This window comes from Pseudophryne corroboree, chromosome 1, assembly GCF_028390025.1.
Source record: "Pseudophryne corroboree isolate aPseCor3 chromosome 1, aPseCor3.hap2, whole genome shotgun sequence".
NCBI lineage: Eukaryota > Metazoa > Chordata > Amphibia > Anura > Myobatrachidae > Pseudophryne > Pseudophryne corroboree.
In genome coordinates this window covers 18,846,711-18,918,799 of record NC_086444.1, presented here as the reverse complement: position 1 = coordinate 18,918,799, position 72,089 = coordinate 18,846,711, and the positions used below count along the sequence as shown (strand labels likewise).

General features: G+C 46.6%; 1 protein-coding gene across 1 annotated transcript; it reads left to right on the top strand.

The window, feature by feature from the left end:
• Nucleotides 1–46,466: 46,466 nt before the first annotated feature.
• On the top strand, nucleotides 46,467–56,003 carry LOC135053824 (C-C motif chemokine 21-like). The gene is made up of 4 exons (XM_063957507.1): nucleotides 46,467–46,634; nucleotides 50,451–50,577; nucleotides 50,975–51,050; nucleotides 53,152–56,003. The coding sequence occupies exons 1-4, from the start codon at nucleotides 46,574–46,576 to the stop codon at nucleotides 53,176–53,178; spliced, it is 291 nt and encodes a 96-aa protein (XP_063813577.1). The 5' UTR covers nucleotides 46,467–46,573; the 3' UTR covers nucleotides 53,179–56,003.
• Nucleotides 56,004–72,089: the final 16,086 nt, after the last annotated feature.

The following is a 72,089-nucleotide window of genomic DNA, read 5'->3' as shown; positions in this document are numbered from 1 at the left end:
CTTAATGACGACACAGAGGTAGGTACAGCAGTGGCCTTCCGTACCGTACTGCTATATATAGTATACTGGTGGTCACTGTGTCAGCAAACTGCAAAACTAAAATGCACCACAGGTATAGAATGTACATGGATAGTATACTTAATGACGACACAGAGGTAGGTACAGCAGTGGCCTTCCGTACCGTACTGCTATATATAGTATACTGGTGGTCACTGTGTCAGCAAACTGCAAAACTAAAATGCACCACAGGTGTAGAATGTAGATGGATAGTATACTTAATGACGACACAGAGGTAGGTACAGCAGTGGCCTTCCGTACCGTACTGCTATATATAGTATACTGGTGGTCACTGTGTCAGCAAACTGCAAAACTAAAATGCACCACAGGTATAGAATGTAGATGGATAGTATACTTAATGACGACACAGAGGTAGGTACAGCAGTGGCCTTCCGTACCGTACTGCTATATATAGTATACTGGTGGTCACTGTGTCAGCAAACTGCAAAACTAAAATGCACCACAGGTATAGAATGTAGATGGATAGTATACTTAATGACGACACAGAGGTAGGTACAGCAGTGGCCTTCCGTACCGTACTGCTATATATAGTATACTGGTGGTCACTGTGTCAGCAAACTGCAAAACTAAAATGCACCACAGGTATAGAATGTAGATGGATAGTATACTTAATGACGACACAGAGGTAGGTACAGCAGTGGCCTTCCGTACCGTACTGCTATATATAGTATACTGGTGGTCACTGTGTCAGCAAACTGCAAAACTAAAATGCACCACAGGTATAGAATGTAGATGGATAGTATACTTAATGACGACACATAGGTAGGTACAGCAGTGTCCTTCCGTACCGTACTGCTATATATACTGGTGGTCACTGTGTCAGCAAACTGCACAACTGAAATGCACCACAGGTATAGAAAATCTAGATGGATAGTATACTTAATGACGACACAGAGGTGGATACAGCAGTGGCCTACTGTACCGTAATGCTATACTGTATATTATATACTGGTGGTCACTGGTCAGCAAAACTCTGCACTGTACTCCTCCTATATAATATTATACTGGTGGTCCCCAGTCCCCACAATAAAGCAGCACACTGAGCACAGATATGGAGTGTTTTTCAGGCAGACAACCAGGGCCGGCTCTAGGCATGTTCGAATAGAGCGGCCGCGCAGGGCGCCACCCTTAATGGGCGCCGCGCGCTGCCGACGCCATATTCGAACATGGAGCCGGCCCTGCTCTGCAGCATCGTGTGGCTTGAGTGCGCTATACGCGCTGAGCGGCGCCGGTGTCTAACTTCAGGCGCCGCGCAGCGCACACAGCGCACTCAAGCGCCTTGGACTTGGAGGCTTCCTGGCCGCCCGCCCGCCAGCACCCCCGCACCCGGACCTGCACTGCCGCACCCGGACAGCAGTACTCCTCCCCCTCCAACGCCGCAGGTCTTTGGGGGGGGCGGCTTAGTGAATCATTTATGGATGGCACTGTGGGGGCATTTATCTGGCACTGTGGGGGCGTTTATCTGGCACTGTGGGGACATTTATCTGGCACTGGGGGCATTTATCTGGCACTGTGGGGGCATTTACCTGGCACTGTGGGGACATTTATCTGGCACTGGGGGCATTTATCTGGCACTGTGGGGACATTTATCTGGCACTGTGGCACTGGGGGCATTTATCTGGCACTGTGGGGACATTTATCTGGCACTGGTGGCATTTATCTGGCACTGTGGGGACATTTATCTGGCACTGTGGGGGCATTTATCTGGTAGTGTGGGAACATTTATCTGGCACTGTGGGCATTTACCTGGCACTGTGGCGACATTTATCTGGCACTGGGGGCATTTATCTGGCACTGTGGGGGCATTTATCTGGCACTGTGGGGGGCATTTATCTGGCACTGTGGGCATTTATCTGGCACTGTGGGGACATTTATCTGGCACTGTGGGGGCATTTATCTGGCACTATGGGAACATTTTGGCACTGTGGGGGCATTTATCTGGCACTGTGGGGGCATTTATCTGGCACTGTGGGGACATTTATCTGGCACTGGGGTATTTATCTGGCACTGTGGGCATTTATCTGGCACTGTGGGCACATTTATCTGGCACTGTGGCTGTGGAGGCATTTATCTGGCACTGTGGGGGCATTTATCTGGCACTGTGGGGACATTTATCTGGCACTGTGGGCATTTATCTGGCACTGTGGGGGCATTTATCTGGCACTGTGGGGGCATTTATCTGGCACTGTGGGGACATTTATCTGGCACTGTGGGGGCATTTATCTGGCACTGTGGGGGCATTTATCTGGCACTATGGGGACATTTTGGCACTGTGGGGGCATTTATCTGGCACTGTGGGGGCATTTATCTGGCACTGTGGGGACATTTATGTAGCACTGTGGGGGCATTTATGTAGCACTGTGGGGGCATTTATGTAGCACTGTGGGGGCATTTATCTGGCACTGTGGGGGCATTTATCTGGCACTGTGGGGACATTTATCTGGCACTGTGGGGGCATTTATCTAGCACTGTGGGGGCTTTTCTGTATCTACATATCTGGCACTGTGTATCTGGCATTGCTGGGGGGCATGTCATGTGTTGCTGGCACTGCTGGGGGGCATGTCATGTGTAGCTGGCACGGCTGGGGAGCATATCATGTAGTGTTCCCGCTAGGCGTCTGTGGCTAGGCAAAGTGTCTAACGTGCTCTGCCTGGCGCAAAGTGTCTAACGTGCTCTGCCTGGCGCAAAGTGTCTAACGTGCTCTGCCTGGCGCAAAGTGTCTAACGTGCTCTGCCTGGTGCAAAGTGTCTAACATGCTCTGCCTGGCGCAAAGTGTCTAACGTGCTCTGCCTGGCGCAAAGTGTCTAACGTGATCTGCCTGGCGCAAAGTGTCTAGGAGGTTCTACCTGGTGCAGTGTGTATTAACTGTACTACTGTGTGGTGTAATGCGAATTGCCACTATTATGTGGCCACGCACCTTCCCCACGAAGCAGCGCCCCTAAATTTTTGCTGCGCGCCTTCGGCGCGCACTGTCCATGCTTTTCCATGTAGGTAGATGAGCACTTAGCATTACAGTATGTACATCATTTTGCCCTCCTAACTTAAAAATGTGCCCTCCCTGCCCTAAAAAGTGAACACTATCGTGTAGCTGGCACTGCTGGGGGACATATTGTGTGTAGCTGGCACTGCTGGGGGGCATATCATGTCTTTCTGGCACTGCACATTGTGTATCTGGCACTATACTGGAGACATTATGTGTATCTGACACTATACTGGAGACATTGTGTGTAAGGAACACTACTGTGGCTGTTATGTGTAAGGCTGCTAATTGTGTGCGTAGAGGGGGTGTGAAAACATATTTATTTATAGTCTTTTTTTTTGGGGGGGGGGCTTTTACATGTTTTCGCTCAGGGTGCTAGTAGGCCTAGAGCCGGCCCTGCAGACAACGTATACTGGTGGTCACTGTCAGCAAAACTCTGCACTGTACTCCTGCTATATAATACAGCTGCTCCCCAGTCCCCACAATAAAGCAGTGTGAGCACAGATATATGCAGCACACTGAGCACAGATATGGAGCGTTTTTTTCAGGCAGAGAATGGATAAAACTGGTGGTCACTGATCAGCAAAACTCTGCACTGTACTCCTCCTAACAGCTGCTCCCCAGTCCCCACAATTAAGCATTAGTGCAAAATCAAGTTCAAGAATAACGGAGAGGACGCCAGCCACGTCCTCTCCCTAACATTTCCAATGCACGAGTGAAAATGGCGGCGACGCGCGGCTGCTTATATAGAATCCGAATCTTGCGAGAATCCGACAGCGGGATGATGACGTTCGGGCGCGCTCTGGTTAACCGAGCCATACGGGAGAATCCGAGTATGCCTCGGACCCGTGTAAAAAGGGTGAAGTTCAGGGGGGGGGTTCGGTTTCCGAGAAACCGAACCCGCTCATCACTAGTTACCAGACCGACAACATGATGGAACAACAGAACAGTAATGTCAGCGCCGCCGGAGTCGTATGATGATAGTTCTGTCGCTATGACCTGCAATAACTGTCTGCCATATCTGCAAATCCTGTTTCCACCATCTATCTGTTAGGATATGGTGCGCTCTGTGCCTGTCTCCTTCTGTGTATCAGTCTATGGGTGCATCCCCTAGTGTTAGACCTCTAGTGCCAGGAGTCACTCGGAGGCGGAGTTATATGATGTAAGTTCCTGTTCCTCCGTCTCAGGGAGAGTGTGAGGAGAGTGTGACACACTGAGACCTGTGTGTACAAGTGTGCAGAGCTGAGACTGGGAGCAGATCTCAGCTACAGAGACTCACAGTGTTCCAGTGCATGCTGAATCATCTTCTCTGCAGTGGGAGTCAGACTGCACGGCTGTGCAGTCCTCCATGCTTCACCACCACAGACACCTCCTGATAAGTACCACTACCTAATGCTGCTATCTTGTGTGAAATATGGGCTCCTGATTACCGCTATCAGTGTTACATCTGAGTCAGCTGTGTACACTAAATAAACCTGCATTACTGTTTAAGTCTTCAAGTGTGTGGACTGACGTCACTGTGCCAGATAGCCCAGAATACTCTGCCAATACTATGGGCCTAATTCATACCTGTTCGTAGCAGCAAATTTGTTAGTGTAATACCCGGATATTTCTTCTATGTTCCAATGTTGGCTAATTAGGGTTTGTTGAAGGTAAGTATCAGGTATACTGTAATAAGCTATTTAGATTCACCTTCCGTCTTCTCTTCTTTTTATAGGTATTCTCCCTTTCGGTCGCCGGCGAGAGAACTACGGTATGGATCTCGAACCACAACTATGAATTTACTAATACAGTATTATTATAAACAATCTCTCACGTTATACATCAACAGAAATCAACCAAGGAAATAAAAGGCGTTTATTTAACTGGAACTTTCGAATGAAGTCGTTCATCACCAGATCGATCTCCACTTCCTGCTAATAAAGTTAGTATACAATACAGTGCTAAGACATAAGTTATCTAACATGGAATGTTGCTACAATGAGAAAATTAGCAATGGTACAATCCCCCGTTTCAGTACTGAAATTACCCTGAACACTCTTGAATAATGTAACGTTCAGCTGACTATTCGTACGTTGGTGCACATAGACGAACTGATGAAGCTGTCCGTGGCCACTTGATACTCTTTAAATTGCCCGCTGGTAGTGAACTAGTATTATGAATAGGTACCTTTGGGTGTATTCCTGACTCTATGATCCTGAAGAAGAGTTACCAGTCCTCAAGTGGTGGATTGAGTCTGTACCAATGTGTGCAGATATACCGTATTTTCATATGTGAATGACCCTGTTTCAGCTGAGGTCAGTATCCTCTTAGCTCAACTGCGTTAAAATGACAGTACTATGATACTGAGGTACACCTCCTGCCACAATAATGACTGTAGATACTATCCTGGCTTCTGCCTGACTCTGACTAATCTTTTGATGTTAAAGTGTAATTGTATTGAAGGAGGATAGGTAAATGATACCCTGCCGTCTGTATCTGTAAATATCTGAAGTCACTATCCACCAATAATATTCTACAGCAGCGAATGTAGCGAGTTTCTGACTGAGCACTGTCTTTCCGTGAGGGCTAATAACACTCTGCAGCATAAAGGGTAATGAGTCTCTGCCTGAGCGCTGTCTTTCCGTGAGGGCTAATAACACTCTGCAGCATAAATGGTAATGAGTCTCTGCCCGAGCGCTGTCTTTCCGTGAGGGCTAATAACACTCTGCAGCATAAAGGGTAATGAGTCTCTGCCTGAGCGCTGTCTTTCCGTGAGGGCTAATAACACTCTGCAGCATAAATGGTAATGAGTCTCTGCCCGAGCGCTGTCTTTCCGTGAGGGCTAATAACACTCTGCAGCATAAATGGTAATGAGTCTCTGCCCGAGCGCTGTCTTTCCGTGAGGGCTAATAACACTCTGCAGCATAAAGGGTAATGAGTCTCTGCCTGAGCGCTGTCTTTCCGTGAGGGCTAATAACACTCTGCAGCATAAATGGTAATGAGTCTCTGCCCGAGCGCTGTCTTTCCGTGAGGGCTAATAACACTCTGCAGCATAAAGGGTAATGAGTCTCTGCCTGAGCACTGTCTTTCCGTGAGGGCTAATAACACTCTGCAGCATAAAGGGTAATGAGTCTCTGCCTGAGCGCTGTCTTTCCGTGAGGGCTAATAACACTCTGCAGCATAAAGGGTAATGAGTCTCTGCCTGAGCGCTGTCTTTCCGTGAGGGCTAATAACACTCTGCAGCATAAATGGTAATGAGTCTCTGCCCGAGCGCTGTCTTTCCGTGAGGGCTAATAACACTCTGCAGCATAAAGGGTAATGAGTCTCTGCCTGAGCGCTGTCTTTCCGTGAGGGCTAATAACACTCTGCAGCATAAATGGTAATGAGTCTCTGCCCGAGCGCTGTCTTTCCGTGAGGGCTAATAACACTCTGCAGCATAAAGGGTAATGAGTCTCTGCCTGAGCGCTGTCTTTCCGTGAGGGCTAATAACACTCTGCAGCATAAAGGGTAATGAGTCTCTGCCTGAGCACTGTCTTTCCGTGAGGGCTAATAACACTCTGCAGCATAAAGGGTAATGAGTCTCTGCCTGAGCGCTGTCTTTCCGTGAGGGCTAATAACACTCTGCAGCATAAAGGGTAATGAGTCTCTGCCTGAGCGTTGTCTTTCCGTGAGGGCTAATAACACTCTGCAGCATAAAGGGTAATGAGTCTCTGCCTGAGCGCTGTCTTTCCGTGAGGGCTAATAACACTCTGCAGCATAAAGGGTAATGAGTCTCTGCCTGAGCACTGTCTTTCCGTGAGGGCTAATAACACTCTGCAGCATAAAGGGTAATGAGTATCTGCCTGAGCACTGTCTTTCCGTGAGGGCTAATAACACTCTGCAGCATAAAGGGTAATGAGTCTCTGCCTGAGCGTTGTCTTTCCGTGAGGGCTAATAACACTCTGCAGCATAAAGGGTAATGAGTCTCTGCCTGAGCACTGTCTTTCCGTGAGGGCTAATAACACTCTGCAGCATAAAGGGTAATGAGTCTTTGCCCGAGCGCTGTCTTTCCGTGAGGGCTAATAACACTCTGCAGCATAAAGGGTAATGAGTCTCTGCCTGAGCGCTGTCTTTCCGTGAGAGCTAATAACACTCTGCAGCATAAATGGTAATGAGTCTCTGCCTGAGCGCTGTCTTTCCGTGAGGGCTAATAACACTCTGCAGCATAAAGGGTAATGAGTCTCTGCCTGAGCGCTGTCTTTCCGTGAGGGCTAATAACACTCTGCAGCATAAAGGGTAATGAGTCTTTGCCCGAGCGCTGTCTTTCCGTGAGGGCTAATAACACTCTGCAGCATAAACTGTAATGATGCACTTTATGATGGTGCTCCCCTTACTGTATACCCGGGTGCTGATTATACTGAGGTAAACGGGAACTGAGGGAAACAGGGGACCAACTCGTCCCTGGCTTCAGTGGATGTCTCTCACCTGAGCGCAGTCAAACTCTTTCTACTGGGTCCCGCCTCTGGCTCAGCTCCTCCCGGCCACTGTCACTCACAGTTTCGGTCGTCCTTTCCGGGCGTGGTTCCCCGGCAACTTGTACCGCTTACTGGCTGCCGAATCACTGTTTTACTGCCCTCGTTCCCTCTTTCAGAGCCGCCTCCTCCTTCGCCGCGATTGCTTCTGGTTCTCAGACGGCCGCTCGTCCGAGCGCTCCTCTCCGCTCTGATCACCGCTCTCCCGGCCGTCAACACCTTTGTGGTAAGTCACCGGCGTCGCTTCTTTTTCTCCACCGTCACGGAGTGATCCGTGACTCGAATCCCGCTGCAGCACTGTGCCTCTCCTCCTTCCTTCAGCTATGACACACACACCAACGCTCAGCTCTCGAGCCCCCTCTTTTTATAACTGTCTTGCTGGGGTACCCGTATCTGTCCCGCCAACAGCGCGGGGACCCTCTATCAGCCTTGCACCCCACTCTCCTGGGTCCTAAGAACCTCCATCTCTTTCTCCGGCTCCCTGGCCCGGCTGCCTATAAACCTCAGCAGCAGTCGGTAGTACTCTCACCCAGTGATACCCCCAATTATATGGTTATAAAGTCTCTAGTCTCGGGTATCACATTAGCAGATGGGCAAAACCATGGGGGTAATTCCAAGTTTATCGCAGCAGGAATTTTGGTAGCAGTTGGGCAAAACCATGTGCAGTGCAGGTGGGGCAGATATAACATGTTCAGAGAGAGATAGATTTGGGTGGGGTGTGTTCAAACTGAAATCTAAATTGCAGTGTAAAGATAAAGCAGCCAGTATGTGCCCTGCACAGAAACAAAATAACCCACCCAAATGTAACTCTCTCTGCACATGTTACATCTGCCCCCCCCCCCCTGCAGTGCACATGGTTTTGCCCATCTGCTAACAAATTTGCTGCTACGATCAGGTCTGAATTAGGCCACATATTGCTTCATACGCAGCCTCATTACATCGCCTTATGAGCCTAATTCAGACCTAGTCGCACGCAGGCGTTTTTTTGCACTTCTGCGACCAGGTAATCGCCGCCTACAGGGGAGGGGGTAATCGCTGTGCAGGGGTGCGATCGGCTGTGCAGTGAGCTGCACAAACAAAAGTTTGTGCAGTTTCTGCACAGCCCAGGACTTACTCAGCCGCTGCGACGATCCGGGCCGGTGCTGATGAATCCTCCTCCCGAACGGCCGGGCACGCCTGCGTTTTTCCGGACACTCCCTGGAAATGGTGAGTTGCCGCCCACGAACGCCTTCTACCTGGTGCGATTGCTTTCTTCGTTAGTTCTGTCGCTGCCTGGCCATCCCTGTTGCCGGTGGCCGACGCGCCTGCGCACTGCGGTTCATACGCATGTGCTGTTCAGACCTGATTGTACGGCTGCGAAAAAAGGCAGCTTGCGATTGGGTCTGAATGACCCACTATGTGTCCGTCAGACGTGATGTCTCTGTCCCTGAGTACGCAACCGATGGTGATTACCGTCTGCTGTTATGGGTCCCAGGCAGCAGGGGGCGACCCGTTCAGCAGTGTCTTAGGGGGCAGATACTGGAGTACAGTGAATACTGATTATAGAAGGAAGCTCATCATCCAATCCAGGCTGTTCTCATCTGCGAATACTGAGGACGAACTGGAATGATTGGAGCAAAGCCCCTTAAGTGTACCGAGAGGCTGCACAAAGTGTTTGCAGTTTCCGTCTGTGCTTTGGCGCCGATACCATCCTAAAGTTACCGGTTTATACAGGATTTATGGAAGCGTCCGCACTCCGGCCACGGCGCAGATTCTTATTTTATTATATAAATATCTGTAATGATTTCACTGATTTCTTCCTGCATCTGGAGCTAGTTCTGAGGATTTGCTTGGACTGCGTCCCCTGAATAACCGCTCCCGTGATAGATAAATGCGCAGCGCATTTCTGTAACTGGAAACACTGTATATCCCCAGCACGATGTTTACAAGAGATAACGCCTGTGTCACATGAAGGAATTACACAGGTGCTGTTACTGTAAGTGAGCTACAACACATGCCACTACTACAGTACTAACACTGGAAAGCTGGAGAAATTCCCCTGGACCTCCCAGATATCTGCAGCCTCTGCTGTCGTCGCTGACGCTCCGTCCGAGGGTTTCATGGTAAAACCACGCAGAGCAAAACCCTCTAAAAATTACATACAGAGAATATATCTCTACTCTATACAGTATGTTATCTGTATTGCTGTTTCTTTGTAGTTTATGGTTTCCTAGATTGCTTACAGCGTAATGTATAAATATATGTTACACAATTCTACCGATCACAATAAGTGACCACTAAATAATCAATAGACTGTAGTCGTGCTTAAGCCTGTGGATTGCTCCATAACATTGTATAGCTGGATAATGATGTCATAAATACTCAATGGGGGTTATTCCGAGTTGATCGCTCGCTAGCAGTTTCTAGCAGCCGTGCAAACGCTATGCCGCCGCCAACTGGGAGTGTATTTTAGCTTAGCAGAAGTGCGAATGAAAGGATCGCACAGCGGCTACAAAATAATTTTGTGTAGTTTCAGATTATCTTCAGACCTAATCAGCGCTTGCGATCACTTCATACTGTTCAGTTCCTGTTTTGACGTCACAAACACACCCTGCGTTCGCCCAGCCACGCCTGCGTTTTTCCTGACACGCCTGCATTTTTTCGAACACTTCCTGAAAACGGTCAGTTGACACCCAGAAACGCCCTCTTCCTGTCAATCACTCTGTGGCCAGCAGTGCGACTGAAAAGCTTCGCTAGACCCTACATGAAACTACTTCGTTCGTTGCAATAGTATGACGCGCATGCGCATTGCGGCCCATATGCATGCGCAAAAGTGCCATTTTTTTGCATCATCGCTGCATAGCGAACTAATGCAGCTAGCGAACAACTCGGAATGACCCCCCATATGCAGGAAAACAGAGAAAACAAGCCCATTATTCTTCATGCCTATAACAGCCATAAATATGCTGAATAGAGGGAATTAATCAGCTTTAAATAGTGGGAAATAGTAAAGTGATAAAGCGTATACTGTAATGGTGGCTGTAATACTATATACTGTGCAGGCTGTGCGCTTCCGGTGGGCGTGACAGTACCAATGTTCTATACCTTGCGGATTTGCAGCGTCTGCACTGCGCATGTTCTGTACGGCTCTGCGACGTCAATCGTAGGACTGTCCCAACAGAAGCGGTTTGGTGCGCAATGCATGTTGTGTACATGTCTCAGGACCAAAGTGTGAGTCTGTCTTATGTCCAACACAATGTCTCTGGAAATATGGCACCAGCGCGATACTTCTGTCGATTCCTCCACCAGAAATAAGTGACGGGCCTCCATGTCCTAGAGTAACGTTTTCTGGATGTGCAGTTTGCAACCCCTTAACCCAGGGGCGTATGTCCCGGCACACCCTGTAGCTATTATATTGTAAATACTGTATGCCACTGCAATGGGACGACACCCATTAGGTCGACAGTGGTTAGGTCGACACTAGAAATAGGTTGACATTGCTGTTAGGTCGACATGAACAAGGTCGACGTGAAAAAAAGGTTGACCTGAGTTTTTCATGTTTTTTTGGTGTAGTTTTCTTTGTAAAGTGACCGGGAACCCCAATTAGTGCACTCGTCATGATTCGGGCGCGGTGCCTCGCTGCGCACGGCACAGGTTACCATTGTCAATCGTAGTCCGCGTGGATAGTAAAGTATGAAAAAGTTCAAAAAAGAAAAAAAAAGTGAAAAATCATGTCGACCTTTTTGCATGTCGACCATGTTCATGTCGAGTGTCGACCTATTTCTAGTGTCGACCTATTCATTGTTGACCAATGGGTGTCGACCTGTAAGTGATGTCGACCCAGAATCTGGATACCACTGCAGCGCATCCTAACGTTGTGCCCGTTATCTAAAGATTGGGATAGCTGCTGTAACAGGATGCCGGTAGGTTGCCGGCAGTCCGTGATCCCGGCGGTCAGGATACCAATGCCGGAATCCCGACAGCTGACGGGCTATTCCCACTAGTCCATGACACCCATAGAGCGTGTATAGAAGCTGTGGCGAGCGCAGCGACGCGCTCGCCATGCTGCCGGCAAACTGGTGGCCAGGATGCCATTGTCGGTATACGGCTGCATCCCGGCCGCCGGTATATCATACAGAACCTGCTGTAACCTGCCGTCTACATCCCACAAAACATACTGGGACAGGGCTCCCTGGCAATAGCCGACGCACAAGTGCGCAATAGCGTACTCTCCAACATTTTACACATAAAAATTGGTACAAATTCGAAAAGGTCCAGCTGGAGAGTATGCAATAGCGTTGCGTCCTTCCGATATACCAGTACAGTTATCTTCACCTCTTACATATGGCGGAGCCCCTGTCCCTGTATGTGGTTCTTGATACATCTGGCAAATAATTGCTACATGTGTGCCATAACGTCTGCACCAGGTGATCTGCGTCGTGACACCATCTTGGCATTGGGGGTAATTCTGAGTTGATCGCAGCAGGATCTTTGTTAGCAGTTGGGCAAAACCATGTGCACCGCAGGTGGGGTAGATATAACATGTGCAGAGAGAGTTAGATTTGGGTGGGTTATTTTATTTCTGTGCAGGATAAATACTGGCTGCTTTATTTTTACACTGCAAATTAGATTGCAGATTGAACACACCACACCCAAATCTAACTCTCTCTGCACATGTTATATCTGCCCCCCTGCAGTGCACATGGTTTTGCCCAACTGCTTAAAACGTTCCTGCTGCGATCAACTCAGAATTACCCCCATTGGGGGTCATTCCGAGTTGTTCGCTCGTTATTTTACTTTCGCAACGGAGCGATTAGTTGCTAATGCGCATGCGCAATGTCCGCAGTGCGACTGCGCCAAGTAAATTTGCTATGCAGTTAGGTATTTTACTCACGGCATTACAAGGTTTTTTCTTCGTTCTGGTGATCGTAATGTGATTGACAAGAAGTGGGTGTTTCTGGGCGGAAACTGGCCATTTTATGGGTGTGTGAAAAAACGCTACAGTTTCTGGGAAACACGCGGGAGTGTCTGAAGAAATGGGGGAGTGTCTGGGCGAACGCTGGGTGTGTTTGTGACGTCAAACCAGGAACGAAACTGACTGAACTGATCGCAGATGCCGAGTAAGTATCGAGCTACTCAGAAACTGCTAAGAGGTGTCTATTCGCAATTTTGAGAATCTTTCGTTCGCAATTTTGATAAGCTAAGATTCACTCCCAGTAGGCGGTGGCTTAGCGTGTGCAAAGCTGCTAAAAGCAGCTTACGAGCGAACAACTCGGAATGAGGGCCATTGGGGGTCATTCCGAGTTGATCGCTCGCAAGCTGATTTTAGCAGATTTACTCACGCTAAGCCGCCGCCTACTGGGAGTGAATCTTAGCTTCTTAAAATTGCGAACGATGTATTCGCAATATTGCGATTACAAACTTCTTAGCAGTTTCAGAGTAGCTCCACACTTACTCGGCATCTGCGATCAGTTCAGTGATTGTCGTTCCTGGTTTGACGTCACAAACATACCCAGCGTTCGCCCAGACACTCCCCCGTTTCTCCGGCCACTCCTGCGTTTTTTCCAGAAATGGTAGCGTTTTTCCGCACACACCCATAAAACGGCCAGTTTCCGCCCAGTAACACCCATTTCCTGTCAATCACACTACGATCGCCTGAGCGATGAAAAAGCCGTGAGTAAAATACCTAACTTTATAGCAAATTTACTTGGCGCAGTCACACTGCGGACATTGCGCATGCGCACTAAGCGGAAAATCGCTGCGATGCGAAGAAATTTACCGAGCGAACGACTCGGAATGACCCCAATTGTACGGTGCTTAGGAGTCTGCTAGAGATACTGCTGTCTTCCTCTCCCCTCCTTACTGATCCGAAAATGCATCAGGACCCAGCGATATATACTCTATCAAACGGTTTACGCTTTTCTAGTGAATACTCGGATTCTGTTTAATCCGAGGCGCCCTTCGGTGACCGTCCTCTATCAGACGCGCTCCTAGAAGCCGAGAAAGTGTCCAGAGATTATTAGGACATGTAAAACCTGTGGTTTATAACTTTATACATCTCTTCCCTAAGAAATGCCAAACACTTCAGCTTATTGGCCAATAAACCTCTTTTCCCCTTCTAGAGATCACTGTAGTGGGAGCGGACAGGTCTGCCGGGCATGAAACCTTATCCCCCTTGTTATGTGATTCCTGAGGCTGACCGTCCACTGCGGCCCAGCCAACGTCACATGGAAGAGATTACTGACTGATTAAACAGCGGCACGCTGGGATCCCGACCCCTGTGCCGTGTTCTTTACGAGCGGCCTGTCTGCACTTTTCATGGGAGCTAATTATTTTAAGCGGTTAAATTCATCAAAGTATCCTGTAACAGAGAGCATTCAGGACTGGCCCCCGGCCCTCTGCAGCGTCAGCCCAATCATTACATTTAGATTTATAGCTGGAATTACTGCGCTATATAGTATATCAATGAGGTTAATGTGAGTCTCTGCAACCCCAAATACCGGGATCGCCGTCAGTAATGACACCCAATACTACCAATCTCTACCAAGGAGTAAGCTGTACATACGATACGTTGCAGCCAGACCCCACCCCCGCGGCACAATAAGTATTAGGAAAATAAAGCTGGGAAGACACTTTTCTATTTAGCCCAACAATGGTAACGACAAGACAGATCCTGACCAACCAAAACGATCCCGAAAATGACCGACGTATACACTGCACAAGATCATTTAGGGGTGTATCTACTAAACCTTGGATGGTGATAAACTACCAGCCAATCAGCTCCCAGCTGTCATGTTACAGGCTGTATTTAAAAAAATGTCAGCAGCTGGTTGGCTGGCACTTAGGGGTCTATTCATGAAGCAGTGATAAGAGTGGAGAAGTGCGCCAGTGGAGAAGTCGTCCATGGCAACCAATCAGCTAATTATAAATGGTACTTCAATGCTGATTGGTTGCTATGGGCTACTTCTCCGCTGGCTCACTTCTCCGCTCTTATCACTGCTTAGTAAATGGGGTCCATTTACTAAAGCCTTGGATGGAGATAAAGTGGAAGGAGATTGAGGGGTCTATTCATGAAGCAGTGAAAAGAGAAGTGAGCCAGTGGAGAAGTTGCCCATGGCAACCAATCAGCACTGAAGCAACATCTATAATTTGCATACTATAAAATGATACAGAGCTGCTGATTGGTTGATGGGGAAATTTCTCCTCTGGCTCACTTCTCCGCTCTTATCACTGCTTAGCAAATGTCCCCAAGTTCCAAATGATCTTCTTGATTCGAAATCATCTCGCCATCAGACATTGGTTAGTTCACACTGCACCTTTTTAAACGATGCCTAAAGGACAAGACCGCCATAGCGTGTGCCGCATGTGGTATTTCGGAAGCCGACAGGTTTTTTGACCGGTCAACGGGCGCAGCGGACACACCAAACAGTTCTCAGGCCGACATGCCAGATATTGCCAAATTTGCCCAAAAATTGTGTAGGGTGCACCCAGAACTATGGGACAGATGTATTCAGCCTGGAGAAGTGATAAGTGGAAGGAGATAAATGCACCAGCCAATCATTACGGGTTTGAAAAAATGACAGTTAGGAGTTGATTGGCTGGTGCGTTATCACCAGCCAAGCATATATTGTCCGGTGCCTGCGCTTCATCTCCGAGAGGTCACAGATACAGATTTTACACCCAGCTCTGTTGCTAATTAAATTGAATCTATTGATGTGTGTTGAAAATACGAGTTACAGTATCATTAAGACACGGTGGTGACTTCACTCCGATGGCAGAGATCTGTTTCTTATGTACAATGGTGATCTATTCATAATTTAGTTTTGCAATGCGATTGCAACATATAACGCTTGTTAGCTGGTTTGGCCGATTTCCTTTCCCTCCCTATAACTCCCAAATGTAACAATATTCTGTCTTCATACAGCACCAGGGAGCGTGGTGCAAAGTGGGGGGTTTGGCACCATCATCGCTCCTAGTGACAGCTGCCTGTTGTGTTTGGAGTTGGACACAGATTGTGGTCGGCCAACAACTCTGATGTCAAAGTCAGAAAAATGTCTCAATGCACGTTGCCATATTTGCACCGCACACTGGTCCGTGCTGCGCATGCGTACGCTCTCCCGTGGAAGCGCATACCCGCAATAGCGTGCACTCGCACGCGCAGTATGCGCATTTACGGTAGAGTTTATGTGATCGTAGCGTGCGACTCATTAGTTACAAATGTTCACAATTAATGTAGTTTATAGATCATGATCCCTTTGATAGTTTCTGTAAGTTTGGTTAAAGTATAATGTCCCAGAGCTGAGGAATCCCTCTTTGCATCGTACGAAGGGTTTAACAGGAATCATACTGCAGTGTTTGGTACCCATCGGAAGAGTATTTAATTAGCAATATTCCGGTGTTGGTTTGGAGCGTATTAATCGCTCGTGCGAATAGTTATGGACATAAGAAGTTTATGTCCATTTCTATGATTTGCACATACTCAGGTATGCGGCGGGAAACCCAGTTTCCCACCCACCTGAGCTGTTGGAAATCGTCACAGCCCACCTGTATGAATCACCCTATGACCTTTTGTTATGATGCGGGGCCGAATTCCTTCGGCCAATGGACAATGGGATTGTAGGACCAGGAGATTGCATTGTGTGTGGAGCATAAATAGGCAGGCCGACCACATCCAGCTCTCACTCTCTCATCAACGGTTATCTGCTGATAATCGGGAGCTGGATATCGAGGCGCTGGCGATCATACCCTTTGTGCGTAAGTTCTCTCCATAATCATTGTCTTTCTGCGAGCCAATCTCTCTCTCTCTCTCTCTATCTCTCTCTCTCCTCTTTTTCTCTTAAATACCTTATAGTATTATAGTATTGTATCGTATTGCATTTAGGTCAGTGTAGTATTGTCTTTTTGTATTTATTGTTTAGTTCTGTGGTTAGGAAGTCTCTGTTATATTGTAGTGTATCATATGTACTGTTATCCCCTTTTACAAGTATTCTAGATATAATACAGATAATAGGCTTTGGAACCCTAAACAAGTATCTGTGTATTTTCTATAGTGTTAAGTGTTCACTTGAGCGTCGGTGACGTTCAATCAGCTTTGTAGTTAGTCAGGTTACACAAGGTTGCACTTACACCCTGTATTCACATTAAGATATATAGCGCATTACATTGTTAAAAGGTTTAAATATAAAGGTATTGTGCTGTGAGCGCCTGCACCGCTGGTGACCTCCTCGTGGTCTCGAGCGTACGCTACGCTACAGCGAATCATTCCCCTAGACATAACCAATAACGTGTCCTGTGATCACTGGGCCGTGAGCGAACGTGACGCTTGAGCGTCTCGCCTACGGCTGAGCGATCGCTACGCAGATAGCGTACCATTACGGTACTTCTTAAGTAAACAGCGTACAGTGTTCTTAGCTTCATAAGGGTTGTTTATACGACAAAGGAATTTAACATTGTCAATTGCGGGCTCGTCCGGTCCTTTTCACATCTGCACTAGGTAGATCAGCAGACATTATCCCTCCAGCAAAGGGTGGGAGGTTATCTCGCAGTTGCTGACGGGATAAGCGTCTGCTTCGCTTAGGTAAAGAGTGCTGAAGGAACCCGGTAACCGGAAGTAAGAACAAAACGCTTGTGTCTTTTAAAACTGTTTATTTTTCTTTTGTCTTGCGTACGCATACATTTATCTGCATTTCTTTTTCAAATTTCGTATATCACTATTCCTGTTTGCCAATTTTTTTATAGTTGATAGAAAGTGCTAAAAAGAGATTTGCTGTTATTTAAAAGTAGAGGTAATAGTTAAAGTATAGAACAAACACACGGTTTGTCTGAGATACAAGGCAGTCAGTGTGGATTGCGGTAGATGATCAGGGATCATCTACATTGATAAATAAATATATTGTGTTACGGTGGATCCTTTGCATTGCGTACACGTGTCGCTAACAAAGACTAGCGTACGCAATCCAAAAGGCAGACGCACGCAGCGTTCATTACGCAACGTAGCGTCTGGTTACGCCCACGTAGCCCAAGTCACGAAAAGCGATAATTAGCGCAAAGCGATAATTAGCGCAAAAGCGATAAGTAACGCACAGCGGTAGATAACGCGACGCGGTAAATAACGCAAATCTATTTTTTGGAAAATCTGAAATTTAGTTTAACAGATCCTGCTCCTAATTGGTAACACTTTTGGCCTGAAGACAATTTCTGCGCAGAAATAGATATAGAAACAAAAGTGTACATGTGTTGAGTGAGTGTGTTTGTATACAAAAGTTTATATAACTTTAAGGTGGAACCAAAAGGAAAGTCGAGTACTCGTTAAGGAACATACGTGTAAGTGACATATACGGTGGCCAGGGAGGCATCTCTGGTTAAATAATATTTGAGCATTAGAGTATAGCGGACCATAAGGTAAGGGTAACAGACCAGGAGGTCATAAGGAACAGACCAGGAGGTCATAAGGTAAAAAGGTCCGCTATAAAAGTCCAGTGGCACAACGCCTGGGGTGTTGGTGCAGAACCCATATAGGCCATACAAGCTCTGGTTGAAGGAATCGCGGCCGGAAACATCGATTCCATTGGTCTTTCAGTACATGACAAGTAGTGCTCGTGTACTGAACGATTGGACCACACGTAATTGTGTGCAGTAGTTAGTAATCTGACCTAAATACCATTAGAGTAAAGTGGTCACAAACGCTATTTGTACACTCTGACGTGATTTGTGTAATTTTTTATTTTTGGAAGGGAAGTTCGCTGGTCACTCAGGAACTATCTAACAACCCCAACTTTACTGGAAAGAGTAAGTGTCCTGCGGGTAACCCTCATATGTTCCAGTAAACTGAAGGTTCCATAGGGGCCCTGTATCGAGTACGCTGGCATCATAACGGTGTTTACAGGTCGTATTGGTCGAGGTGGGCGAGTGAGTGGGGTACTCGGTAAACCGCCACCGCCGGCCTACTGTGGAGTAATTTGGTTGTTTGTAAGGGTGCGCTGAAAGCCTTGAGATAAAAGATCCAAGGAGGAATAAGCAACGCCTACAGATTATGGGGGCCATTTGTTCCGGTAGGGGGCGATCAACCCAGGTTCAGGTTGATTCGGAGGACCGACCAGTTGGGTCGGCACGATATGTAATGTGTGAAAAATATGGAATTCACACCGAATCTTTATGTGATGAATGGGAGAGAATGACTGTACAAGACAGGGACAAGTTCCCAAGAATAGGTAGCTTCAGTCCAGAGGTGTTACAAAATTTAAGGAGGAGGATATGTCTCGTAAAATCATCAAAGAGACGAATTCAGCATCATGATTATTTACAGTTATGGCACCAGGAAGGTGAGATACAGAGAGGTTTGGCTCTGGCGGCGGGATCTGGGGCAGTCAGGAAGTTGATTGCCACAGCTCCTCCTCCACCATACATTGCAGGAGAGAAGTTGATTGCGGAGAGAAACGCACTGGGTTGTAAAACACAAACTCTTAGTAACACTGTAAATGTTAATGATGTTAACCAAATAACTCATGCAAGTATTAACCCGTGCAAGATGTACCCTGTTTTGAACCTTCCTCAGGAGTGTGATCAAGAAGACGATTCAGCAACAATTTCAGCTCTCTCTCTTGCAGCCACCATAGCAGAGACCACAGTAGGCACAGCGACACCCACGAGATTAGTGAAAGCCCCTAGCGGAGGGATAGGTGAGGTCGTGTCAACGGGTAAGTACGGCACCATGCACTACACTGAAACAATTGTACCACAACAAGCTGTAGAATCTACACAGGAAGAGGCTGTTAGAATTGCTCCTGTAAGGGTAATAGCAGTTCCCAATGGAAAAACAGATGTGTCTGGCGCCACTCCCATAAGGAACATTGCCATGTACACTCCATTTTCCAGAATGGAATTAAGAACAATAGTGTCCGAATTTCCTGACCCCAGGAAGGATTTAGTTGCTAGCCAAAAATACATCAGGGATTTAGGTAACACGGTAGAACCCAACAACAAGGATTGGCAGATACTGCTAAGAGCTTGTTTACCTTCCAATGTTGATGCAACTCAGTTTTTAGCTGATTGTGCATTGGATAAAGATGTACCGCTTACAGACGTGTACAATAAGGATAATGTAAAAAGGATAAATTTGCAGCTAAAGGAGTATTTCCCAGCCGTTGTTAAATGGAATAAAATATTTTCCATTAAGCAAAAGGAGTCCGAAACGGCAATAGAATATTTTCACCGGGCACTATTAGAAATGGCAAAGTACACTGGTATAGAAGACATAAAGACCAACCCAAACCATCGAGAAGTAGCAGTATCTGTACTGATGGATGGTTTGAAAGAAACATTAAAAGCTAGGGTACAGACCACGCAGCCATGTTGGCGAGGTCTGTCAGTGTCCACCTTGAGAGAGGCTGCTATTGATCACGACAGAAATATCACTAGGCACAGGGAGTCGCAAAGTGATAAGTTGATGTCCGTAAGTATACAGGCGCTGACCACAAGGCAGCCTGCGTATGTACCACCGAATCCTGTGGGTAAGGCAAGTGTAATAACATGTTTTTCTTGTAACAAACCAGGACATTTTGCACGAGACTGTAGAGTAAGAAATGTACAAAGATCTTTTCAACCCCCTAGACAACAACACAACACACGACATTGGGAGCAGGGTCCACAGAGGCGGAGCTTTGAGCCACATACAGGGGAAACAAAAAGATATCCCCCAAACAGAGATTGGCATGCCTCTGGTAGTTCCCAGCTAACTCCCTCACAAATAGTTGCTGCCAATGGGATTCAGGGAGGTCAGCATACCCAATAGGGGTGTGGCCATACCTGTAATCTGCAACCAGTTAAATTGATTGCCAGTCTTGGAAGCGAACCAGAGATTGCAATCAATGTAGCTGGTAAAACTTTAAACTTTCTTGTAGACACAGGGGCGGCCAAGTCAGTGATAAATTCGACAGTGGGCATGAGAACCACTGGTAGGACAATTCCAGCCATGGGAGTAACAGGAGTAGTCCAGCACTACCCTGTTAGCAAACCAGCCGAGATTACAATAGGGCCTTTGCATACCAAGCATTCCTTTTTGCTGGCTGCATCTGCACCAACTAATCTCCTGGGAAGAGACTTACCATGTAAAATGGGTTGCGTCATTTATTGTACTCCTGAAGGTGTATTCTTGGACATCCCTGAGAATCACGCTCAGGAAGTACGAGACATGTTAGACTCCCCATCAAAATTAATGTCACATTCCATTATGACAAATAGGAATCCATCCCAAATAGAAGAGATGACATCTCAGATACCAGAGTCACTTTGGACAAAAGATGGACAGGACACTGGATTAATGGCAAACGTAGCTCCAGTAGTAGTACAAGTAAAAGATGGTAGGATAGCTCCAAAAATCCCACAGTATCCTCTGAAGCCAGAGGTGGAGTTAGGAGTTTTCCCGGTAATAGAGCGCTTGCTACAACAGGGCATTCTAGTAAGAACGTCCAGCACAGCAAATAGTCCCATCTTCCCTGTTAAAAAGAGTGGGGGGAGGGGTTACAGGCTAGTGCAGGATCTAAAGGGGATTAACAAAATAGTTGAGAGTCAGTTCCCCGTAGTGCCTAATCCAGCTGTCATCCTAATGCAAATTCCTCCCACTGCCAAATTTTTCACTGTTATTGACCTCTGCTCCGCTTTCTTTTCGGTACCTCTGCACCCTGACAGCCAATATTTGTTTGCATTCACATACAGAGGAGTCCAATACACGTGGACTCGGTTACCCCAAGGTTTCATAGATAGTCCAAGTATATTTTCTCAGGCTTTGCATGATTGTTTACAGTCTTTCCAACCGGAAAGTGGATCAGTGTTGATACAGTACGTGGATGATCTACTACTGTGTTCTGATTCATTGGAGGCATCCCTGAAGGATACGAAACAGCTCCTGTTTCATCTTTCAGACACAGGTCACAAGGTCTCCAAAGACAAGTTGCAATTATGCCAAGCTAAGGTAAAATACTTGGGATACTGTCTAACACAAGGACTGAGACACCTGACCGCTGATAGAATCCAAGCCATTAGAGACATGACACTGCCACAAACCCAGCAACAGATCAGAACGTTTTTAGGAATGTGTGGGTATTGCCGTAATTGGATCCCAGGGTTTTCCATATTGGCGCTACCTTTGCAGGAAATGGTCTCTTCAAACAAACCTGATCGGATTTCGCATACAGACGAATCTGAAACAGCATTTGAGAGACTCAAACAGTGCCTAACGCAGGCACCAGCACTAGGTATGCCAGACTATGGGAAACCCTTTGAACTATATGGAACAGAAAGTGCTGGGTGCGCAGCAGGTGTACTAACACAAAAACACGGTGATGCCAGCAGGCCAATTGCATACTACAGCGCTCAGCTAGACACGGTAGCGCGATCCCTCCCCACATGCTTGCGTAGCGTTGCGGCGATAGCATTGCTAGTGACGAAAAGCGAAGATGTCGTGCTAGGCCACAACCTCACAATCCATACACCACATGCGGTATCGGCCTTATTGAATTCTGCCCAAACCAGACATGTCTCATCAGCAAGGTTTACGAGATGGGAATTGGCACTAATGGCCCCAGTAAACATCACCATAAGGAGATGCAGCGCATTAAACCCTGCAACATTTCTCCCAGGTGTGCCTGGACAGGCACAAAGGGTGGGAGGTGAGAGTGATGGGGAAGGAGGATTTAATGCAAAGGAAGATACACATGATTGTATGGAATATTTGACCCAAAATTTTACCGCAAGGCCTGACATCAGTGACAATCCACTAGAAGATGCAGAACTCACGTTCTACACGGACGGTAGTTGTCACAGACAGTCAGACTCGGGAGACTTGTGTACTGGATACGCAGTCGTAGATGACCAAGACACCATAGAAGCGGAACCGCTAGGCCCACCTCACTCAGCCCAGGTTGCTGAACTGGTCGCCCTAACCAGAGCATGTGAATTGGCTAAGGGTAAGTCTGCCAATATCTACACCGATTCTAGATACGCGTTCGGGGTAGTCCATGATTTCGGAGCGCTATGGCGTCTCAGAAATTTCATGACGGCAGCTGGTACACCGATAGCGCATGCAGCTCACATAAAAAGGCTTCTAACAGCGATACAGGAACCCGACAGAGTGGCTGTTATCAAATGTAAAGCACATACATATAGTCAAGACCCAGTATCCCTTGGTAACAGCCGAGCAGACGAAGCTGCAAAGCTTGCAGCTGCTACCCCCATACGGACAGACACCACACAACTGATGGTATTTAATACCATCAACACACGAAAGTTGTGTGAAATGCAGAATTTGTGTTCCACTCAGGAGAGAGCAGTCTGGAAGGCAAAGGGATATGGCCAGGAGTCCTCAGGGCTCTGGACGGATGGACATGGTAAACCAGTGGCCCCCAGGGCATACCTTCCGTGTCTGGCTGAAGCAGCTCACGGGCTGACTCATCTAGGCAAGGAGGGGATGTGCAAATTGGTAAGAGCATACTGGTGCGCCCCAGGATTCTCCTCTCATGCTAGTAAAAGAGCAATGTCATGCCTTACCTGTCTGAGAAAGAATATTGGAAAAGCAATACCAACAGAACCATCCCATATCCCACCTGCCGGCGGCCCTTTCCAAGTAATACAAATTGACTTCATTCAATTACCCCCATGTAGAAATTTGAAATATGTACTTGTTTGTATAGATGTTTTCTCGAATTGGGTCGAAGCTTTTCCAACAGCTACAAATACCGCTATGTTTACAGCTAAGAAAATTGTGCAGGAATTTGTATGTAGATATGGTATCCCTAGAATCATTGAAAGTGATAGGGGTACCCATTTTACAGGTGATGTCTTTCAAGGAATGTGTAAGTTGATGGGAATTGATAGTAAGCTGCACACTCCGTACCGTCCACAGGCGAGCGCGAAGGTCGAAAGAGTGAACAGCACCATTAAAAATAAATTGAGTAAAGTAATGGCAGAGACAGGTTTGACGTGGCCAGAAGCTTTACCCATTGTTTTGTATAGCATCAGAACCACTCCCAGGTCCCCTCTTAATCTGTCCCCTTTTGAAATCTTGTTTGGTCGACAACCGCATGTCATGATTAACCCTCAGGATGATTTGAAATGTAACAATGAAGTAACTGTAAAGTACTTAATTAATATGAGTAAGCAGTTGAAGAATCAAAATGATAATCTGAAGTTGGTGATTCCTGATTTACCAGATAGTAATTGTCATGACATTGAACCTGGGGATTATGTAATGATACGAAATTTTCTACGCTCAGGTTGTCTTATTGATAGATGGGAAGGACCATACCAGGTCTTATTGACTAGCACCACAGCATTGAAGGTTGCTGAGAGAGAGACTTGGGTCCATTCATCCCACTGCAAGAAGGTTGCTGATCCAGAGAAGTCCCGTGATAAGGAACAGACGGTAGAGGTTGTATCACTAGAGTGTCTGTTCCAGGAGGACTGAGGCGGCACCTGAGCCTTGAAGACCGAAAGCAGCTGTCGACTCCCCTCTCCCTTTTATTGTTTTCTCCACTTCCCATCCCCTCTCCCTTAAAATTTCTTTTTCCCCCTTCTCATTCTTCTCTATTTCCTCCTCAAAGATGGACTTGCCCCAAGAGACTGTAATCCGGATTTTGATGTTAACCATGATGTTGACCAGAGCAGTCTGTTCCGGCGAGAGTACCATAGAGGTCGAGAGAGGTTCTGGAATGGGTTCCGATTATGATGATGGAGGCGTAGTTTTCCAAGATCAACCAAGCCAACAAGCAAAGGCGAGTATCAGAAAACGATCCGATAGAAGAAATTGTGATGGATTGTTAGCTGAGGAAAATTGTATCTGTAGGCTCTGTGATAATCTGGTTGAAGATGGATGCATAAAGAAATGTCAATCTAGTTTTAATATCCATATAGACCGGCATCCATTGAGTGACTATCACTCCTTAGTGGGTAACGTGTTAAACCAAACAGATTGTTGGGTATGCTCTCAAGTACCTCAGGGTCACAGTAAATCAGGGCTAGTACCATTTCCTTTAACGTTAGGGGAGGTACTTGAGCTAAGTGGTGGGAGACCGGTGGACCGGAGGTTTAACATCTCCAGCCCTCCTAGTTTGAAGCTCCACCAATACCATGTGGATAGGTCCCTCATATGTTTTAACATCTCCAATCCCAGAAAACCGGGAAATTGGGAAGTGTCATGGAGCAACCTTACCATGACCTTTTCACACAGAGCAGATAGAATGCCTACAGATACAGAGCTCGTACGCCACATAGCCAGTAGAGGAAAATCTTTCCGGTATCGATATACCTTAGGAAATAGGATTACTAAAGTTGGAGAGGTATCATCAGGATACTGTGCACATATCGTACAAACCGATACGTGCATTAGGCAGATGGAAGAATTAGGGTCAGGAGATTTCACCTGGAAGGTTTGTAACATGGTCATGTCCTTCTCCGTCCCATATGTTCTCCCCGATGATGCATATTTCATATGCGGGAGAAAGGCGTACAAGTGGCTTGCCCCAAACTCTGAAGGATTGTGTTATATTGGAAAAGTATTGCCTGAAGTGATGACTGTTACACATGACAAAATGAAGGACATACACCGTGGTGCCCAAACTCCTTATACTCACACTCACTACGAGCACCTTGTTAAAAGACAACTGTCAGAAAGGTTAGAGCATCCGGCCTCTGATCTTATCCATGAATCCACCGGGATTCAGGTTCTGGTAGCGTTAGATTTCACTCGCACCGCTCGAGGTGTGATGAATTATAGATACATTTCCGCACTCGCCAATTTGTTAGATAATATCACTGAAATGTATGATGACACGTTTAGATACACTGGAAGAGAACTTCAAGCTTATAAAACAGAACTAGTTCAGCATAGGATGATTCTTAATTATCTTACAGCAGTAACAGGCGGATATTGTGTTACATTGGCAACACAGTACGGCATAAAGTGTTGCACGTATATCACAAATAGCACCGAGGATCCGGTAGAGGTCATAGACCAAAAGATGGACGATATTCTGCAATTAAAGTGGGAATTTCGTCGAAAACACAATCTCACCCTTGCTGCTGTAGGTAATGAGCTGACTGGTTGGGTGTCATGGTTGAACCCGCGAAATTGGTTCTCCGGTTTAGGAGACTGGGCTCAAGGAGTCATAATGGATGTTGGAAAGTTTCTCCTATGTATTTTGGGTGTCGTTATATCGTTTGGATTGATATTTAGATGCGGGCAGGCTTTGATGAGGTGCAAGCAAAGTACGAAAGTGATGAGCTTAAGGAGTGAGGAAACTGTAATTAACCTGGATTTGATTTATGACCCAATGCTAGAAACCATGACGTAATGATGTAATGAGTATACGGTCCGTCTTTCACCCATTTCTATGTTTTCCTCCGAGGTACAAAGACCCACGTAGACGAAGGATTTGATGAGCCAAGGGGCCGACAACGGAAAGATGGAAAGAAGAAGAGCAGTCGACCTGATATACAAGATTTTGATGGACAATGCCATGGGTACCCCAGTTTCCCTAGGAACTTTAAAATCACGATAGCCCAACATTTTTTGTAAATCCATGGACGTTGTTTGCTTTACTCACGATTTATGAGCAAAAGCACAAAGAAGAAGACTCCAATCAACCGACACCAATCAAGACCTCAATCGACGAATGTACATTTCCCTGACATAGAATACCATTGCATTTTTCATAAGTGTTCTCTATCTTCATCTCTACAACCCTCAGGTAATGACACACATAGACGATAGGGAATTCAGGCACAGATATCAGCAACCACATACCTCCCCCAATTCATGTATCATCAACTAAAATGTGCATCCCCATTTTGTTACAACTACAGCCGAAATGAGCTCGGTAAAGTTTGACAGCCCATCCACAGACCTGTACCACAGGATAAGAAGGAATTCAAATGTATACTTCGCAATACCTCGAAGCTTGATTTACCACACGTACGGCACGATGATACATGACCCTCCAAACATGGACTCATACACACATGCTTCTACTTTCTCACTAGGTCATACCCTCTTCACACCTTCTCCTCTCTCCTCCCCTACCCAACCATGGAAATCAATTAACCCCTGACTTACATTTTTCTCCTTAAATGTTTTGTGGCAGTTATTATTGACTGCCAAAGGGTGGACTGTCAAAGTCAGAAAAATGTCTCAATGCACGTTGCCATATTTGCACCGCACACTGGTCCGTGCTGCGCATGCGTACGCTCTCCCGTGGAAGCGCATACCCGCAATAGCGTGCACTCGCACGCGCAGTATGCGCATTTACGGTAGAGTTTATGTGATCGTAGCGTGCGACTCATTAGTTACAAATGTTCACAATTAATGTAGTTTATAGATCATGATCCCTTTGATAGTTTCTGTAAGTTTGGTTAAAGTATAATGTCCCAGAGCTGAGGAATCCCTCTTTGCATCGTACGAAGGGTTTAACAGGAATCATACTGCAGTGTTTGGTACCCATCGGAAGAGTATTTAATTAGCAATATTCCGGTGTTGGTTTGGAGCGTATTAATCGCTCGTGCGAATAGTTATGGACATAAGAAGTTTATGTCCATTTCTATGATTTGCACATACTCAGGTATGCGGCGGGAAACCCAGTTTCCCACCCACCTGAGCTGTTGGAAATCGTCACAGCCCACCTGTATGAATCACCCTATGACCTTTTGTTATGATGCGGGGCCGAATTCCTTCGGCCAATGGGCAATGGGATTGTAGGACCAGGAGATTGCATTGTGTGTGGAGCATAAATAGGCAGGCCGACCACATCCAGCTCTCACTCTCTCATCAACGGTTATCTGCTGATAATCGGGAGCTGGATATCGAGGCGCTGGCGATCATACCCTTTGTGCGTAAGTTCTCTCCATAATCATTGTCTTTCTGCGAGCCAATCTCTCTCTCTCTCTCTCTATCTCTCTCTCTCCTCTTTTTCTCTTAAATACCTTATAGTATTATAGTATTGTATCGTATTGCATTTAGGTCAGTGTAGTATTGTCTTTTTGTATTTATTGTTTAGTTCTGTGGTTAGGAAGTCTCTGTTATATTGTAGTGTATCATATGTACTGTTATCCCCTTTTACAAGTATTCTAGATATAATACAGATAATAGGCTTTGGAACCCTAAACAAGTATCTGTGTATTTTCTATAGTGTTAAGTGTTCACTTGAGCGTCGGTGACGTTCAATCAGCTTTGTAGTTAGTCAGGTTACACAAGGTTGCACTTACACCCTGTATTCACATTAAGATATATAGCGCATTACATTGTTAAAAGGTTTAAATATAAAGGTATTGTGCTGTGAGCGCCTGCACCGCTGGTGACCTCCTCGTGGTCTCGAGCGTACGCTACGCTACAGCGAATCATTCCCCTAGACATAACCAATAACGTGTCCTGTGATCACTGGGCCGTGAGCGAACGTGACGCTTGAGCGTCTCGCCTACGGCTGAGCGATCGCTACGCAGATAGCGTACCATTACGGTACTTCTTAAGTAAACAGCGTACAGTGTTCTTAGCTTCATAAGGGTTGTTTATACGACAAAGGAATTTAACATTGTCACTGAGTAAACAGGTTTGCTACGGAAATTCCCTGTCTGAGAGATGTATTCGCCAGAAAGACGGTTCCTTTCTTCCCCCCACAGAGCGTTGTGTTGCTGGTTGCAGGGACTGGAAGGAAGACCAGCAAAGGTTTTGAGGTTTGAGGGTTTGAAAAACACAAGAAAGTTTTTGATTAATAACTTCCTATATTGTTATCGAGTACAAACTTCTGTAACTGAAATGTACAAAGCGTTACAGGGTTACTCAGAGGCGTAGCTAGGTGCCATGGTGCCATGGTGCCCGGAGCAAGGGTATGTTTCGGCGCTCCCTCCCCTATACTGAATTGGCGGCATGTTACATTTGAAAAAAAAAAAATAAGATTTTACTTACCGATAAATCTATTTCTCGTAGTCCGTAGTGGATGCTGGGACTCCGTAAGGACCATGGGGATATAGCGGCTCCGCAGGAGACAGGGCACAATAATAAAAGCTTTAGGATCAGGTGGTGTGCACTGGCTCCTCCCCCTATGACCCTCCTCCAAGCCTCAGTTAGGATACTGTGCCCGGACGAGCGTGCATAATAAGGAAGGATATTGAATCCCGGGTAAGACTCATACCAGCCACACCAATCACACCGTACAACCTGTGATCTGAACCCAGTTAACAGTATGATAACAGCGGAGCCTCTGAAAAGACGGCTCACAACAAGAATAACCCGATTTTTGTAACAATAACTATGTACAAGTATTGCAGACAATCCGCACTTGGGATGGGCGCCCAGCATCCACTACGGACTACGAGAAATAGATTTATCGGTAAGTAAAATCTTATTTTCTCTGACGTCCTAGTGGATGCTGGGACTCCATAAGGACCATGGGGATTATACCAAAGCTCCCAAACGGGCGGGAGAGTGCGGATGACCCTGCAGCACCGATGAGAGAACTCCATGTCCTCCTCAGCCAGGGTATCAAATTTGTAGAATTTAGCAAACGTGTTTGCCCCTGACCAAGTAACTGCTCGGCAAAGTTGTAAAGCCGAGACCCCTCGGGCAGTCGCCCAAGATGAGCCCCCTTCCTTTTGGAATGGGCTTTTACAGATTTTGGCTGTGGCAGGCCTGCCACAGAATGTGTAAACTGAATTGTATTACAAATCCAGCGAGCAATCGTCTGCTTAGAAGCAGGAGCACCCATCTTGTTGGGTGCATACAGGCTAAACAGCGAGTCAGATTTTCTGACTCCAGCCGTCCTGGAAACATATTTTTCAGGGCCCTGACAACGTCAAGTAACTTGGAGTCCTCCAAGTCCCTAGTACCCGCAGGTACCACAATAGGTTGGTTCATGTGAAAAACAGAAAACACCTTAAGGAGAAATTGAGGACGAGTCCTCAATTCTGCCCTGTCAGAATGAAAAATTAAGTAAGGGCTTTATATATGATAAAGCCGCCAATTCTGACACACGCCTGGCTGAAGCCAGGGCTAATAGCATCGTCACCTTCCATGTGAGATATTTTAAGTCCACAGTGGTGAGTGGTTCAAACCAATGTGACTTTAGGAAACTCAAAACAACATTGAGATCCCAAGGTGCCACTGGGGCACAAAAGGAGGCTGTATATGCAGTACCCCTTTTACAAACATCTGAACGTCAGGCACTAAAGCCAGTTCTTTCTGGAAGAAATTCGACAGGGCCGAAATTTGAACCTTAATGGACCCTAATTTTAGGCCCATAGACAGTCCTGTTTTCAGGAAATGTAGGAAACGACCCAGTTGGAATTCCTCTGTAGGGGCCTTCTTGGCCTCACACCACGCAACATATCTTCACCAAATGCGGTGAAAATGTTTTGCGGTTACATCCTTCCTGTCTTCGACCAGGGTAGGGATGACTTCATCTGGAATGCCCTTTCAGGATCCGGCGTTCAACCGCCATGCCGTCAAACGCGGCCGCGGTAAGTCTTGGAACAGACAAGGCCCCTGCTGGAGCAGGTCCTTTCTTAAAGGTAGAGGCCACGGTTCTTCCGTGAACATCTCTTGAAGTTTCGGGTACCAAGTCCTTCTTGGCCAATCCGGAACCACGAGTATCGTTCTTACTCATCTCCCTCTTATGATTCTCAGTACTTTTGGTATGAGAGGCATAGGAGGGAACACATACTCTGACTGGTACACCCACAGTGTTACCAGAGCGTCCACCGCTATTGCCTGAGGGTCCCTTGACCTGGCGCAATATCTGTCTAGTTTTTTGTTCAGGCGGGACGCCATCATGTCCACCTTTGGTTTTTCCCAACGGTTTACAATCATGTGGAAGACTTCCCGATGAAGTCCCCACTCTCCCGGGTGGAGGTCATGCCTGCTGAGGAAGTCTGCTTCCCAGTTTTCCACTCCCGGAATGAACACTGCTGAGAGTGTTATCACATGATTTTTCGCCCAGCGAAGAATCCTTGTAGTTTCTGCCATTTCCCTCCTGCTTCTTGTGCCGCCCTGTCTGTTTACGTGGGCGACTGCCGTGATGTTGTCCCACTGGATCAATACCGGCTGACCTTGAAGCAGAGGTCTTGCTAAGCTTAGAGCATTGTAAATTGCCCTTAGCTCCAGTATATTTATGTGGAGAGAAGTCTCCAGACTTGATCACACTCTCTGGAAATTTTTTCCTTGTGTGACTGCTCCCCAGCCACTCAGGCTGGCATCCGTGGTCACCAGGACCCAGTCCTGAATGCCGAATCTGCGGCCCTTTCATAGATGAGCACTCTGCAGCCACCGCAGAAGAAACACCCTTGTCCTTGGAGACAGGGTTATCCGCTGATGCATCTGAAGATGCGATCCGGACCATTTTTCCAGCAGATCCCCCGGAAAGGTTCTTGCGTGAAAGCTACCGAATGGGATCGCTTTGTAAGAAACCACCATTTTTCACAGGATCCTTGTGCAATGATGCACTGATACTTTTCCTGGTTTTAGGAGGTTCCTGACTAGCTCGGATAACTCCCTGGCTTTCTTCTCCGGGAGAAAACATCCTTTTCTGGACTGTGTCCAGAATCATCCCTAGGAACAGTAGACGTGTCGTCGGAAAAAACTGCGATTTTGGAATATTTAGAATCCACTCGTGCTGTCGTAGAACTACTTAAGATAGTGCTACTCCGACCTCCAACTGTTCTCTGGACCTTGCCCTTATCAGGAAAGCGTCCATATTTCTTTTAAGAAGAATCATCATTTCGGCCATTACCTTGGTAAAGACCCGGGGTGCCGTGGACAATCCAAACGGCAGCGTCTGAACTGATAGTGACAGTTCTGTACCACGAACCTGAGGTACCCTTGGTGAGAAGGCAAATTTGGACATGTAGGTAAGCGTCCCTGATATCCAGTGACACCATATCGTCCCCTTCTTGATTTGTATGTAAGTGTTCAAATATTTCAGATCTCACCGAGCCGTCTGGCTTCAGTACCACAATATAGTGTGGAATAATACCCCTTCCCTTGTTGTAGAAGGGGTACTTTGATTATCACCTGCTGGGAATACAGCCTGTGAATTGTTCCCAATACTGCCTCCCTGTCGGAGGGAGACGTTGGTAAAGCAGACTTCAGGAACTTGTGAGGGGGAGACGTCTCGAATTTCCAATGTACACCTGGGATACTACGTGTAGGATCCAGGAGTCCACTTGTGAGTGAGCCCCCTGCGTGCTGAAACTCTTGAGATGACCCCCTACCGCACCTGAGTCCGCTTGTACAGCCCCAGCGTCATGCTGCGGACTTGGCAGAAGTTGTGGAGGGCTTCTGTTCCTGGGAATGGGCTGCCTGCTGCAGTCTTCTTCCCTTTCCTCTACCCCTGGGCAGATATGACTGGCCCTTTTGCCCGCCTGCCCTTATGGGGACGAAAGGACTGAGACTGAAAAGACTGTGTCCTTTTCTGCTGAGATGTGACTTGGGGTAACAAAAGGTGGATTTTTCAGCTGTTGCCATGGCCACCAGGTCCGATGGACCGCCCCTTTATACGGCAATACTTCCATGTGCCGTCTGGAATCTGCATCACCTGACCACTGTCGTGTCTTCGTCTGGCAGATATGGACATCACATTTACTCTTGATGCCAGAATGCAAATATCCCTCTGCGCATCTCGCATATATAGAAATGCATCTATAGTCAATAAAATCTTGTCCCTGTCAAGGGTATCAATATTTTCAGTCAGGAAATCCGACCAAGCCCCCTCAGCGCTGCACATCCAGGCTGAGGCGATTGCTGGTCGTAGTATAACACCAGTATGTGTGTATATACTTTTAGGATATTTTTCAGCTTCCTATCAGCTGGCTCCTTGAGGGCTGCCGTATCTGGAGACGGTAACGCCCCTTGTTTTTATAAGCGTGTGAGCGCCTTATCCACCCTAAGGTGTGTTTCCCAACTCGCCCTAACTTCTGACGGGAAAGGGTATACCGCCAATAATTTTCTATCGGAGGAAACCCACGTATCATCACACACTTCATTTAATTTATCTGATTCAGGAAAAACTACAAGTAGTTTATTCACACCCTACATAATACCCTTATTTCTGGTACTTGTAGTATCAGAAATATGTAACACCTCCTTCATTGCCCTTAACATGAAACGTGTGGCCCTAAAGGAAAATACGTTTGTTTCTTCACCGTCGACACTGGAGTCAGTGTCCGTGTCTGTGTCTGTGTCGACCGACTGAGGTAAATGGGCGTTTTTACAAGCCCCTGACGGTGTCTGAGACGCCTGGACAGGTACTAATTTGTTTGCCGGCCGTCTCATGTCGTCAACCGACCTTGCAGCGTGTTGACATTATCACGTAATTCCTAAATAAGCCATCCATTCCAGTGTCGACTCCCTAGAGAGTGACATCACCAATACAGGCAATTTGCTCCGCCTCCTCACCAACATCGTCCTCCTACATGTCGACACACACGTACCGACACACATCACACACACAGGGAATGCTCTGATAGAGGACAGGACCCCACTAGCCCTTTGGGGAGACAGAGGGAGAGTTTGCCAGCACACACCAAAAACGCTATAATTATACAGGGACAACCCCTTATACAAGTGTTTTCCCTTATAGCATTTTTATATATGTAATCATATCGCCAAATAAGTGCCCCCCCTCTCTGTTTTAACCCTGTTTCTGTAGTGCAGTGCAGGGGAGAGCCTGGGAGCCTTCCTCACAGCAGAGCTGAGCAGGAAAATGGCGCCGTGTGCTGAGGAGAATAGGCCCCGCCCCCTTTTTGGCGGGCTCTTCTCCCGGAGTTTGTGAGATCTGGCAGGGGTTAAATACATCCATATAGCCTCAAGGGCTATATGTGATGTATTTTAGCCATAAAAAGGTATTATACATTGCTGCCCAGGGCGCCCCCCCCAGCGCCCTGCACCCTCAGTGACAGTTGGTGACTGTTGGTGAAGTGTGCTGACAACAATGGCGCACAGCTGCAGTGCTGTGCGCTACCTTATGAAGACTGAAAGTCTTCTGCCGCCTGTTTCTGGACCTCTTCAACTTCGGCATCTGCAAGGGGGGTCGGCGGCACGGCTCCGGGACCGGACTCCATGGCTGGGCCTGTGTTCGATCCCTCTGGAGCTAATGGTGTCCAGTAGCCTAAGAAGCAAATCCATCCTGCACGCAGGTGAGTTTACTTCTGTCCCCTAAGTCCCTCGTAGCAGTGAGCCTGTTGCCAGCAGGACTCACTGAAAATAAAAAACCTAACTTAAACTTTTATTCTAAGCAGCTCAGGAGAGCCACCTAGATTGCACCCTTCTCGTCGGGCACAAAAATCTAACTGAGGCTTGGAGGAGGGTCATAGGGGGAGGAGCCAGTGCACACCACCTGATCCTAAAGCTTTTATTATTGTGCCCTGTCTCCTGCGGAGCCGCTATATCCCCATGGTCCTTACTGAGTCCCAGCATCCACTAGGACGTCAGAGAAATATTGAAAAATCCAAAATTGGTGTCAGGGCTGGTTCTAGACCTTGTGAATCTCAGGGTGAAACTTTCTTTTGGGCGCCCGTCATGTTTAAAACAGGGACAGTGCGCGCCAAGGGAGCGCATCAAAAATATGGGGAGATTATGCCATAGTAGAGTCGCTTATAAATGTTACTCTGCAGCTTCTTATGCAGAAAGAGGTGCTGCAGCAGCCTGGGGCAGAGACGGGTGCTGCAGCACCCGAGGCAGAAAGGGGTGCTGCTGCAGCCGGGGCACAGATAGGTGCTGCAGCACCTGGGGAAGAAAAAGGTGCTGCAGCAGCTGGAATAGAGAGATGCCGCAATAGCTGGGACAAACAGAAGTGATGCAGTAGCCGGGGCAGAAAGAGGTGCTGCAGCAGGCGGGGCAGAGAGTGGTGTAGTAACCCTGCTGCACAGCTACAAGCAGACAGTGAGATATATAAGGAGGACGGCAGAGCTCCGGCATGTGTCGGCTGTCAGTGTCTCCTGCTGACTCCTCTGACCTGCCCTGCTCCCTACCTAGTCTCAGAGTCGGAGTCAGTGTGGTATAGCGGGCAGAAGGAGGGGGTGAGCAGGCGGTGGTGCGCCCTCTAACTTTTCCGGCACCCGGAGCTTTCGCTCCACGGGAGCCATCCTCGCTACACCCCTGGGGTTACTGTACATAAACCAGAAGGCGCAATGAGATGCCACAGGGCTTGAGGTATAACGTGACATACCTGTGAGTGGTCATTTCTTAGTAAATGCAGCTGTATGAGATATACGGGACATGTTTCTGAGTCTTGGAGAGGGTTGTTACAGATCTCAGACCACAAACAAAGATACTGACCAGTGAGTGGATGAGGGTCTTAATAGCATCCTGGGTGAGAAAGGGTCTGATCCTGGAGATGTTTTTGAGATGGAAATGGCAGGTTTTTGAGAAGTGCTGAATGTGTGGTTTGAAGGAGAGGGAGGAGTCAAGGATTACACCAAGACAGCGTACCTGGGGGCTAGAGGAGATAGTAATGCCATCAATAGATAATGAGATTGTAGGAGGTGAGGTTATGCGGGAGGGAGGGAGGGAAGATGATCAGCTCGGTCTTAGACATGTTAAGTTTAAGAAAGCGCTGGGACATCCAGAAAGAGATAGCAGAGAGACAGTTGGAGATACGAGTGAGGAGAGCAGGGGAGAGGTCTGGAGAGGAAAGATAGATTTGAGGATCCTCAGCGTAAACATGATGGCCCTCATTCCGAGTTGTTCGCTCGGTAAATTTCATCGCATCGCAGCGATTTTCCGCTTAGTGCGCATGCGCAATGTCCGCACTGCAACTGCGCCAAGTAAATGTGCTATGAAGTTAGTATTTTTACTCACGGCTTTTTCATCGCTCAGGCGATCGTAGTGTGATTGACAGGAAATGGGTGTTACTGGGCGGAAACAGGCCGTTTTATGGGCGTGTGGGAAAAAACGCTACAGTTTCCGGAAAAAACGCAGGAGTGGCCGGAGAAACGGGGGAGTGTCTGGACGAACGCTGGGTGTGTTTGTGACGTCAAACCAGGAACGACAAGCACTGAACTGATCGCAGATGCCGAGTAAGTCTGGAGCTACTCTGAAACTGCTAAGTAGTTTGTAATCGCAATATTGCGAATACATCGTTCGCAATTTTAAGAAGCTAAGATTCACTCCCAGTAGGCGGCGGCTTAGCGTGAGCAACTCTGCTAAAATCGCCTTGCGAGCAAACAACTCGGAATGACCTCCGATATGTAGCGCCCAGCGCTTATGACAGGCAGCAAATGTGAAATTGGACACCGGACATTTTGTGTTTAGAGACTACATCTCCCAGACAGCCTTGGGTTTCAGAGGATATACAGAGAGACACGCAGAGGCTGTCGGGGGGTGGAGAAACAGGGCATGGGGAGGGGGGAGTTGAGAATGGAATGCTTTTGTCCAGAGGAGTGGAGGAGGAGATGGCCAAGGAGGGAGAAGGAACCATGTCTGGAATATAGCAAGATGCAGCTGACAATGACTGGAGAATACTGGGGAAGAAGTCCACGTGACTGTACAGAAAGAGCCCTACGGAGAGGGAGAACCCCAGTCTGATGAAGTTAAGTGGCCTACAGAGGATAATGCATTTCAAACCTTCCTTTTCGACCCCTGGAGAGGACAGTTTGCAGAGGGACACACTTTGGAGGAATGTGAGATAAGTAACGGTTTACAGTGTTATGTGTCTTGGTAAAGACTGATAAATAGTAGCTAACAAAGTGTGTGATTTCACCAAGAATCAGTTTGTGGAACTACAAGTACCAGCATTGCTGAAAGTGCCAATTGGAACCTGTTAAAGTACCTTTTCAGTCAAGCTATAGCATGCAGAAGATAAGGAACTCTGAAATAACAGTGCACTATAGTGGGGGATGTATTGTCTAATGCTGTATGTGGTATGTGTGAAATTCCTTGTTATACTGCTGTTTTAAGTTGTCATTACCCAGTCAGTGATTGCAAAGGCCAGGGTTTTATCTGCATACAAAAGGGAAGTTCAGGAAGGGACAGACAGACAGGAGAAAGCAGATTCATGTATTATGTTCATTTTTCTTATTACTGCATTATACACCCTTTAGATATGTGTGTGCATTACTGACCAACATGTTCCTATGCCTTTAGTATATGTCCTCTTTTATTGATCTACTATAGTCCCTTGTATATAAATGCATAAAAGCATTTGCTATTCCAGACCCTTTAATAAATGTGCCAGAGTGGCTTTTGCAACATATTTGTGTGATATATTCCTGTAGTGGGGTCGGTCTAAGCACGTGGTGGGCAGAGGGTTTCCCGAGTCTCCCTCTGGTGTTTCCAAAATTTAACACTTCCCAGAAGAGCACGTCACGTCAAGATTCGGGTGGAGGCACTAATACCAAGAGGTGAGAAGCATTGCAAAGCGGGAAGAGTTTAAATACACACCATTACCCAGAAAGCCCAGGTAAAGGGGTGTTACAGTGGAGTGCACTGCTGAGATTCGTACAGCTAACTCAGAATTTGCTTACCAGGCGGGCGCCATGGCTAGTTTGAAGCCAGAAGAAGTATATGGTTGGTGTGAACAACTATCCAAAGATTCAGAATGCTGTTTTGTTTTGTGCGGTGAACTGCAGGAAGTTCCAGATGAGGAGGTTACCAAGATGATTGCAGATCGGACAGGGATGCAGAGGCCAAATGTACTGGGCAGGAGGGATGATGCTGTGCTGCTAGAGAGCGATGCTGTGTTGGAGAGAGGATTGATCCCTGCTGTTTTTTTATATGAGGGAAGCAAACGTTGGAGTGTAGTGTTGCCTCATAAGCCAAGTGAGGGGATGAGAGTTGCCCAAGAATCAAGTCCTACTGAAGAGAGGGCAAGGAGCCCCATTGTACAGTCCCCTGACATTCGAAGACAAGATGATTCACCTCTGGGCCTAGATGGAGCCTCTGACATGCAGAGTCGATTATTTTTGGTCGCTATGAATAAACTCGTGGAGCAACTGGGAAGAAACCAGTATGATGGTGGATATAGGAGATTGAGACCTTTCTCAGGTGTCCAACCTGTTCCAACTGGAGAAGATGCCTATGAGGTGTGGAAAGACACTGCAATCCAGTACATGGAAGAGTGGCACTGTCCTGAGACTGCAAAGAGACAACGGATAGTGGAGAGTTTACGTGGTCCAGCAATGGAGATTGTGCAGGCCACTCGTCGGAGTGACCCTAATGCTACTGCACGGAACTATCTAGCGGCTCTGGAAAGAGAGTTTGGAACATCAGAAGATGCCACTGACCTCCTTTACAAGTTAAGAAACACCTGTCAAGAGCCGGGGGAGAGATTGTCCAAATATCTATACCGCCTGGACAAGCTAATTTACCGCATTGTGGAAAAAGGGGGAATGACCCTCAGTGAAGTAGATGGGAGTCGCCTGCAACAGTTACTAAGAGGAGCACTGTCTTTAGACCCAGTTGCATTGAAGCTCCGGGGAGACTCTACTAGAAACCCAGCTCCTTCTTTCAACCAGCTAATCGATGAAGTCAAACAAGAGGAAGCTATAATCGAAGCTAGAGATGGTGTGGCCAAAAAGATAAAGACTGTTAGCCTGAAGCAGGAAACCAGTGCAAAAGAGGTGGAGTTACTGAAGATCCTTCAAGTGCAGAAGGAACAGATAGACCGTCTGTTAGCCCTTCAGACAGCTAGGGAGGCCCCAAGGCCTTCGCATCCATCATCTCCAATACAACTAGAGAGTCGAGGTGACCCCAGAAGATGTTTTGAGTGCGGTCGGCCTGGACATATAGCTAGACAGTGTCCAGCCAGATGGAATCAGAGGTCATCATATAAGCAATCCCCACCACCTGAACAGCCTTCGGGAAACGAGAAAGGGGGACCAGAAGACCCCACCCTGGCCCCCTAAAGAAAGTTAGTACCAATGCTGTGGGGAACTCACCTGCTACCTGGAATATATTGCCACCTGGCCTAGTCGGTCCAGCGCCTCACGTGACTGCCTTATTGAATGGACAGAGGTGTACGGCTCTACTGGATAGTGGTTCCCAGGTGTCCATTGTGTTCGAGAAGTGGTTTCGTGAGAATCTGTCTGATGTCAAGGTACATCCATTGTCTGGGCTGACCATCTGGGGCCTCAGTGAACAGAGCTATCCATATCTTGGATACATCACAGTGGACCTCAAGTTCCCAAGAGAAGTGGCTGGGATTGAAAAAGAAGTGCAAGTAGTCGCCCTTGTGTGTCCCGATCCAGAAGAAGAGGATAGAGATGTGCAAGCTATCATAGGAACCAATGCCCATTTGTTCAATACACTAGCCCAATGGTGCAGAGAGGAGGGTGGAAAGGAATATTACCAGACGCTCACCATTCATCCTGTATGCCTGGCGGCCTATCGAAAAAAGGAGGCAGAAGAAGCTCAGAAAAAGAGTGTGTTGGTTGCAGACAGTTTCCAACCATGCTTTGAAGGTACAGATGCCATGAAAGCCGATCTAGACAGACTGATCAAAGAAATGTTAGAGAGGAGAGATGTTTTCTCCCTAGGAGATTGGGACCTAGGGCTGGCTAGAGGGGTCCAACATAAGATTCGTCTTACTGATGAAAAACCTTTTCGAGAAAGGTCACGAAGATTGGCCCCTGCGGATTTGTATGATGTAAGAAGTCATCTGAAAGGTCTACTGGAGAATGATGTCATTGAAAAATCAGAGAGTCCCTATGCCTCTCCAATAGTGGTGGCTCGTAAGAAGAATGGTGATATCCGGATGTGTGTGGACTACCGAACTCTTAACAAGCGAACAGTGCCAGACCAGTACACAGTGCCTAAAGTTGATGAGGCACTTGACTGTCTGCAAGGAAGCAAATGGTTCTCTGTGCTAGACCTCAGGAGTGGGTACTACCAGATTCTAATGAGTCCGGGAGATGCTGAGAAGACAGCCTTCATATGCCCTGAAGGATTCTTTCAGTTCAAGAGAATGCCACAGGGGGTAAAAGGTGCCCCAGCCACCTTTCAGAGGTGCATGGATGAGACCGTGGGGGACATGAATTTCCGTGAGGTAATCGTGTATCTGGATGACTTGATTGTTTTTGGGAGGACTCTACAAGAACATAACGAGAGATTGCTCAAAGTACTTGACCGATTGAAGAGTAAAGGGCTAAAGCTATCTTTAGAAAAGTGTCGACTATGCCAGAAGCAAGTCAAGTATGTTGGGCACATTGTCAGCAGAGAAGGGATCTCCACTGACCCAGCCAAAGTAGAAGCTGTGGAAGAGTGGCCACGGCCCACAAAACTAAAGGAACTGAGGTCTTTTCTGGGGTTCTGTGGGTACTACAGAAGATTTGTTCCAGGATATTCGAAACTAGCCAAGCCTTTGACAGAATTAACCAAAGGGTACCCACCAGTGAAGGGGTGGATGACCCAGCAAGGAAATAAACACTTTCTCCGTGTTAATGACCTATTTGGGGAAAGATGGACAGAAGAGTGTGAAACTGCATTCAAGAGATTGAAGGAGGGTCTTACCCAGTCTCCAGTGCTCGCCTATGCAAACCCTGACCTTCCATACATTCTTCATGTAGATGCATCATTTGATGGACTCGGAGGAGTACTTTACCAAGAACAAGAAGGCCAGATGAGGCCTGTGCACTATGTTAGCCGAGGCCTATCACCCAGCGAAAAGAATTACCCTGTGCACAAGCTGGAATTCTTGGCATTAAAATGGGCCATTGTCGACCGTCTGCATGATTATTTGTATGGTGCTACATTTGAAGTCCATACTGACAACAATCCGTTGACATACATCCAGACTACAGCAAAGTTGGATGCCACAGGACATCGATGGCTGGCAGCTTTGGCTGTGTATGACTTCACGCTGAAGTACCGACCTGGCAAAGGAAACATTGATGCTGATGCTTTGTCCAGGTTGGCTGGAAGACATGCGGAATCACCTGAAGAAGAGTGGGTTGAAGTGCCTGCTCCAGAAGTAAGAGGTATGTGCCATGAAGGAAGAGTGGCGGTGCCACCTGTGAGAGAATGTGTCACTGCATTGGGACTTTCAGAAGCGGCACTGCCCAAACATTATTGCTGGCTGAGTCAGTTTGAACTGGGTGATCTGCAGAGGATCAGTAGGAAACAGCTGAAAAGTGATCAACTAGAAGATCTGTCCCTAGGAGCGGTCTATTGGATGATAAAGAACAATGAGAGGTTGGGGCCAAAGGCCCTTAAAACAGAAGAAGCCATCTTACTGCACAGGCAAAGAGAATTTCTGATGGTCAGAGGAGGCCTCCTTTATAGGGAATCTACCCACCGAGATGGTAGAGTAAGAAGACAGTTGGTTCTGCCAAATAAACATCGTGATTCTATACTGAATGCCCTACATGACCAACATGGGCACTTAGGTGTTGAGAAAACAAGCGGGTTGATTGCCGATCGGTTCTATTGGCCAAGGATGGAGACTGATATTGAAAAATATTGCAGAAATTGTGGGACTTGCATTCTGCGTAAAACACTGCCCGAAAGAGCTGCACCATTGAAAAACATTTCGAGTGATGGGCCACTAGAGCTGGTGTGTATTGATTTCCTTTCTGTAGAGCCAGATGAAAGCAACACAGCACATATTCTCGTCGTGACAGATCATTTCACTCGGTACGCCCAGGCCTACCCAGCCAAAGATCAAAAGGCCACAACTGTTGCCAAGATTCTATGGGAGAAATTCTTTGTGCATTATGGACTTCCAGCCCGGATACATTCTGATCAAGGAAGAGATTTTGAGAGTCGGCTGATAAAAGAGATCTGCGAATTGTGCGGGATACAGAAGTCGAGGACGACACCATTCCATCCACAAGGGGACCCGCAGCCAGAGAGATTCAATCGAACCCTTCTCAACATGATGGGCACTTTGGGCACTGCCAGGAAGGCACACTGGAGTAGGCACATCAGTCAGTTAGTACATGCATATAACTGCACAAAAAATGAGTCAACTGGATACTCACCATACCTCCTTATGTTTGGAAGAGAAGCCCGACTGCCTGTAGACATTTGTTTCGGAATAATGGAGGTTTCCCACTCGGGGGAGACACATTTACAGTATGTGCAGAGACTGCGAGAAGAACTGAGACATGCTCACAAGTTGGCTCAAGAAGCTTCTACTAAGTCTGGTTTGAGAAACAAGACTCGATATGACAGTCGTGTGAAAGAGAATGTGCTGGGGATAGGAGACAGAGTACTGCTCCGCTACCTGGGAATACCAGGAAAGCATAAATTGGCAAATCGATGGAGAGAAGAACCCTATGAAGTGGTGGCCAAAATGTCTGGGGCACCTGTTTACCGTGTAAGGCCTGAAGGACAAACAGGGCCCATAAAGACTTATCACCGTCAACACCTATTACCGATTGGGAGAGATGTGAGGTTCAAGACCGAGCATGCTGTTGAGACCACCGAGAGGGTGCCCTGGAGGAAGCCAGGAAGACTGAGGTCTACCAGGAGAGAGGAAACTAGAGATTATAAAGAGACAGATTGCAGTGAGGATGAATGGGGGTATGATTCTCCCACTACGAAAAATGAGACTGTCATTCAAAGTCATGAGGTCACTAGACCCCACAGGTCTACTGAGAGAGCTACAGGAGAGCCAACAGGAGAACAGGTGTGCAGGTTGGAGGAGGTCGTACCTGAAGTAACGGTGGAAGTTAGAGAACCTGAGGGACAGGCTCAGGACCAACCAGAAGAGAGAGATGTTGGGGGAGAGGCTGAACAACCAGAAAGGGTGTCAGAGGGAGATGAGGGAGCCCTTCCAGCTATTAGCCGACCCAGACGCACCACTAGGGCCCCTATGATATTTACTTATGATGAGTTAGGAAGGGCCACTGAAGTGCCCAGGGTGGTTCACCCTCACTGGGTCTACCCTTGGCCTTATTTGGGGCCCACCCCTGTCATCGTAGGAGCTTGTCAGGGTATGTGTGGATGTGTAAACAGACAGAATGGTTTAACACATATTCCTTTTCAGGGTGTGGAACAGGCTCATCACTTTGTCAGCGGATTGCCAGTCCCACAGGGGGAGTATGTAGCGCCCAGCGCTTATGACAGGCAGCAAATGTGAAATTGGACACCGGACATTTTGTGTTTAGAGACTACATCTCCCAGACAGCCTTGGGTTTCAGAGGATATACAGAGAGACACGCAGAGGCTGTCGGGGGGTGGAGAAACAGGGCATGGGGAGGGGGGAGTTGAGAATGGAATGCTTTTGTCCAGAGGAGTGGAGGAGGAGATGGCCAAGGAGGGAGAAGGAACCATGTCTGGAATATAGCAAGATGCAGCTGACAATGACTGGAGAATACTGGGGAAGAAGTCCACGTGACTGTACAGAAAGAGCCCTACGGAGAGGGAGAACCCCAGTCTGATGAAGTTAAGTGGCCTACAGAGGATAATGCATTTCAAACCTTCCTTTTCGACCCCTGGAGAGGACAGTTTGCAGAGGGACACACTTTGGAGGAATGTGAGATAAGTAACGGTTTACAGTGTTATGTGTCTTGGTAAAGACTGATAAATAGTAGCTAACAAAGTGTGTGATTTCACCAAGAATCAGTTTGTGGAACTACAAGTACCAGCATTGCTGAAAGTGCCAATTGGAACCTGTTAAAGTACCTTTTCAGTCAAGCTATAGCATGCAGAAGATAAGGAACTCTGAAATAACAGTGCACTATAGTGGGGGATGTATTGTCTAATGCTGTATGTGGTATGTGTGAAATTCCTTGTTATACTGCTGTTTTAAGTTGTCATTACCCAGTCAGTGATTGCAAAGGCCAGGGTTTTATCTGCATACAAAAGGGAAGTTCAGGAAGGGACAGACAGACAGGAGAAAGCAGATTCATGTATTATGTTCATTTTTCTTATTACTGCATTATACACCCTTTAGATATGTGTGTGCATTACTGACCAACATGTTCCTATGCCTTTAGTATATGTCCTCTTTTATTGATCTACTATAGTCCCTTGTATATAAATGCATAAAAGCATTTGCTATTCCAGACCCTTTAATAAATGTGCCAGAGTGGCTTTTGCAACATATCCGTGTGATATATTCCTGTAGTGGGGTCGGTCTAAGCACGTGGTGGGCAGAGGGTTTCCCGAGTCTCCCTCTGGTGTTTCCAAAATGTAACACTTCCCAGAAGAGCACGTCACGTCAAGATTCGGGTGGAGGCACTAATACCAAGAGGTGAGAAGCATTGCAAAGCGGGAAGAGTTTAAATACACACCATTACCCAGAAAGCCCAGGTAAAGGGGTGTTACAGATATTTTAAGTCAAAAGAGATAATGAGCTTACCTAATGAGGTTGTGCAGAGAGAGAAAAGGAGAGGCCCAAGAACAGAACCTTGGGGAACACCTACTGGTAGAGGAAGTGGGGGGAGGTGGAGTCATGAGAGGAGACAGAGAAGGAATGGTCAGAGAGGTAGGAGGACAGCCAGGAGGGGGCAGTATCACTCAAACCAATGCAGTGAAGGATTTGCAGGAGAAGAGGGTGGTCTACAGCGTCAAAAGCAGCAGAGAGGTCAAGAAGAATAAGCAGAGAGTAGTGGTAACTCGCACCTAATACGATTGACCCCTATAAAAAATAAAACATTCTAAATAGATGCAGCGCTAAAGACTCCTGCAAATAACAATAGTGAATGATTGTATAAAGAGTCACAGTATTACATAATGGAGTAGCTAATATAAATGAATACACAACCCAATTGGGGATGCACGTTATGCAGAGTACCACCCTTTGTAGACAGGCTGGGAGTTTGCAGGGTGAAGGTTCCACAGTACTTACCAGCTCGGGAAGTAATACTCCTGCTTTCCCGATGCCCAGTGCCGTATATACTGTACGTCTATACATTGCTGGTCCCTGGACCCAAGTTTTATACTTTATTCAAGAAATATAAATTCAGACAACTAAACGCTCCTCGCGTGGCAGCAATCGGCGCCAACCCTGGGTCTCAGCGCTCCTGGCGATCCTGTAACTCTAGTTGCGCTCATTTCTCGCTACATGTACCGTCAGTGGCGGCGTGTAACGGGGTGATTTGGGCCCAAACCATACACAATAAAACTCAGGGGTGAAAGTGTCACCCTAATGAGATTGAGGGACCTGCTCTTTATTCAGCCTCCTGTTAATTCGGTATCCAACTCACTGCAAGTGGCAGCCGTGGGTTCCTAATAGAGGAACACCTCAGTATTGCTCCAAAAAGCCCTAACACTGACACGTTCCCCGCTAGTACAGTAAGTAGCACGGGAGGTTTACAGGCGGCAATGTGGGTGCGCATGTGTGACCTGAGCTCGCGCCTGCGCACAGAGACGGTCGGAGGAGGCGGTGGGATCAGGGGGATTGCGCTTTGCATTCCGGTTGTCATTGGTTTGTGAATATCCAGAGGACACATAGGGCCAGTAATGGTGAATGAGCCCATGGCTTAAGACATCATGGTCCAGATGTAGTAGGCCTTGTAAGTGATAACGTGGAGAGAGATAAACTACCAACTAGCTCCTGTCATTTTTCAAACACAGACTGTAACATGGCAGGTAGGAGCTGATTGACTGTCACTTTATCTCTCTCCAAGGCATAATACATCTCACCGACAGCCTGTAACATGGCAGGTAGGAGCTGATTGACTGGAACTTTATCTCTCTCCAAGGCATAATACATCTCACCGACACACTGTAACATGGCAGGTAGGAGCTGATTGACTGTCACTTTATCTCTCTTCAAGGCATAATACGTCTCACCGACAGCCTGTAACATGGAAATTAGGAGAGGATTGGCTGGTACTTTATACTTTATCTCTCTCCACGGCTTAGTACATCTGCCAGGGAAACTAGTTTTTCTGCATGTGTATCCTGTCCATTCAGCTTAATGAGGTTGGGGTGTGGAGGATATTGTATATTGGGCCGACGTTTCAGATGTTTATTGCAATAACTTAGAGTATGAGTCTCCCTGGGTGTGTAATAAGACATACACCGGGATTGCTCAATGACTGGCCACGGCTGGGGGATTTTGGTAGTTATAATGAATGCAGGAATTACCTGGTGCGAGAAATGGCAGAAATGAAAGTCCAGTTGTCAGTAGCAACAGCGATGTATGACAGTGTCTGTTATTCCCCTGCATCGCTTATTACTGAGCACCTTCTCCTGTTATACACAGACCGGCAGTCACACATCGCCTGCACTGATCCGTTCTGATGGGCCAGTCCTTGGTGTATATATATATATATATATATATATGGTGATATAGCACTAGCCAGGGTAAGGTTTGTGAGGTCCCTAGACAACTAGCTTAGCAAGGTGATTGGGTGATTGACAGGAAGAGGGCATTTGTGGGTGGTAACTGAGCGTTTTCAGGGAGTAACAGGAAAAACGCAGACGTTCCCAAGCGTTTTCAGGGAAGGTCTGTGACGTCATCTCCGGTGTGTGACGTCATCAGCCTGATGTGATCACACTGTACTGTACTGGGTTGCACACAGACTGCACACAGTGGATTTTTGCAACTCTGCGTACACATGCGATCGCACACTTGCACAGCGAATTTACACTCCCCCTGGGGGGGGCGATTATCTGATAGCAGGACAGCAAAGTTAGCAGCCCAGCAATCAGGTCTGAATCACCCCCTTAGGTACGCCAATCTGAATTGAACCCCGTATTGTAATAAACCGTCCCTGTCCTTGCAGAATGGGATTTTGCATTTCAGTCTTGCCCTAGTTTTGCACATGCTAATTGATCACTGTTTGTGTGTAATTAGGTCATTCTTTGAGCAATGTCAGATCTATGATGAAAGTTTGGGAATAAGGAATTTTGCGTAATCCAGGAAAAGGGAGGGAAGTGTCGGAGCCTGCCAGTGCACCCCCTGCCCTCCCCCAGCCTGAGAGGAACATGCTGGGGGTTACCAGAGATGTCTATCTGCAGAGGAGGAGGAAGAACACAACAGAAACGAAAGTGAGAGTAAAGTTACAGGATAAATAGAGCAGAACATCTGCGGAGGGATCAGAGATCTGAGGAAGCTGCCGGGATCACAGAGTGGGACCTCTCATAGTCACAGCTGTGTTACTCTCTGCACGCTTCCACATGGCTCTACCCGTGTCCCTCATCTTCCTGGCCATCGCCGCTGTGTGCGCCATTCCCCCAGGTGAGGAGACCTTCTAATAATCATTATCATCATCATCATCATTACAATTATTATTACTATTATTATTTTATTATTATTATTATTATTATTATTATTATTAATATTATTACTGTTGTTATTATTATTATTATTATTATTACTGTTTGATTATTATTATTATTATTATTATTACTACTACTATTATTATTATTATTATTATTACTACTATTATTATTATTATTATTATTAATATTATTACTACTGTTGTTGTTATTATTATTATTATTACTACTACTACTACTACTGTTGTTGTTTTTATTATTATTATTATCATTATTATTATTATTATTATTATTTTTTTTAAATTCAATACTTTTTATTTTATGCTTTTCCAACAAACATACAAACCATAACATAAATTACAAATAAAAAAAAAAGAAAACTAGAGCATGTGACATGTGTTGACATTCTTGGTACAGCAAACGTTTGTAAGTAGTTACCTTAGCAGCGTACACATTGGGTTGTAAACAGTTGCTTAGATACGTAAATACACCACGGGCAACTTATTTGCATAACTTCTGTATAGGCAGTGTTACATTCCATATTTGTTAAAGATTACCAGTGGGAGGAAGCCTGGGTATATTGGTACATTGGTGACGTTAGCCACCTATCCCATATCTTGTAGAATTTGTCTGGGGCTTTCCTAGAAATATAGACAAATTTTTCGTGGGATACAACCGAATTTACTAGCGGTATCCATTTATTAATATCAGGGCCGGAAGTAGCCATCCACGAGCGTGCAATCAGTACCTTGGCCAGAGCACATAGGTTGAGAATATATCTCCTGGAGTGCGCTTCCAATATCTCCTCATCTATGACCCCAAGAGTGCACACGAGAGGAGTCATCGCATCCAGGGGGATTCCTGTAGTGTTTATAATCCGTATCACCTCCCGCCAAAAGCCCCGCACCACCGGACAGGCCCACAATAGATGCCAGAAGGTACCGTCAAGAGAGGCACACTTCGGGCATCTAGAGTCGCCCCGCCCCCCTATATTAACAAGGCGTCTGGGAGTAATGTAGACTCTGTGTAAAATAAATAAGTGTATTTGTTGAAAACGAGCAGATGTGGTGGCCGCGCGCGCAGCCCCCAAAGCCTCCTCCCATGTCTCTAAGGAGATTGGTCCTAAATCCACCTCCCACTTAGCCTTAAGGTGTGACAGACTGTCAGAATGATGGGCACCAAGCAGAGCGGAGTAGAGAGCGGATACAGACCCTGCTCCTAGGTTATCATTATTATTATTATTATTATTACTGTTGTTATTATTATTATTATTATTATTATTATTATTATTATTATTATTACTACTACTACTGTTGTTATTATTATTATTATTATTATTATTATTATGGCTTGTGGTCACTGTTGGATATAGAGTGATCTATATGAGGAAAGTCTGCAACCACCGGTGGCTCCAGAGATGGGGCTGCAGCTCAGTTCAAATTTCAAATAGGGGAGCCGCACCAACTGCCACTTTGAAATGACAGTTGGTGGCAGTTGGTGACAGTTTTTGCGCCTCCCCTATTTGAAATTTGAACTGACCTGCAGCCCCATCTCCGGAGCCGCCACTGCCTGCAGCTACTCTCACTGGATGCCGGACAGACCAGTAACAGACTAGTTGCACTCAGGTGCTTCTATTCCATGGTCCGTCCAGCGCCCAGTGACCACTGAGCCGAAACAATGCATTCCTGTTAGTGATGATCAGATCCCTGCATAGCCGTATAATGCCTAGATCCCTACTGCGAGATACACCATGGCAGAATTACAGCCACCCCTGAGTACATAACTATTATAGTGCCTTAGAACATCCTGGCTGCCTGTAGATTATAACTGATATATTAAAGGATAGCTCCAGTCAAAGGTCAAATAAAAATGATTTTGCTGTATAATGGTCTGTATTCTGTAAACCGCAATTTACTGGCAGATGTGCTGAAAATGCCTGATCTGTCTCTGCAACATCTGTCATCAAGGACACAGTGTGTTTCCATGGTTACAGATGTTGCAGATGAAGGTGATTGATCCGTAACACATGGCAGCTGCAGGGCGTCTCTGAGTCTTCAGCTGAGGATTTCAGGCTGTTACATAACAGGATTTATGGTGCCAGAAAGAGTTAGAAATGTTTCTTTCTTTTTTTTGTGTTACATTTATTTTATTTCCATTTTATTTGGGTAAATATTGCATTGTGAGGGCAGATTCGGTACACCGGAGGGTAACGTGTTCTGGTGGACTGCTTACCTGTACGCTGGTCTGTGTGATTGGCTGCTGTCTATATAATTACATCGTTACATGTTTATATAATTACATAATGCAAATTATAGCACAACACAGATCCAACAAATTCCGCGTCACAGCTGTGCTGTATTTATACTCAGTGTTGTTTAGCTGCAAAGTGAGGTTACTGAGTTATATGATAGTGTTTGCAACGCTACTTGCATAGCTCATCAATTAAGGGGTCATTCCGAGTTGTTTGCTCGTTATTTTTTTCCGCTACAGAGCGATTAGTCGCAAACTGCGCATGCGCAATGTATGCAGCGCACCTGCGCCAAGTAAATTAGCACAAAAGTTTGGTATTTTACTCACGGCGTTACAAAGTTTTTTCATCGTTCTGCTGATCGTAGTTTGATTGACAGGAAGTGGGTGTTTCTGGGCGTAAACTGACCGTTTTCTGGGAGTGTGCGGAAAAACGCTGGCGTGCCAGGATAAAACGCGGGAGTGTCTGGAGAAACGGGGGAGTGGCTGGGCAAACGCTGGGTAGGAGTAAGTCTGGAGTTACTCAGAAACTGCTAAGAAATTTCTATTCGCAATTCTGCTAATCTTTCATTCGCAATTCTGCTAAGCTAAGATTCACTCCCAGAGGGCGGCGGCCTAGCGTGTGCAATGCTGCTAAAAGCAGCTAGCAAGTGAACAACACCCACTTCCTGTCAATCACACTCTGATCAGCAGAATGATGAAAAACTTTGTTACGCCGTGAGTAAAATACCAAACTTTTGTGCTAATTTACTTGGCGCAGGGGCGCTTCGTACATTGCACATGCGCAGTTTGCGACTAATCGCTCCGTAGCGAAAAAACATAACGAGCGAACAACTCGGAATGACCCCCTTGGTGCAGGCTGCTCAAAGTCTCAGTAAAGCATACCTCCCAACTGTCCCGATTTTCGCGGGACTGTCCCGCTGTCCCACCCGCGGGCCGCAGTGTCCCGCGGTGGGGGGGTCAGTTGGGAGGCTCTGTCAATCGCTGCTCTGCTTAGCAGAGCAGCGGTGAATAGACGCTGTGCGCATGCGCACAGCGTCTATTCAGTGGAGTCAGAGGGAGAGGGAGCATGCCAGCGGCTCACAGAGCGCTGGGCATGCCCCCTCAGTGACGAAAACGGGGGCGTGGCTCGCGATCGCGGGTCCTCCCATGAAGCCACGCCCCTTTTCATAGACCACGCCCCTGGGGGCACTGTGTGATATAAAAGGAACTGGAGGCACTGTGCACTGTGTGACATAACAGGAACTGGGGGCACTTTGTGATATAACAGGTACTGGGGGCACTGTACTGTATTACACACCATTGTGATGCTGGCAGGATTTACACATTATACTGTACTTTTTAAGAACATTGCCTGTATATCACTTGGACAATTATACTGCTACAGTAGGAACCCCCACAAGCTATTTGTCCTGGGGCCCCTATAAACATTAAAGTGGCCCTGCTAGGACTCCTTGTCACCTGAGCTGTCTAATATTGCAGTAACATACAGTGAGCCTCACACTTACCTGTCACTTTTCTTTTCCAGTGTCTAGTGCAAACCGGAATCCCTCTGATTGCTGCCTGGGGACAAAATCCAAAGAGATTCCCAGTAATAGAGTGAAGTGCTATATCAAGCAGGATCTGTCTACTGGCTGCAACATAGAAGCGGTGATGTAAGTGTCTGTACCATGCATTGCTGGGCCCTAAAGAAAGCATTACAGAAATGAAATCAGAAAGTCAAGTGTTAGGAAAGACAACTATTTGTTGTACTTCAAGTTGCCAAAAGAGACATCCTCACAATCGTCAGCCAGTTATTAATGAGCTGAACCAATATTGGCCGTTGTGGGCTAACTGTAATCAAATAAATAACTGGCATGATATGCTTTACCATTTCAGCCATTTGACCTGTAGCATTTTGGCATCTAGATAGGTGCTGTTGGATATTTACTGTTTGCAATGATTATCTACTTTTTAACAAAAACAGTAGAGAATCAGCGTAAGGCTCAACAGTGCAAATGTCATTTTTGGGTGTATTTTCCCCCTAATATGTATTTCTCTGTGTCTATACAGATTCGTCACTCGCTTTGGCAAGCACCTCTGTGCACCACCTAATGAAAAATGGGTCAAAGACTTAAGAAAACAAAAGGTAAGTTTACCCTGGTCTCATACAGTGATGATGTGCGATGCATAATGCGATAAATGGGAAATATTTATACGTGTATAGCTATCAGGACGCACAGTTCTGCTGTATTCCTTACTATTTATGGTATGGGGCATTGAACAATTTGCACAAAATAAATATTATTTCCTGGGGGGTAGAAATAATAAAACAAACACTACAGTATATTGACCATATTTTTTTAGCTATAAAAGCCTTTTAGGTTCATCGATGGGATTAGTCTCAATTTCGCGTTTGCTATATAGTATTACCCCCAGGCTGGGGCAGAAAGGCTAAATCCAAGGTTTAGAAGCACCTGCCTTTGGAATGCTGCAATTTTATTTTTTGGGGTGAATAAATGGGAATACGTTTTTTATATACACAATGTGGTACAGTAAGCTCAACGTTATATATGTAAGCTGTTTTATAGGGGTGGCACTCAATATAAAGGAGCAAAAAGCAAGTAACTTTATGCCTTGGTAAAGGTATTTTACACTGCAGGAGGGGCAGATTTACAATGTGCAGAGGGGTTTGTAGTTGGGAGAAGCGTGTCGTAGCTTAATTCCTATTTTCAGTGCAAAAACAAAGCTGCCTGTTATTTGTTTGCTACATGTTAAAGCCGTCCGTATTTTCTCTACATACAAACATCACCAGAGTAGGGCTTTCCCAGAGCCCAGTGATAGCTCCACCCCCAACATGTGACATCATGCGAGGGGGAGTGGCCGCTGGTAAACTCTACACACTGCAGGATGTGTGCCTGGATGCTGCGAGAAGCACTGCAGCAGGGCTACTGGCCAAACGGCACCCTCTAGCCAGATGCAAGGGCCGTGGGTCAGTGTTGGTGCCGGGCCGGCCCCAGGGTCCTGCGAACTAGGTGAAAACACCTCTCACACACCCATCACCATGACACCCTGTACAAATAAATAAATGCACTTGCACCCCATGTATTGCAGGAGGGTTTATTTCAATAACAAATTGCTCCTTGTTTGCTCCTATGGGGGTAATTCAGGTTGGTTAGCTAACCAAAAAAGCAAACAATTGGGCAAAACCATGTTCACTGCAGGGGAGGCAGATGTAACATGTGCAGAGTTAGATTTGGGTGGGTTATATTGTTTCTGTGCAGGGTAAATACTGGCTGCTTTATTTTTTCACTGCAATTTAGATTTCAGTTTGAACACAGCCAACCCAAATCTAACTCTCTCTGCACATGTTACACCTGCCCCACCTGCAGTGTACATGGGGGGTCATTCCGAGTTGATCGCTCTCTGTCGATTTTCACAGCGCAGCGATCAGGTGAAAAAGCTCAATTTCTACGCATGCATATGGGCCGCAATGCGCACGCGTGACGTACAGGTACAAAGCCCTTTGTGGTTGTGCACAGGTTCTAGCAAAGTTTTTCTACGCACTGATGGCCGCAAGAAGATTGACAGGAAGGGGGTGTTACTGGGTGTCAATGGACCGTTTTCAGGGAGTGTTTGCAAAATCGCAGGCGTGTCTGAAAAAACGCAGACATGGCTGGACGTTCGCCGGGCGGGTGTATGACGTCAAATCCGGACATGAATAGGCTGAAGTGATCGCAGCGGCTGAGTAAAGTTCAGAGCTACTCAGAAACTGCACAAACTGTTTTTGCAGCGCTCGGCTGCACAAGCGTTCGCACTTCTGCTAAGCTAAAATACACTCCCCAGTGGGCGGCGGCATAGCGTTTACACGGCTGCTAAAACTAGCTAGCGAGCGATCAACTCGGAATGCCCCCATAGTTTTGCCCAATTGCTAACTTTTTGGTTTGCCAATAAACCTGTACAGGGCCCTATGTTTGCTGTTGCTCTTGACTGAAAGAAGTTCCATATCTACTAATATTCCTCATTTCAAACATTTTCAATACGAGTTAAAATAATAAAAAATACGTAACGCAGCACGCTACACCCCTCTGTTTCCCCATCCTCTCCCTTGTCAGAATAATGTGGATATAGAAGGATATAAAGGAATGTGGAATAATGTAAATACTGTAATGCCTTGAGATGATGGAGAACGTCAAATATTTTTATTGTACGTTGAATCTGACCGGACTTATTCCATCTTCCTCTCCTAGAAAAAATGTCCTACCAAAGCGGCCTGAAGATGTGGATGCCGGAGGAAGATGGTGGCAAACGCAGTGGGTGGAGTCAGGTCTCTGTGTGTAGCCGACCATTTTGATTTCTGTCACATATGATTCTCTCCCCAGCTGGTCCTTTCTTCTTCTCTGTAGTGTACATGTATGTATTCTGTATGTAAGACCCTGCTCCTCATATCTATGTCACACGATAATCCCTGTACTGCCGGCAAACCTTTCCAGACATTCGCGGCCCTAGAGATGAAGCGGTAACGTTAGTAGAAAGCAGCTCAACGCCAACGTTTACATGAAATCCACCACAGAACCACCTGCTTGTTCTCTAGGCTGCATCGTAGCACTTGGGGGAAACCACTTTTGGGACGAAGAACCAGACGCTATTTTCAGATTTACATATATATTTACATTTACGTATATTTTTATATATTTCTAGATCTGCAATGTCTTGGATAATATACTATGCTTATAAAAATACTGTTTCCACAATGAGATGAAAAGCACCAAGATTACTTTATGCATGTGGGACGGGTGTAATGCATTCCAATAGGGAGCATGTTGTATGTTGTACAGCTATAACTTCTAATTCAATTAATTAAACTTTTTTAGAGGCATATGTCTGCTACATAACAACAGAGGAAGCCATTTTGTGAGTGGAACTAGTATTCATGATAAGGAAGCCTTGCTATACATTAGGATCCAGTGACATCACTGAGAATGCAGCCAATCCATAGACTGGGATCCAGTGGCATCACTGAGAATGCAGCCAATCCGTAGACTGGGATCCAGTGGCATCACTGAGAATGCAGCCAATCCGTAGACTAGGATCCAGTGACATCACTGAGAATGTATCCTATCCAGTCACTAGGAACCAGTGACATCACTGAGAGTGCAGCCTATCCAGTCACTAGGAACCAGTGACATCATTGAGAGTGCAGCCTATCCATTCACTAGGAACCAGTGACATCACTGAGAATGTAACCTATCTATTCACTAGGAACTAGTGACATCACTGAGAATGTAACCTATCCATTCACTAGGAACCAGTGACATCACTGAGAATGTAACCTACAGATGTATCCACATTTATCTTGACTGTTAATAGGATTAACTGTGACTGGCCAGTCAGACTTAATCCCCTGCTGTAATGACTTAATCCCCTGCTGTATTGTTCTCTGTATTGTATTGCAGTTGAGAACAATAGCTGAAGGGTTTATGCTAATAAATCATGTTGTGACTAGGAACAGAAAATTACTCAAGATAACGGTGAATACATCTGTATCCATTCACTAGGAACCGGTGACACCATTAAGAATGCAGCCTATCAGTTAGTTGAATTCAGTGACATCACTGATAATGGGACCCATTCATTCACTAGGACACAGTGGTAAAAAGTGCTGAGTGAATTCACAGGTTGCATTCTCTAAATTAATTCTTCCCTGTTTGTAGGCAATAGATGCACTTTATTTAGCTCCCTCAAAGGTTCCATACTGGCCGGGCTGTTTAGCATATTAACTGGGTTGATTTGCATGTTATACATTGTACTTATGGCGCTAACCTCTGGAATAACAGCCTCTCCCTGGTAAAGATGCCGCAAGGGATGATGTCATCCTTTGAGTTTTTACCAATTCACTTTCACTGTTCTTTTACCATATAGGCATATATCCAATTCATGTCGGATCCTTTCCGACGGAAAGGATCCAACATGTGAGTATTCAATGCTGCGGCCAAACCCGACAGGTTTGGCCTGTTACCGACAATGCCAATCCGACTTTTTTAAAGTCGGATTGACATTGTCAAAAAACGGGGCTAACACCTGTCGGGTGTGGCCACACTTCTGACAAAACACGTGGATTCCGACAATCCACGTGTTTTACGTCAGGTCGGGAATTCCTGACTTGTCGTAAAGAAAACAATGGGCATTGAATAGCTCGGAATCCCTTCCGACCTAAACCTGTCGGAAACTGCCGTCTTTCCGACAAGAATTGAATACCCTCCGTAGCCACCAATGGGAAAGAGCCTAAGAATAGGGTTGACCAATGGGAAGCACTGAGTCACTTTAATTGGGTGTGAAATTAAGATTTATATGTGAGTGCTTGTTATGATTTAATGAATGCATATGTACAGACGCGCTGCGGTAACGGCTTCTCGCTTCTGACAACGAGCCACAAAACAATACAAAGGACAAAACAGGTTTAAAAAATCAATATCAGTGTCTGGTTTAACATTGTTAATGTATTGCAGTGTGTTCTATATATCCTGTAACTACAAGTTTTATATATGATTCTAATTATTTTGTTGGTAACTTTGTATACGATTAATGGCTTGGACTGACAGTGATTACTGGGCGACGGAGAGTGACTGGAAGATGAATCGTTAGCGACATCGGGGGCGGGGCTGGCAGCAATATGGCTTCCCTGGTTATAAAGTGCAGTTTAGCACTGGTTGTGCCACGTTCACCGTCAGCTAATAACTCATATTTATTGTAAAGACATTCCGGCCGTGTTAGATACCACAGTGGAATTTATGGCTTGTGGGGGAAATGACGAGGAAACAATTGGTGCGATTTTGGGTAAATACAGGTTTCAGTTCAGGTGTAGAGGATACAGTAGGCGTCATTTAGATATGGGAGTAAATCGGAATAAAGGGAGTAAGACCTTGGGATGGTTCATGTCACTGTTCATCTCTGCACTCTGGACGGAAAGTCTTCCATGGGTTTACGGCAGCTCATCCACGTGTATCCGGCCTATTATATGATGTATATTTTATAATTGTTTTATGGGACTTTTGGAAATTGCTTTGTAAGATATGAATTTAATAAATATGTGATTTCTAAAGTATTGTCTTCTGATTGTGTTTCAAAAAATGATTTACAGTACAATGATACTACAGTGTCCATGATATAACATTGTGCAGTGTTATTACACAGGGTCGTGTTATCACATAGCAGTTATTCAGGTTTGTTAGCAAAAGCATGCAACTGGGCAAAACCATGTGCACTGCAGGTGGGGCAGATGTAACATGTGCAGAGAGAGTTAGATTTGGGTGGGTTATATTGTTTCTGTGCAGGGTAAATACTGGCTGCTTTATTATTACACTGCAATTTAAATTTCAGTTTGAACTCACGCCACCCAAATCTAACTCTCTCTGCACATGTTATATCTGCCTCCCCTGCAGTGCACATGGTTTTGCCCAGTGCATGCTTTTTTGGATTGCTACCAAACCTGAATAAGGCTTATAGGTGGTCATTCCGACCCGATCGCTCGCTGCAGTTTATCTCAGCGCAGCAATCGGGTTGGAACTGCACACGCACCGGCGCCACAGTGCACCGGCGCATGCCAGCCGTCATTGCCTAGTGATCGCCTCTGAGGCAGAGGTGATCGCAGGGCGGGAGGGGGCTGAACGATGCAATAAGCTACCGTTTAGGGGGCACGGCCAACGCAGGCGTGGCCGGACCGTTGGGGGGGCGGGCCGCGGTGGCTGCGTGACATCACATGCAGCCGCTGCGACCCAGGCAGCGAGGAGGTTCTCCCGGCCAGCTGCAGGAGCTGCACTGGCCGGGAGTAACTCCTAAGATGCAAAAGCATCACCGCTGTGCGATGCTTTTGCATTTTTGCGGGAAGGGGGGGGTGGGGCACTGACATGCGCGGAGGACTAGCCCTGTGCTGGGCGTCCCCCCACATGTCTGAGTACCTGATCGTTGCTGTGCTAAATTTAGCACAGCTCCGATCACCTTGGAATGAGCCCTGATGTTCGCTGCGTAGCAATCACTTAAAAAAACGGCAAAACTACACATGCGCATGGGACGCAATGTGCACGTGTGGTGTACGGGTACAAAGAGCATTGTTGTTTTGCACTTCTTATACCGACGATTCCATTCGCACAGCCGATCGCAAGGAGATTGACCGGAAGTGGGAGTTTCTGGGTGTCAACTGATCATTTTCTGGGAGTGTTTGGAAAAACTAAGGCGTGGCCGAGCGTTTGCTGGGCGGATATCTGATGTCATTACCACGTCACTCGTCGCAGCAATCATCGTACAGAATAAGTAACTACAGGGCTGGTCTTGTTTTGCACAAAATGTGTTTGTACCGCTCAGCTGCACAGGTGTTCGCACTCCTGCAAAGCAAAAATACACTCCCCCGTGGGCGGTGACTATGCGTTTGCACGGCTGCTAAAAACTGCTAGTGAGCGATCAACTCGGAATGACCCCCCAAGGTGCAGTGTCATCACACAGTGTGGAGTGGTATCACACAGGGCAGTGCCGTCTTTTCGTATGGGCTCAATGGGCAGTTGCCCAAGGGTCCCATAAGTATAAGGGTCCTAGGCTGATAGCTGAGGGTCCCCTTTTTCCATGGGTGACAGGTTTCTGAAAATTGTCCCTGGGGACCGGAGATATCTGACTTCAAAGCAGCGATCCCAATCCGAGCCTGTTAATTGCTCTTGCCAGCCAGATATCTCGGGTTCTGTCTGACTTAGAGTGTTTCTGATGGTATATACCAAAAGCTGTGACTCTCCCCTTTCTGTGCACACTGACAGCTTATCACTACTATGCCCAGAACCAGAGATATCAGCCTTCCAGCAGCTGGTCCCTGCTCCAGGTCCACACGCCTGGTATGCAGTGTTATATATTTGTTGGTGGATTGCTCTGGCTCCAGAACTCTGACCCAAAAGTACCCAGTACCTCCTGACAGGTGTCCCCAGTACCTCCTAACAGGTGTCCTCAGTACCTCCTAACAGGTGTCCCCAGTACCTCCTAACAGGTGTCCCCAGTACTTCCTGAAAGGTGTCCCCAGTACCTCCTGGAAGGTGTCCCCAGTACCACCTGACAGGTGTCCCCGGTACCTCCTGGAAGGTGTCCCCGGTACCTCCTGGAAGGTGTCCCCGTTACCTCCTGGAAGGTGTCCCAAGTACCTCCTGACAGGTGTCCCCAGTACCTCTTGAAAGGTGTCCCCAGTTCCTCCTGACAGGTGTCCCCAGTACCTCCCGTAAGGTGTCCCCAGTACCTCCTGAAAGGTGTCCCCAGTACCTCCTGAAAGGTGTCCCCAGTACCTCCTGAAAGGTGTCCCCAGTACCTACTGGAAGGTGTCCCCAGTACCTCCTGATAGGTGACTCCAGTACCTCCTGAAAGGTGTCCCCAGTACCTCCTGGAAGGTGTCCCCAGTACCACGTGACAGGTGTCCCCGGTACCTCCTGGAAGGTGTCCCCGGTACCTCCTGGAAGGTGTTCCCCGTTACCTCCTGGAAGGTGTCCCAAGTACCTCCTGACAGGTGTCCCCAGTACCTCTTGAAAGGTGTCCCCAGTTCCTCCTGACAGGTGTCCCCAGTACCTCCCGAAAGGTGTCCCCAGTACCTCCTGAAAGGTGTCCCCAGTACCTCCTGAAAGGTGTCCCCAGTACCTACTGGAAGGTGTCCCCAGTACCTCCTGATAGGTGACTCCAGTACCTCCTGAAAGGTGTCCCCAGTACCTCCTGAATGGTGTCCCCAGTACCTCCTGGAAGGTGTCCCCAGTACCTCCTGAAAGGTTTCCTCAGTACCTCCTGAAAGGTGTCTCCAGTACCTCCTGAAAGGTGTCCCGAGTAACTCCTGAAAGGTGTCCCCAGTACCTCCTGAAAGGTGTCCTCAGTACCTCCTGGAAGGTGTCCACAGTACCTCCTGAATGGTGTCCCCAGAACCTCCTGATAGGTGTCCCCAGTACCTCCGGAAAGGTGTCCTCAGTACCTCCTGACAGGTGGAACTCTCTAGTTTGTTATTCAACTGAAATCTAAGAAATCTATTTCCAGGAACTGGAGATATCTGCAGTCAAGTAAGCTGTTCTCCTACCAGAAAATTATTATTATTATTATTATTATTATTATTATTATTATTATACATCTAGCACCCCCAGGATGTATGCACAGTACTCTACGTCTAGCACCCTCAGGATGTATGCACAGTACTGTACATCTAGCTCCCCCAGGATGTATGCACAGTACTGTACATCTAGCACCCCCAGGATGTATGCACAGTACTGTATATCTAGCACCCCCAGGATGTATGCACAGTACTGTACATCTAGCACCCTCAGGATGTATGCACAGTACTGTACATCTAGCTCCCCCAGGATGTATACACAGTACTGTACATCTAGCACCCCCAGGATGTATGCACAGTACTGTGCATCTAGCACCCTCAGGATGTATGCACAGTACTGTACATCTAGCACCCCTCAGGATGTATGCACAGTACTGTACATCTAGCTCCCCCTGGATGTATGCACAGTACTGTACATCTAGCACCCCCAGGATGTATGCACAGTACAGTACATCTAGCACCCCTCAGGATGTATGCACAGTACTGTACATCTAGCACCCCCAGGATGTATGCACAGCACTGTACATATAGCACCCTCAGGATGTATGCACAGTACTGTACATCTATCACCCCTCAGGATGTATGCACAGTACTGTACATCTAGCTCCCCCAGGATGTATGCACAGTACTGTACATCTAGCACCCCCAGGATGTATGCACAGTACTGTACATCTAGCACCCCTCAGGATGTATGCACAGTACTGTACATCTAGCACCCCTCAGGATGTATGCACAGTACTGTACATCTAGCCCCCCCCCAGGATATATGCACAGTACTGTACATCTAGCACCCCCAGGATGTATGCACAGTACTGTACATCTAGCACCCCCAGGATGTATGCACAGTACTGTACATCTAGCACCCCCAGGATGTATGCACAGTACAGTACATCTAGCACCCCCAGGATGTATGCACAGTACTGTACATCTAGAACCCCAGGATGTATGCACAGTACTGTACATCTAGCACCCCAAGGATGTATGCACAGCACTGTACATCTAGCACCCCCAGGATGTAAGCACAATACAGTACGTCTAGCACCCCCAGGATGTATGCACAGTACTGTACATCTAGCACCCCCAGGATGTATGCACAGTACAGTACATCTAGCACCCCCAGGATGTATGCACAGTACAGTACATCTAGCACCCCCAGGATGTATGCACAGTAGTGTACGTCTAGCACCCCCAGGATGTCTGCACAGTACTGTACATCTAGCACCCCCAGGATGTATGCACAGTAGTGTACGTCTAGCACCCCCAGGATGTATGCACAGTAGTGTACGTCTAGCACCCCCAGGATGTATACACAGTACTGTACATCTACCACCCCCAGGATGTATGCACAGTACTGTACATCTACCACCCCCAGGATGTATGCACAGTACTGTACATCTAGCACCCCCAGGATGTATGCACAGTACTGTACATCTAGCACCCCCAGGATGTATGCACTGTACTGTACATCTAGCACCCCCAGGATGTATGCACAGTACAGTACATCTAGCACCCCCCGGATGTGTGCACAGTACTGTACATCTAGCACCCCCAGGATGTATGCACAGTTCTGCACATCTAGCACCCCTCAGGATGTATGCACAGTACTGTACATCTAGCACCCCCAGGATGTATGCACAGTACAGTACATCTAGCACCCCCAGGATGTGTGCACAGTACTGTACATCTAGCACCCCTCAGGATATATGCACAGTACTGTACGTCTAGCACCCCCAGGATGTATGCACAGTACAGTACGTCTAGATCCCCCAGGATGTATGCACAGTACTGTACGTCTAGCACCCCCAGGATGTGTGCACAGTACTGTACATATAGCACCCCCCAGGATGTATGCACAGTACTGTACGTCTAGCACCCCCAGGATGTATGCACAGTACTGTACATCTAGCACCCCCAGGATGTGTGCACAGTACTGTACATATAGAACCCCCCAGGATGTATGCACAGTACTGTACATCTAGCACCCCCAGGATGTATGCACAGTACTGTACGTCTAGCACCCTCAGGATGTATGCACAGTACAGTACATCTAGCACCCCCAGGATGTATGCACAGTACTGTACATCTAGCACCCCCAGGATGTATGCACAGTACTGTACATATAGCACCCCCAGGATGTATGCACAGTACTGTACATCTAGCACCCCCAGGATGTATGCACAGTACTGTACATCTAGCACCCCCAGGATGTATGCACAGTAGTGTACGTCTAGCACCCCCAGGATGTATTCACAGTACTGTACATCTAGCACCCCTCAAGATATATACACAGTACTGTACGTCTCGCGCCCCCAGGATATATACACAGTACTGTACATCTAGCACGCCTAGGATGTATGCACAGTACAGTACATCTAGCACCCCCAGGATATATACACAGTACTGTACGTCTCGCGCCCCCAGGATATATACACAGTACTGTACATCTAGCACCCCCGAATGTGTGCACAGTACTGTACGTCTAGCACGCCTAGGATGTATGTACAGTACTGTACATCTAGCACCCCCAGGATGTATGCACAGTACTGTACATCTAGCACCCCCAGGATGTATGCACAGTACTGTACATCTAGCACCCCCAGGATGTGTGCACAGTACTGTACGTCTAGCACTCCTATGATGTATGCACAGTACAGTACGTCTAGCACCCCCAGGATGTATGCACTGTACTGTACATCTAGCACCCCCAGGATGTATGCACAGTACTGTACATCTAGCACCCCCAGGATGTATTCACAGTACTGTACATCTAGCACCCCCAGGATGTATGCACAGTACTGTACATCTAGCACCCCTCAGGATGTATGCACAGTACTGTACATCTAGCACCCCCAGGATGTATGCACAGTACTGTACATCTAGCACCCCCAGGAAGTATGCATAGTACTGTACATCTAGCACCCCCAGGATGTATTCACAGTACTGTACATCTAGCACCCCTCAAGATATATACACAGTACTGTACGTCTCGCGCCCCCAGGATATATACACAGTACTGTACATCTAGCACGCCTAGGATGTATGCACAGTACAGTACATCTAGCACCCCCAGGATATATACACAGTACTGTACGTCTCGCGCCCCCAGGATATATACACAGTACTGTACATCTAGCACCCCCGAATGTGAGCACAGTACTGTACGTCTAGCACGCCTAGGATGTATGCACAGTACTGTACGTCTAGCACCCCCAGGATGTATGCACAGTACTGTACATCTAGCACCCCCAGGATGTATGCACAGTACTGTACATCTAGCTCCCCCAGGATGTATGCACAGTACAGTACATCTAGCACCCCCAGGATGTATGCACAGTACTGTACATCTTGCACCCCCAGGATGTATGCACAGTACTGTACATCTAGCACCCCCAGGATGTATGCACAGTACTGTACATCTAGCACCCCCAGGATGTATGCACAGTACTGTACATCTAGCACCCCCCGAATGTGTGCACAGTACTGTACGTCTAGCACGCCTAGGATGTATGCACAGTACTGTACATCTAGCACCCCCCGAATGTGTGCACAGTACTGTACGTCTAGCACGCCTAGGATGTATGCACAGTACAGTACGTCTGTTTCTGGTGAAGTTGTTTGTGGGGTTGTTTTGAGAATTTAACTTCTGAAGAAAATGTTAGTGTTGTAGATCTCTCGCCAGATCTAGCTCCCGGGTGTACGGTACTTTCACAGCCGCCGGCCACATCCTGTTTCTGAGTACTCAGCTGAGGGATGTGAAACCTGCTGCACTTTCACCCAGGACAGTCCTTAGCCCAGTCAGGGAACTTCGGGTTGTGAGTGTCGGTCATTACATTATATCTGCTGTTCTGAGAGGTCAGGCGAGGACATGGGAACCTTCTGCCATTAGCGTTTCTATAATAGGTACAATGTGGCCAACAATAGTGAAATTGGTCGCCGGAACATGGCGGGCACCATGTTTCCGGAGACCTGCATGCGCAGTAGGTCACTTATATATAGACCACTTATATATAACACCACTCACTTCTTTCATAAGAAAAAAGGAAAAAACCAGCGCTCACGTTTAGTAGTATTTATTGGCAACAGAAGTCCATAGATGTTTCCTGTGTCAGCAGTAGTGGCCCCACAGGGAACATATATGGACTACTAAACGTGAGTGCTGCTTTTTTCCTGTGAGAGGTGTTATATAATCTTTTCTGGACCTGTCACCGCTAGCTTGTCTCTATTTAATGTGTGCTGTCTCGGACTTTTCTGTAATATATATAAATATAAATCTAAGCACAGAATGCATTTATGTTACATATACATCTTATACACACAGCCGGAAGGTCATTTTAGCCAATATTTTTTGTGACTTTGTGCAGTGAACAAAGTGTATCTACATTCACACAATTAATTTATATTTCATATACACCTTGGTGGTCATTCCTAGTTGTTCGCTCGGTAATTTTCTTCGCATCGCAGCGATTTTCCGCTTATTGCGCATGCGCAATGTTCGCACTGCGACTGCGCCAAGTAAATTTGCTATGGAGATTGGTATTTTACTCACGGCATTACGAGGTTTTTTCTTTGTTCTGGTGATCGTAATGTGATTGACAGGAAGTGGGTGTTTCTGGGCGGAAACTGGCCGTTTTATGGGAGTGTGTGAAAAAACGCTACCGTTTCTGGGAAAAACGCGGGAGTGGCTGGAGAAACGGAGGAGTGTCTGGGCGAACGCTGGGTGTGTTTGTGACGTCAAACCAGGAACGACAAGCACTGAACTGATCGCACTGGAAGAGTAAGTCTCGAGCTACTCAGAAACTGCACAGAGAAGTCTTTTCGCAATATTGCGAAACTTTCGTTTGCAATTTTGCTAAGCTAAGATTCACTCCCAGTAGGCGGCGGCTTAGCGTGTGCAATGCTGCTAAAAGCAGCTTGCGAGCGAACAACTCGGAATGAGGGCCCTTATACACACAGCCTGAAGGTCATTTAATACAATATTTTTTATAACTTTGTGTATTAAACAAAGTTTGTGTACATTGAGACATCAAAAAACAAAGGTTTCACTATCTCACTCTCACTCAAAAAAGTCCGTATTTCGGAATATTTGGATATGGGATACTCAACCTGTATATATATATATATATATATATATACAGGTTGAGTATCCCATATCCAAATATTCCGAAATACGGAATATTCCGAAATACGGACTTTTTTGAGTGAGAGTGAGAAATCTTCAGTCCCGTACAGATATTATTATCAGAAATGCAGATAAGGGTGGGGCTATAGTCGTTCAAGACTTGTCTGATTATATGGCCGAATGTCACAGACAATTATCTGATGGTGATATATATGAAAAGTTAACACAAGATCCTACTATAGAATATAAATGTGAGCTGGACAGTGTGTTATCTAGGGCAGTTTCCAATTCATGGATTTCCAATGAATTGGCTTTGGCTTTAAAAACTGCATATCCCATTGCACCCTTGTTTTACACACTGCCTAAGCTTCACAAGGATAGTAAAAATCCCCCTGGTAGACCAATCATCTCTGCTAGGGGGTCATTATATCAACCGGTGTCTGTATATTTAGATGCATTGCTAAATCCGTGTGTTCAGCAGACTACATCCTATCTCAAAGATACAAACGATTTATTGATTCGCCTAGATTCTCTGGGACAACTCCCACCCAACACAATATTCTGTAGTGCTGATGTAGTGGGATTGTACACATGTATCCCCCATGATTTAGGGATAGCTGCAGTAACAACATTGATTATGAATAATCCCGTCTACACTGGCCCGCCATTGGAGTTATTTATAGAATTACTAACCCTTGTACTAACTAGGAATTATTTCCTATTTAACGGAGATTTCTATTTGCAAAAACTTGGCTGTGCGATGGGGTCCAATGTGGCCCCATCGTACGCCAACGCATTTATGTGTTGGGTAGAGAAACCCCTCCTACTTAGCAACCCGTACAGTCATCATGTCATCCTGTATGTTAGATACATAGATGACTTGTTGATAGTGTGGGGAGGTTCTAGGGAGGAGTTACAGCAATTATTGGATGATCACAACACTTCTACTAGTGTTGTGAAACTGACCTATAACTTAAGTACTATCAGTGTTAACTTTTTAGATGTAAGTATTACACATATTAATGGTCATTTGACTACATCAATGTATGTCAAGGATACGGATCGCAACACTATGCTTAGGGGAGACAGTTTTCATCCACCCTCGCTGAAGCATGGGTTACCATACTCCCAAATGCTCAGAGCACGACGTATCACCAGTGATCCCTCTAAGGTTGATTCTGCTCTGGAGGGTATGGTGTCCAGGTTTCAACAGAGGGGATATGACAAAAAATTACTGATGGACACAAAATTTAGGGTAAGCCAGATCCCAAGGGAGGTGGCCCTAAAGGGAAAAATATCGACGGTTAATGACCAATGTAAGATTCCTTGGGTAAACAGGTATACTAATAAAAGTGGGAGTACGTGTAAAGAAATTAAAAAGATCTGGCCTATTATTAGTACAGATAAAGACTTACCTGGTCTACATAATACCCGGATCATGCCTGCATATGCTAGGGGGAAAAATCTTAAGGACATGTTGGTAAAATTAGATATAACAGATTTAATGAAACCAAAATCCCAGGCACATTTTTTATCACGAAAGCCTGGTTGTTTTAGGTGCATTGGATGTACCACATGTCGGTCCATGCTGATTGGCGACTCTATCTGCCATTCTAGATCTGGCAAAAAATATACCATTAATTTTCCACTTACGTGTACCTCACGCTTTGTCATTTATGTTCTGTCTTGCCCATGTGGCTTGTATTACGTGGGCAAGACAGAATGTCAGTTCAAAGAAAGAATGGCTAATCACAGATCATCTATACGAGCAGCCCTAAAGTCGGGTACCAGTGATCAGCCGATGGCTCGTCACTGTGTCCAGCTTTCACATAGTATAGCGAGCATTAGAAGCAAAATAATTGATCATGTTCCAGCATCCATACGGGGGGGTGACCGGGGCAAAAAACTGCTCCAACTTGAGAGTCGATGGATCTTCAAGTTGGACACATTGGCCCCCAGGGGATTGAACGAACAACATGGCTTACATAGTTTTTTGTAAACTTTAGGTCTATATGCGGTTGATATACTATTGTCTGCATAGATTATTATTACTGTTTATTTATCTGTGCAGTATGATCTCTTTCTTTTTCCAAAGAGCCCACCAATATGTTTTATTGATATGTTTCTCCCTTTATACTAAAGGGAGTTGTAAACAAATGTTCTGATAGTGTCCCATATTTTAATTTATCTTATCATGTTTTTAATGTATTGTTCTTTGTCACGATTTGCATATATTTGCCTACATGGATTGGTATTAATATAAAAGAGGAATTGTTTGCTATGCGGCATATTTGAAGTGTGTTCTATGGCAACGCTGCAGCGGTTGCCTTGGTAACTGAGTGTGCACGATACTTTCCTCCATGTGGGCGTCTCCTGATGACGTCACCCGCTGTACGGAAGCAGCCGCACAGAGTGTGTGTCGGCGGCGGTCAGCGTGGTGGACTGAATGGAGACAGCCTATACAGGTGTGGTAAGTTAATCTTTTTACAGGTGGGGGAGGTCCTGGTGAGGGTATATATTTGGTTTTTGTATTGTGATGTACATCCCTGATGACGTTCAATGGCCCGAAACAATTGTAGGATGAATCTTCAATAAAAAGAAGTATTGGATACAAAGTCTCTGGAGTGCCGCCTATTCTTCTGGCTATATATATATATATATATATATATATATATACACACACTAGCTGTTCTCCCTGTTCTTCGCATGGGAGATTCTGATAATCACGGTTGTAAATATAAAGGAGTGTTAATAAATTCTACAGACAGGAGGTGCAATCCCAATTTTGATCCGATTGTCCGTTTGGGCGTTATCGTTCACGCAACGCAAGCCACACATCAATAATGACGTAATTATGTCACCTCCTGTTCTTCCCCTTAGGGGAGATTTATTATAATTCTAATTACGTCGTTTTCCTATTTCCCACCTGCAGAATACCTGTGTTACATTTCATCTTCCTGACATATTGGGAAGTAAGAGAATCAGTGATCAGTCAGTGAGTAAGTGAGTGAGTCAGTGAGTGAGTCAGTGAGTGAGTCAGTGAGTGAGTGAGGGCTTTCGGATTTATATATATAGATATATACTAATGGTGGATGGCACTCGGAATAAACACCGGTCAAAAAAGCATACAGCCACGAGTGGCGAGTGTCATCGTTTCAGGGTACGACCCCTTTCGGTGACAAATGCAGGATTTCTAGACGGGGGTTTCCTACGGCGTGATATCAGAGTGCGTGTGGCCAGTCCATGAAGAGGGCATAATTAGCACTGAAGCAGCTATAACATGCATCATACAAAGTGCCATGTACTGTATTCCCACGTATACAGGTCCAGCGATCACAGTACACCATTAGATGTGACAGTATGGACAATCCTGCCTAATCTGATAGCTTTATATCAGATGCGGGCACCAAACCAGAGAACTGGAGCAAGGCTGGGGGAGCGGCAGAACAACCTAGAACCTGCCCTGGACATATATGTGCACATTACACACATTGCAGTACTAATAATTAACCCTATAGATGGTCTATAGCAGAGCACCCCTAACAGTGCATGTTTGGCAGATCTCCTAGTTGGTGCACACACAGGTGTATTAATTACTGGCCGACACATTTTAAAAGATCCATCGGTGTTAATTATTTATTTGTAATACTGAGATCTTTACAACATTCAGCTCTAGAAAAATTGTATTATATACAATTGCTGTAGTGGTGATGGGGGGAATGTAATAGGGTGTGAGAATCAGAAAGTGAGAGATTTTGAAAGAGTTCTGTTTTTTTTTTTTAAAGTGGCAATCATTTATATGGAAAAGCCAACCTGTTTTTTCTATGTAAATAATTGCTACTTTAAAAAAAAAAACAGGAAAACTCTCCCAAAATCTCTCACTTTCTGATTCTCACACCCTATTACATTTCCCCCATGGTAATATAAATGACGATGATGGCGTCCTCAGCTCACCGCAAGTGGATGATATGCAGTACAAGCTAAGGAACCCACAAAGGACCTTATTACACTCATGTGTGAGGTTGTGGGAGAGGTAAGTAACCAGCTGTCTCACATCATGTTGGGATTTCAGGGGCTTTCCAGCATAGAGCAATAGGTTTTCTTAGGCAAGAAACCCGGCTGAGGCGTTTGTCACTTATTACCTGTAGATAAGGAGAGATTAGTGTGCGCTCAGATAACTGAGAATACCATGCCCGTACACTGGCACGTATACGTCAGCGTCCTACATTCCCAGGCTATAGGGTACACAGTATGTTTATCTCTGACCCATTGTGCTGTCACTGCGAGGCCAGACGATGACTGACAGAGATCAGACAGCGCCTCTGCACAGTGTCCCCTGCGCTAAGGTCCCACCAGCTATAGGAAGACCATGCACACACACCACCAGCTATAAGAAGACCATGCACACACACCACCAGCTATAGGAAGACCATGCACACACACCACCAGCTATAGGAAGACCATGCACACACCACCAGCTACAGGAAGACCATGCACACACACCACCAGCTATAGGAAGACCAAGCACACACCACCAGCTACAGGAAGACCATGCACACACACCACCAGCTATAGGAAGACCATGCACACACACCACCAGCTATAGGAAGACCATGCACACACACCACCAGCTATAGGAAGACCATGCACACACACCACCAGCTATAGGAAGACCATGCACACACACACCACCAGCTATAGGAAGACCATGCACACACACCACCAGCTATAGGAAGACCATGCACACACACACCACCAGCTATAGGAAGACCATGCACACACACACCACCAGCTATAGGAAGATCATGCACACACACACCACCAGCTATAGGAAGACCATGCACACACACCACCAGCTATAGGAAGACCATGCACACACACCACCAGCTATAGGAAGACCATGCACACACACCAGCAGCTATAGGAAGACCATGCACACACACCACCAGCTATAGAAAGACCATGCACACACACCAGCTGCTATAGGAAGACCATGCACACACACCACCAGCTATAGGAAGACCATGCACACACCCCACCAGCTATAGGAAGACCATGCACACACACCACCAGCTATAGGAAGACCATGCACACACACCACCAGCTATAGGAAGTCCATGCACACACACCACCAGCTATAGGAAGACCATGCACACACACCACCAGCTATAGGAAGACCATGCACACACACCAGCAGCTACAGGAAGACCATGCACACACACCAGCAGCTATAGAAAGACCATGCACACACACCAGCAGCTATAGGAAGACCATGCACGCCCCCCCCCAGCTATAGGAAGACCATGCACACACACCACCAGCTATAGGAAGACCATGCACACACACCACCAGCTACAGGAAGACCATGCACACACACCACCAGCTATAGGAAGACCATGCACACACACCACCAGCTACAGGAAGACCATGCACACACACCAGCAGCTATAGAAAGACTATGCACACACACCACCAGCTATAGGAAGACCATGCGCACACCCCACCAGCTATAGGAAGACCATGCACGCCCCCCCCCCCCCCCCCCCCCCCGCCCCAGCTATAGGAAGACCATGCACACACACCAGCAGCTATAGGAAGACCATGCACACACACCAGCAGCTATAGGAAGACCATGCACGCCCCCCCCCCCCAGCTATAGGAAGACCATGCACACACACCAGCAGCTATAGGAAGACCATGTACACACACCAGCAGCTATAGGAAGACCATGCACGCACCCCCCCCCCCTCCCCAGCTATAGGAAGACCATGCACATACACCACCAGCTATAGGAAGACCATGCACACACACCACCAGCTATAGGAAGACCATGCACACACACCACCAGGTATAGGAAGACCATGCACACGCACCACCAGCTATAGGAAGACCATGCACACACCACCAGCAGCTATAGGAAGACCATGCACGCACCCCCCCCCCCCCCCCCCCCAGCTATAGGAAGACCATGCACACACTCCAGCAGCTACAGGAATACCATGCACACACACCACCAGCTATAGGAAGACCATGCACATACACTACCAGCTATAGAAAGACCATGCACACACATCACCAGCTATAGGAAGACCATGCACACACACCACCAGCTATAGGAAGACCATGCACACACACCACCAGCTATAGTAAGACCATGCACACACACCACCAGCTATAGGAAGACCATGCACACACACCACCAGCTATAGGATGACCATGCACACACACCACCAGCTATAGTAAGACCATGCACACACACCACCAGCTATAGGAAGACCATGCACACACCACCAGCTATAGGAATACCATGCACACACACCACCAGCTATAGGAAGACCATGCACACACACCACCAGCTATAGTAAGACCATGCACACACCACCAGCTATAGGAATACCATGCACACACACCACCAGCTATAGGAAGACCATGCACACACCCCACCAGCTATAGGAAGACCATGCACACACCCCACCAGCTATAGGAAGACCATGCACACACCACCAGCTATAGGAAGACCATGCGCACACACCACCAGCTATAGGAAGACCATGCACACACACCACCAGCTATAGGAAGACCATGCACACACCCCACCAGCTATAGAAAAACCATGCACAAACACCACCAGCTATAGGAAGACCGTACACACACACCACCAGCTATAGGAAGACCATGCACACACCCCACCAGCTATAGAAAGACCATGCACACACACCACCAGCTATAGGAAGACCATGCACACACACCACCAGCTATAGGAAGACCATGCACACACACCACCAGCTATAGGAAGACCATGCACACACCACCAGCTATAGGAATACCATGCACACACACCACCAGCTATAGGAAGACCATGCACACACACCACCAGCTATAGTAAGACCATGCACACACCACCAGCTATAGGAATACCATGCACACACACCACCAGCTATAGGAAGACCATGCACACACCCCACCAGCTATAGGAAGACCATGCACACACCCCACCAGCTATAGGAAGACCATGCACACACCACCAGCTATAGGAAGACCATGCGCACACACCACCAGCTATAGGAAGACCATGCACACACACCACCAGCTATAGGAAGACCATGCACACACCCCACCAGCTATAGAAAAACCATGCACAAACACCACCAGCTATAGGAAGACCATACACACACACCACCAGCTATAGGAAGACCATGCACACACCCCACCAGCTATAGAAAAACCATGCACAAACACCACCAGCTATAGGAAGACCATACACACACACCACCAGCTATAGGAAGACCATGCACACACACCACCAGCTATAGGAAGATTTGGTTTGTTTTTGTTTGATGTTAGATCAATTTTAAATCGTTGGGTTTCCAGGGTTAAAACACACAGTTACTAGCAGATTATTTTTTATATTCATTTTTAAATGATAGTGATACCGCTTTCACATCGCAAACCCTGCTTTTGAAATGGGTCTTAAAACGGGTCTGAGCAGTTAAACCCCCTTCACATCGCATGATGTAACCAGTATATTACCGTTTCATTACCGTTTTGGTACCTTTCACGCTGAACCCGTTTCTCCCATAGAAAACCGCGGTTGCCATTTTAAATGGACTTTTCTGGCCCACACATTATTAATAATTTGGCTAGTCGTACGATGGAACCCAGTAGCTTCAAGCATCTTTACCATGTTTTTGTAGATGACTGCATCCTTCACTGTCCCAGTGATTATTTGTCTACATATTTCTTCATCCCCTCTGATCCTAAGCAGCTCCCTAACTTCCTCATCACTCCAATTTGCCATTTTAAACTGTATTCTGTATAATAAAATGCTCCCTTCACTCTCATGTGTTTCCTCCAGTTTATTTCCTGCTTCTGCCTGGTGACATCACGCATGGAGACAGCCTATCACCTTCTGTGGCTTGGAAATACCGCTTCTGAGCCTTTCACACTGCACAATG

What these genes read in the sequence shown, in the direction of transcription:
- LOC135053824 (XM_063957507.1), top strand. Translation starts at nt 46,574, where the DNA reads ATGGCTCTACCCGTGTCCCTCATCTTCCTGGCCATCGCCGCTGTGTGC. An exon ending in TGTGTGCGCCATTCCCCCAG is followed by an intron (nt 46,635 to 50,450) that starts GTGAGGAGACCT and finishes TTTCTTTTCCAG; the next exon opens with TGTCTAGTGCAAACCGGAAT. An exon ending in TGCAACATAGAAGCGGTGAT is followed by an intron (nt 50,578 to 50,974) that starts GTAAGTGTCTGT and finishes GTGTCTATACAG; the next exon opens with ATTCGTCACTCGCTTTGGCA.